Below are 68961 nucleotides of genomic sequence, written 5' to 3' on the forward strand. Positions count from 1 at the left end.
GACAGGGTTTTTCTGTAGCTTTGGAGCCTGTCCTGTAACTAGCTCTTGTAGACCAGGCTGGCCTCGAACTCACAGAGATCTGCTTGGCCTCTGCCTCCCAAGTGTTGGGATTAAAGGTGTGCGCCATCACTGGCATTGGGCTTGTTTTTTGACATAGTTTCATTTTGTAGCCTAGCCTGGCCTAGAACTTTTGCCTAGGCTGGCTTCAAACTTTCAGTCTTTGTGCCTCAACCTCCCGAGTGCAGGTGTTCACTGCAATGCCCGGTTGGGGGAATTTTTTAGCTTGCTTTCGGCTGTGTGAAAATTTTTCTCTAGTTCAGAATACTTTAGAATCATCCGAGAAAGCCTTGCAAAGCACTGCTGCCCCAAGCCCACTCCAGAAGATTCTGATTTAACTGGTCTTTGTTAATAAAACTCAGGCATAGGAGGTTGTCTTTTATTTCTGGAAGCTGCCCAGTAGTTCTAATGGACAGCAGGTATCGAACTGTTCAAGCTAATCCTGCTGTGTCCCCACCTGGTCACACCTCCACATACTGGGTGAAGCAACACTGTTCCCTATCAGCAGAGAGCTATCAGCCAGGTGCTTCCAGCCGTGGCCGGCTTCCCTGTAAATCCCTCTCAACCAGAAGCACCTGCAAACACCTAGGGAGTACCTTCACCTCAGCAGCCTGCCTCACTCATTCCCCCTTCACACCTCAGCTCCAAGCCCCCTTAAGTCCCAGCTGTCACCAAAGTCCAGGGAAGATGTGGCTTGTCTCTGCTGCCTGTGCCAATGCCAAGCGGATGATTTCAGCACGAGGCACCACACTACCAGATTCTAAGCCAGAAACCTTAGAGAGCTAAGAAGTCAGGCAGTGGGGGCTGGAGAGATGGCTCAGTGGTTAAGAGCATTGCCTGCTCTTCCAAAGGTCCTGAGTTCAATTCCCGGCAACCACATGGTGGCTCACAACCATCTGTAATGAGGTCTGGTGCCCTCTTCTGGCCTGCAGACATACACACAGACAGAATATTGTATGCATAATAAATAAATAAATATTAAAAAAAAAAAAGTCAGGCAGTGGAGGCACTTGGGAGGCGCAGAGACAGGCAGATCTGTGATTTCACGGCCAGCCTGGAATATAGAGTGAGTTCCAAGACAGGCTCCAAAGCAACACAGAAAAACCCTACCTTTAAAAAAAAAAAAAAAAAAAAAAAAAAAAAAAAAAAAAAAGAACTTAGCTGCTTTTGCAGAGGACCTCGGTTTGATTCCCAGCACATATAGTGGCTCACAGCTCTAAATCCAGACCCTGGGATCTGATACCCTCCTCTGGCCTCCATGGGCACTGAACAAACCTGGTGCATAGACATATACACCAAATTTTAAGACCAGGTTTGGCATGATGGCACAATTCTTGCAATGCTAATATTTGGGAGACTGAAGAGGATCACTGTGAGTTCCAGGCTAGGATAGCCAGACCTTGTTTCAGACAAGGGGAAGAGAGGAGGAAGGGGAGGGAGATGGAGGACAGCTTGGCCTACCGTAACCCAGTCTCAAAAGAAAACAAGGGCCAGTGAAATATTTCAGTGGGTAAAGATTATGGCTGCCAGGCCTGATGACCTGAACTTGATCCCTGGGACCCACGTGATGGAAGAACCAGCCCCTCCGGCCCCCATGTGTGCACCATGACTTGTATGCCCTCACACACATAAACAAATCATTACAAAGGCTCCCAGGCCTACACCTGTATTCACAGAAACTCAGGCTGAATTCAGTGACAGCTGACAGTTTCTGGATTCTCTACCCTAAGCTTACAAACGGCTAAACTTCCCCTTAGGCAGGCATCACAGAATCAAGACTCTGCTCAGCGACAAACTGTGCTCCACCAGCCCTCAGTGTCCAGCTGTGATCTGGGCAGGGGCGCTCTCCACCATCCCAGGACTGCCATCAGGGGCTGTCAACGGAACCAGCACCGTTGTCCTCTCTGTCAGCCTTCGCTGGAAATCAACAAGCAGGTCTCAAGGGCTTGTGGCATTTACTAAGCTCACAAGGAAGCTCTTGCCCAGGAGTTCCTCCTCAAACCCAGAGGCCAAAATGTTTGTCCCTCACCTTGGCAACTGCAGAAGCAATCAACAGTCTGTGGCTGTCAGTTTTCGTTGCTGGGTGACAAACCAGTCAGCCACATACCCACTTATTATCTCAGTCATTGGCTCTGGCCAGAGAAAACATTTCTTGGTTTTGGTACTGGGAATCAATACCAAGGCCCTGTGCATAGCAAGTGCTGTATCCACGGACCCAGGCATTACCTCAGGCACAGGCTGTGCTCTCATTAGAAACCCTTTAAGTCCTCTTCCAAGATGACACAGTGCTGGCAGAACCTAGCTCCTTGTAGTTGTGGGGATGCAGCCCCCATTTTCTTGGGGGCTGTGCATTGGGGCACACTGTTTACTTCTCAAAATTTCACAACTAGGGGCTGGAGAGACGGCTTGGCAGTTAGGAGCACTGGCTGCTCTTCCAGAGGACCCGGGTTTAATTCCTAGCACCCACATGGCAGCTCATAACTGTCTGTAACTCTAGTTCCAGGGGATCTGAAACATTCATGCCAGTGTACATAAAAAAAATAAAATTAAAAACAAACAACAAAACCCCTTCACAGCTAGCTTCTGCACAGGCAGTAAGACAAACACTTTGTTTTCTAGACCTTTTAAAGGATCAATAGCCTGGCCATGCTCACTCGGGATAATCTCCCTTGTAACTAACAGTAAGAGCGGCAGGGACTGTGAGTCTACCTACAAAGCCTTTCACTTTATTGGAGTTCTCCACTCAGGCCCAGAAGAGAAACTCCAATGTAATCCAGGTCTCGCTGTAATTGGAAGAGAGGCAACACAAGGCAAGAGTCGCTGGGGCCAATGGAGATTCTGTTTCTTAAGCAGCAGAGACAAGCAGAAGCAAGCTAGAATTAAGTTTCAAGGACAGGTTAACAGTGGTATTTTTATTTAAAACAGAAATGACCAGGCATGATTAGATTACAGGCGTGTGGATGGGCAGCAGGGAAAAAAAAGGGGGCCTCTTCTGACATTTACTGCTGCTGGCCTGCCCTGCTTCTCCTCCCCCTCACAACCTGGACTCTCCTACAGGAGATGGAGACAGGCCCTACTCTATAAAGGCAGCTCTGGCCCCACTCCCGTGTGACTTCCATAGTCCAAGCTGAATGTGGAGGACTGTGGCAGACCCCACGCATATACAAACATCACAAGGGACACATAGAAACATAGAAGTTTACTATCTATTGCTTAACAGAGATGACATCAGGACACAGATACAACACTACAGCAAAATGGGGTGAGGGAAGGGCAGAGGGATACAGATGGATCACAGCAACTGGGGAGTGACTTCTTTGGTGCCCCTGAGGCCCTTTGACAGCTGACCCATGGCTCCAAGAATTGCACACTGAAGATCAGTAGGTGGCGGCATCACCGAGAGGAGCCTGGAGCTTCTACAGCATAAATACTCAAGGGTCTAGCTTCAAGGGTGGAGAGGTCAGCACGGTCCCACCAGGAGCGGAGTTCCTTAGGGTGCACCTTCTCCTAACACTATCAAGAGGCAGGTCCCTCACACCTTGTTCTTCAAGACATAGCAGCACCGCACAGCACCGCACCACCATGGCTTCACTCTGCTACAAGCCTCTCCCTGCGGATGTTCTCAGAGTGGGAGGAGGCAGTGGTGGGGCTGAGGGTCAGGAGTTGGCTGGAGGAGGTGTGTGCCTGAGGTTCCTCCTAGGCATCCTGGAGATTGCTGTTGTTCAGGAGCACCTGTTCTCCAGGCTTGAAGGCTGGCATCCCAAGGTAGGGGCAGTTGGCGCATCGGAAAGCGTCCCCTAGGTAGCACTGTGGAGAGAGCGAGAGTCACCCAGAGAGGCTAAGGGCCTAAGGACATCTTAGTATGCCCACAGGTCTCTTGTTTTATGAAAAGTCAGTCAGTAAGGGTTTCAGTCAGGTGATATACACCTGTAACTGCTGTGCTTGGGAGGCTGAGACAAGTTTACGGCCTGCCTGAGCTACCGGGCAAACCCCATCTGAAGGAGGCGAGAGGGCTGGTATCTCAGGCAGCCCTGAGGATCACTACAGGATCACAGCAACGTCAGCCAAATCGCCGAGTTAACCACATCCCACACTAAGGAAGAGACTTGGGTAGCAAAATAAAGAAATAACATGGACATGGGCTGGAGAATGCTGACCCTTCTCAGGACATCCTCTCTCGTCACAGCTACATGCATGGCCTTTCACATTGGCCTATGAGAAAACCGATACAAAGTCCCTTGAGTTCAGCCAGTCTGTGTCCTGATGTCACAGGAGTGGGCACATGATGGTGAGGGGCAGGTACGTACGTTTCCACAGGCTGACTTGGGCTGAGTGCCCTGCTCCTTTGACTTCTCTCTTTCCAGTTCCTCTGCAAGGCCACAGGTGCTGGGGAAAACCAACGGATGATGAATAGACTTGCCACCTCTAACAGCGCTGTATACATTTCTAGACTTTTCAAGTTAATGCTATGGAACCAGCAGGCTCTGGGTGAGGCTGCCGGGGAAGACAGCAAAGTTTCCAAACTCAAGAACAGGAGGAACTGAGATGCAGTTCTGCGGCAGAACATGCACCTAGCATGTATAGGACCCTGGGCTTAATCCCCCAACACCACAAACATACAAAGACAATAAACAGAAGAAAATCTGTATTTTCTCTTGCAATCCTCTCATTTGTAATGTTGGGAAGTTGGAACACCTGGAGCCTGATGAGGACTGCACGTGGTAGTCAGGCCTGAAATCCCAGCGCTGGAGAACAACTCCAAATTTAAGGTCTGCCTGAACCATATTGAAAGACTATCACAAAAAAACAAATGAAAAATATAATAAAAACAACCAGTGGATGAAGAAACAAGCCAGGCCTGACCCACACTAGCACAAACACCAACACAAAGCTTCCACGTCAGGACAGAATGACACAGATACCTACAACTTCACCTCTCAAACCTCCAGAGCTACAGAAACGATACTGTTGGAGAATCAGCACAACAGATAAACTACCACTCCTACTGCCTGCTGAAACCTCAGGGTGCCAGAGGGCCGGCAGCACACACTGGAGGACTTCCCCTGAGCAATCCAACCAACCTGAGTAAAAGACACAGGGCGCTGGAAATCCAGGCCTCCAAACATCCACCTAGGCTGATAAAAGTGAAACAATCAATCCACTTAGATGCTCCATTAACGTGATCAGCGTGTTCTTGTTTGTGTTAAGAAGTTTTTAAGAGTCTTGTTATATAGTCCAAGCTAACTTTGAACTTGCAACCCTGCCTCAGCCTCCTGCATGCTGGGATTCTCACTACGCACCACCACACCTGACTCTGTCCTTCACTTTTAAATTATGAAGGCTATGACCACCAAGCATCCTAGGAAATCCTCTAACCAGGGAGTAGGAGGCCAACAAGAAGAAAAAGGCATCTTGGAAGAACAGAAAAGGAGAGCAGGGCTGACTAGATGCAGTTAACAAGTGCATACTGCTCTTGCAGAGGACTCAAGTCTGGTTCCCTTCATGGGTACCAGAGTACAAAAACAAGTAACAAAATAGCTGGGTGGTAGTGGCGCCCAGGAGACAGAGGCAGGTGAATCTCTAAGTTCAAGGCCAGCCTGGTCTACAGAGCTAGTTCCAGGAGAGCCAAGGATTTTGAAACCCTGCTTTCAAAAATCAAAAACAAAATAAAATGAATAAAAATAAACAAAAAACCTAGCAACATAAAAAGCAGAGTAGGGCAAGATGGCACATACTTTTAATCTCAGCACTGAGAGGCAAATGCAGAAGCAGCTCGGTGAGTTCGAAGCCAGCCTGGTCTACAAGAGCTAGTTCCAGGACAGGCTCCAAAGCCACCGAGAAACCCTGTCTCGGAAAAAAAGAATGCACTGGGTGGTCAGTGCACAAGAGAGCAGATGACAACTGACACACGACAAACTACCCAAAATGGTATCAAGAAACGAGGGCCCCAAGGATCTCTTTACAAAATGGAGAAAGTGACCTTCTGGATCAAGGATTTAGGGAAGGATTAAAGACAGCTGGCCTGTCTTATTATCAGGGTCATCTGAAGACAGAAAACAGCAGGACAGTCTCTGACCGCTCAAAATGACTTCTGACCTGGGAACTAGGAATACTGTGATTCTTTTCTCCTTTGGTTGTTTTGAGGCAGGGTTTCACTGTGGAAGCCTTGCTGGCCTGGAACTCTCTATGTAGACCAGGGTAGCTGGAACTCAGAGAGATCTGCCTGCTTCGGCCTATACTCAGCTAGGATATTTCCGTTTCTTATTCTACCTAGTTCTCTATGCACCTCACATCTCACAGGAAAACCCGTTCTCAGGAGAAGAGGCACAGAAACAGATGACCACTGGAGAAGAAGCTGCAGCCCAGACCTGTCCCCAGCACTCACCAGTTCTTACAGGCCTTCCTCTTTTTCCCTTCCCCACACGAAGGAGCCTTCAGGGAGGCTGGATCGGGCTTCTTTAAATCCTCTGGATCTAACAGTTCATCTGAGTCAATGAGATCCTGGAGAGTGAACACAACACTTAAGAACACAGGCACGGTCTCTCTGATGAAAAGCTGAGGTAATCACAGGCCGAGAACATGCACATACAAGACAAAGTCAAAGCTACACCCACTGTGAACTATGCCATGTGCTGACAAGGCCAACGGTCCATGGAAAACCACATGAGGCCAGAAATAGCTGCAAAACTGGCTGATACTAAGTAGAGAACGTGTGTGCATGTACGTGTACACACACGCGTGTGCATAGTGAGGGTGGGAGCAGGTGAAATAAAGAGATATGCTGTATTTATTTCAACATATGGGTAATTATGGGAATAAAGTTAATGGAAGTAAAACATTTCCCATAAAATTTCAGAGGAATAAAAGCATATAATTATACATATAAAAATCAGACATATACTTGTGTAACTTTTTTGTAAATGTGAAGAGTTATATCTATAAATCTGAGAGCATCAGCCATGGTGTACTTTGCTCATCACTTTTGTCTCAATAGTAAAAGGGTGTTTAAACAATTTTCTTTCTTTCTCTCTCATTCTTTCTTTTTGTTTTTCTTAAGACAGGGTTTCTCTGTGCAGCCATAGCTGTTCTGGAACCAGGCTGGCCTCAAACTCAGCAATTCATCTGCCTCCACCTCCCGAGTTCTGGAATTAAAGATATTTGCCACCATGGCCCAGTTTAAATTTCTTATAGATATGACAGATCTAAGGTGTGAACACTAAGTTCAAGACAGTGAGCATTCAGTGACTTTCACTGAATTTTGTTTAGTCAGTATTCAATTGCCTAGACAGAGGCCAATAAAATACCTCAGCTGCTAAATACTCTCCTGGTTTAAGTCAACAAGAATCTTTACTATTTCATGTAAAGGGAAGACAAGAAAATCTGTAGGGGAAATGCTCTTAAACACTGCAAAGATTTGTCATTCATATTTGATTTCATAAAACGCTGATTGGCCAGCAGTCAGGCAGGAAGTGGGGCAATCAGACTAAGAATTCTGGGATGGGGAACGGCAGAGAGAGCCAGTCGTAACCCAGAGAAAAAGCAAGATGGGAACATCTTATTGAAAAAAGGTACCAAGCCACGTGGCTAAACATAGGTAAGAATTATGGGTTAATTCAAGTTGTAAGAGCTAGTTAGCCTCAGCAATAGGCCAAACAGTTTATAGTTAATATAAGCCTTTGTGTGTTTCTTTGGGACTGAATGGTTGTGGGACTAGGCGGGACAGAAACTTCCATCTACATGGAAAAGATACTATAGAAATAAATTTAAAACACTACTAATAAAAGATACCAAACTCAGGCACTGCTACGTGCTGTGTCTTAAACACATTCACACTTACAAATCTAAAGGCCACTCTCAGAGCTGGAGACATGGCTCAGTAGTTAAAAGTACTTGCTGCTCTTGCAGAGAATATGGGTTTGGTTTCTAGTACCCACTCAGCAGCTAATAACTACCTATAACTTGACTCCAGTTCCAGGGGATCTAATACCCTCTTCTGGGCTTCGAGGGTACCAGGCATGCATACCGTGTACATACATACAGATAAACAGACAGACAAACACTCATACACACAAAATTAAAACAAAACAAAACAAAAATTTAAGGCCACTTTCACTACAGCTGTTCACACTCAATGTGAAGCCCGAGAGGGAGCAGTCAAGTGACTTTCAGGGCCAACTCACCATGTCATCCTCCATGTCATTGGCTGAGAGAGTCCAGAGCTTGGCAGCAGCAGGATCCACAACGGGCTTCACTGAGTCCAACATAAAAGAAAAAGAACTCTTTAAACAGTGAGAAGCAAACTACAAGCAAGCCTTAGCACCCGTGGAGACTAGAAGAGAAAGATGGACAGAGGGGAGGCTCACACCTCAGCTCCACACAGTCAAGTCTGCATTCGCTGCATGCCTGTTTTGTGCTAGACAGTCCACCAGCGCCTCCATCATCTCACCTAAGCCTGCCAAGAACTCTGTGAGCTGCCTGCCACTCTAGTTTTATAGCTGAGGGTAGATGAGGCTACAACCTCCATTCCATGCTGCCTTTTCCTTGTTACCTCACTTTACACCCCCGTAACATAGGTTTTGGCACTCCCCCTGTCTACAGCAGATAATTTAAGAATCAAATGAGAGAAGTATCAGCAACTTCAAAAATAGCAAAGATTTAGCCTCATGTGAGCCTGTTACATAAGAAAACAGACTCCAGGCTGCTGGTGGACAGAACATTCTGCATCTGGGTCAGGACACCAGAAACAATCTAAGAGCCTCAGGGCTGGGGGTTTAGAGGGGCACATCCTCAGTAAGGCCTTTAGGGTCCGTACACCACCAGGGGTCATCACTGCCACAGCGGATGCTCAGAATGTCCACAGGGTCAACCGCTGACCTAAGCCATCCGAACCCTCCAGGAACCATGAAGTCAAAGGTCCAAATATTTCCTGAGAACAAGTTTGAGAACACAGGCCTCTAATTCCTGCCACTCAAAAGACAGAGAAGTGGGGACCAGAAATAGAGGTTAAAGTACTTCATAAAGATTGAGGCTAGCTGGGTAGGGGTGGTGCACACCTTTAATCCTAGTACTTGAGAGGCAGAGGCAGGAGGATCTCTGTAAGTTTGAAGCCAGCCTGGTTTACAGAGTTAGTTTCAGGACAGTCAAGATTATACAAAGAAATCCTGTCTCAAAAAAAATAGAAACAACAACAACAACAAAAAAGACTAGAGGCTAGATAACAGAAGAATACAGTATGGATATGGATATGCCACAAACATCTATTACATCTCTGCATTCCTCACAGCCAAGAAACAACTGAGACAAAAGAAAGCAGTCACAGCAAGGATGAGAGACGAGCAATGCACGCACACAAACGTGACGTAACTTTTGAGCAGAAGAAACTTGAGTTTTGTTTTTTAGCATTTCGACAGGATGCAGCCTGGAGGATGTTCCATCAAAATCAAGCCAACAACGCTGTGATTACAGCTGACAAAAACATTAAAATAGTATCTACAGGGGATGGGAGGAGCAAGGTACAATGATGCATATGAAAATGTCAAGACAAAAAACTTTTTCTGTATGAATACCTTGTGTATGAAAACGTTAACTCAAAAAGGCATGTTAAAAATGGCTGTTGCACATATAAAAAATTAAACAATATTTACAATTTTAAAATTCTGAAATATACAAAACATGCACAAATCAAACTGGCAAACAATCTTTAGAAATAAGTTCGTGACTTTACAGGCATAGGAAAAAAAGCCCTAGCCAGGAGGTGGTGGCGGACGCCTTCAATCCTAGCGCTTGGGAGGCAGAGGCAGATGATCTCTCTGAATGAGTTCCAGGCCAGCAAGGTCTACAGAGCAGGTTCCAGGACAGTCAGGGATACACAGAGAAAGCCCATTTCAATCCCTCCCAGTCAAAAAAGAAAAAGGAAAAAAGCCCTGGAAACTGAACGAGAGACCCTGTGCACCATTATCACCATAATGCTGTCTCCTGAGAATAAGCCCATCCTCCCACAGCCTGAAGAAACAGCATCAACTGAACAAGAGACTCAGGCCTCCAAGATGAGGGGGCCTCAGCGCACTAGGAAACAGCTACATATTATTACAGGTTTGAATACTAGTAAGTCTAAGATAAACGCAGAGGGAACATTCTGCAATTGGCAAATGACAGAGAATGAAAGGACTAATCTAAAAATATTTAGATCATGGTTCAGTTTCTAACATGCTCCTCAGGCCCACCCACATAGGATGTCCCCAGGCTAGCCTTACCTGAAGAAGTCTTCTTGTTGGTTAAAAGCTTAAGCTGGCTGGAAGAGCCCACTTCAAAGTTTGGCTTCTTGCCAGTGATATGAACTGCGAGCAGGCTGTCACTGTGGTAGCCCAGGTGTTCCTGGACAGACTGCACCTCCTCTGAGCTTAAGGACTCCCGTTGCAACTGCAATTGAAGATATCCATCGCATCAGTTCACGCTTCTCCAGCCACTGTCTCACCAAGCCGGCCTTGTGGCCAGCCTGGACAACATCCAACAGTGAGTCTGTCTCAGAAAAGAACTTAAGGCCCTGAATCGCATTTTAAAAAAAAAAAATCAGAAATATAATAATAACAGTTATCATGGAATAACACCTCTCCAAAACCAAGGAAATGCTAATATTTTTATGTTTAGCTTCTAGAAAAGAATACGGAAGTATAAATGCCTCTGCTTAACTCTACTCAATTGTCATAAACGCACAACACCCATCCGCAGTCTAGATGCCCACCAGGGTCTAAGGAACAGTATTCCATCTAGGCCTACGGGTTGTGTACTGAGACGGGGAGAAGCAGCAAACCTTCTGTTTCCCTGAAGCATAGCCACCACTGTTAAACAGTTCCAGGAAGACCAGTACCAGCCACTCAGAGTCTTCAGAAGGGATCTGCTCCCAAGGGTTTCTTCTTCAAGGCTTCTCGTATTTATCTCTCAGGTAGCAAGTTTCAAATTACCTTCTAATTCTGTGCAGCACCTCTAACCTTACTTGCCCCCAACTATATGGACAAACTCCATCCCCCAAGGTTTACATACCTAACAAGGACGACTATCTCTACACACCTACCTCTTTAACTTCCACAAGGCCAGAAAGAGTCAGGGCGGAACACAGCTTAGAGGCCGTCTTCATTTTGTCATTGTTAGCTGTCAAGGAAAACCCTCATTAATGGCGTCATATGTCAAAGTTGGGGAAAACTTCTTCTACAGGAATGCTTATCTCCAAGTGTCCCTCTGGCTCGGGGGACAGCGTGCACATGCAAAGACTCGGCTGTGCTAAACATCCACCTTCTGAGTAAAGACATCCTTACCTACAGTTGTCTCCACTGGTTCTTTCAGAAAAAGGCATCCTCCTGGCCGAAGGATTCGGGCCATCTCAGCCAGAACCTCAGCACTGTGCACAGAGGTGCTTCCTGGGACTATACCCGACAGAATAACGTCAAAGCTGGATTCTTTATGGGCAGCTGAAAAGAATAAGGAACAGTTGCTTACCCGGGGAGCCATCTCCCAACCCTCCCACAGACCTCCCACAGAGGGTACAGTATCACCCCAGGAGAATAAAACCCCTGATAGCAGCAGAAGGAGGCTAAGACTGTTCTGCCCCGGATTGCACTAATTCCTCAACCTCCATAAGATCAGGGTAAGAAGTAAAAAAAGGAGATTTTTAGCATGAGGAACAGCCACCAAAGAAAAGAACATGCAGAAATTACCGACAATATGCCCAAGTGTACTCAAAAAATGGGGTGACCGACAAAACTCAAGTATAAGGAAAAGAAGAAAAGGCAGGCAGCACTTACACTGCAGCAGCCGGCTGAGGTTCTCCGTGAACACTTGGCCCTCGCTGCCAGTTAACCCTTGAAGATTATCCACCAGTTTTTTTAGGGCCTCCTCAGGAGATGACTTGTCCCAGAACACTGCCACAAACTGGCCAGGGGAGATCCCAAACTCTGCCATTCCTGCAGTGCAGCCGTACCTAAAAGCTACTGGCAAGAGAAATCAAGACAACAGTGGGATTTAATCCCCGGGTTATCATCAAGTATGATTAGAACCATAACCTACTTCTAACAACCTCCGGCTGAGGATGCGTTACAGCTTGGTGTAAACCCCAAGATTCTGACTAAATGAACCTTCATCTCAAGGTTTCATAATCCCAACATTCCCTGACATGACAGGTAGACAAGACGGATATAGCAACGTCAAGAAAAGGGGGTGAGAATCAAGTCTGAGCTGACTATGAAACAAACAGGGCATTCATTAGGTAGAGATGACTCACAGAGGAAGGCAACACATTGGCAGCTAGCCTAACCATAATTATAATTTTTAAAAAAGTTATTTAAAATTTGCAAATTAAACACTTTCATTACTTATATTTCTTGACATTACTTATAAAAATTCAATTGCACCAAATCTACAGTGACCAACACTACTTTCAACATTTAACATTAGCCAGCCTCTTTGAAACACACCTTATACACACCTTATCTCAAATGACCCTCAGAACAGCTGATATTAAGTTATTCCCAATGTACAGTTAAAGATCTGGGTCAGCCAACACTGTACACAACCAATATCGCGTGGGTAAAACAAAAGCTGGGACTCGAATCCAAACCTGTGTAACTATGAAAGCATCCCACCCAGGTTAGCTTTCTCTTCCACCTGATACGCAAGTCTGCCCACTGTGAAGGAGGCCAAGGGATATCTGTCAGCTCCTCCTTCCTTAAACATTAATGCACCAAGTTTCCAGCTTCAAATACGGGAAACAAAGAGGCAGTGGCAGCAGACTCATGCTGAACACTTCTGACTTCTGCAGAGATGGCCAGCTCTGTAAGAGTGACACCCCACACTCCCAGGCTGTATTTAGGTCACATGCCCTTACACTTCCCTTCTATAAAAACATCCAGGGCAGCAGATGCACCAGCTGGTAAAAACACTTGTGGCCAAGCTTGATGATCTGAGTTCAGTCTTCATGTACCACATGGAGAGAAAGAACCGACTTCTACAGGTTGTCCTGTGACCTCCACATGTGCAGGTGGGGTACAAATGGCCACACACACAAAAATAGAACATAGGTGCTGGAGAGATGGCTCAGCGGTTAAGAGCATTGTCTACTCTTCCAAAGGTCCTGAGTTCAATTCCCGGCAACCACATGGTGGCTCACAACCATCTGTAATGAGGTCTGGTGCCCTCTTCAGACAGAATATTGTATGCATAATAAATAAATAAATAATTAAAAAAAATAGAACATAACTTATTTTATTTTCCTGTTACTTTTTTTTGGGGGGGGCTCTTATCTAGCCCAGGCTGGCCTTGAACTTCTGATCCTGCCTCCTCTAATTCCCAAGTACTAGGATTACAGGTATGCAACATCATGCTTGGTTTGAAAACTGTTCACCTTTGTATCTAAAAACTATGATCTTTAACCAGCGTCACCTTTGCTTACACAGTGTTTTGTCATTTTAGAAATGCTACTAATGGTTTTAATGTCTACAGCAAAACTGAAACCCTCAGCTGGCTAGATCCAACATCTGACTTCCACTCCAAAGTGACTCTCTCCCTCTTGCACTCTCGCTCCACCACAGCTTTTTGGCTAGTTTCTTCCTGCGAACACCAGCTCCGTGCTATCCTGACTCAGCACAAAGCCCAAGAGGACGCCACGTGGTTATCAGACAGGCAGGAGTCTTTGGTTCTTTAGTGTGGGATTTTAAATCCCTAAAAAGCACACCGTCAAGAACGAACAGCTTCTAACTGACACATGACTTTGAGAAAGAAACCTTGCAAATCTCTTAATTGGATAACATGGGACCAATCTCACATTTAAGAGCCTGCAGGGAAGACAAGAGTACTTACTGCTGGGTGGCAAGTTATTAAAAATGAGTAGCCTGAACATCTATCTGTCCACTACTTGTTCCATTAGGGACAGGACTGTGGCAAGTCAGCCTTTCCGAGTCTCCTTATCAATAAACAACCTCATGTTTTTACGACTGGTAAGAAACCCTGGAATAGCAAGCTATGTAAAGTGCTCAGCAGATGCTGGTCCACAGAGCTCAATGAAATAATCCACAGTTTGTCTTTGCTTCCAACAGTCTGGTAAAACCTCTCTCCTTACAGATGCTTGTGAGGGGAGAAGGCTTCCTTTCCATCCTTAGAACCCAGAAAGCCTCGCCTTTGACGTCCAGTACCAGTGGGACTGTATCAGTAAGTTAGCGGAGTGTAAACAGAACATTCTTCTTCCCATAACAAGAGGGACCTCATGAGTAGATTAAACCTTAATCCTCCCCTCACTAACACACACACATACACACACACCTACAATTTTCAGTCAACCTTTCCTGAATAGACAATTTTTTTTAAGCTGTAGAGCCAAAGCGTGACAATTTTGATCGGATTTTTTGTTAGTGTGGCAGATCTGTTTAAAAACAAAACCAGAACTATATATATAAAAAAATCCAGTGCCTAAACCAGCATACTCAGGGGCTGTGAGTCAGGGCTGTTTCACAACTTCAGAGCGGTGAAATGGACGACAACGTCACATAATTGACCTTGTTTGTTAGATGCTTCTCCAGCTGACAGCAGCCACCCAAGGCTTTCCAAAAATGTCCCTAGCAGCCCCGTGTGGTGGTGTTCACCTTTAGTACCAGAACTTCCTAGACAAAGGCAGGCAGATCTCTGGGAGTTCAAGGCCAGTCTGGTCTACACATCAAGTTCAACTACGTAGTGAGACCCTGTTTTTTAAAAAAAGTTACCAGCAGGCAGTAAGAACAAGAGCAAACATCTGACAACTGGAGATGGGCATATTTATCTTTAAGGCACCCAACAAGCAGATTCTTAGGCTCGTGGTCCCATTTAAGAGGGCTGGATATGAAGCAATACATTGTTGCAGGAGGCACTCATTAGGGATGGGGGTAATAGTTCAGTGGTGTGTACCTAGCTAGTCCTGAGTTCAGACTTCAATACCACAAAATCAAACAAACACCAATTTAATAGCCAAGAATGCCGCTTGCCTGTAATCCCAGCCCTCTTAGAATACTGAAGAGGGATCCCGAATTCTTAGGACAGAATGGGCCCTTCAGTGAAACTCGTCTCAAGACCATTATCAGGGCTCTGGGGACGGCTAGGTGGATAGAGCTGACGCTTTGTGAGCACAAGGCCGTGAGTTCGAGTCCCAGAACCCACAGAAAAGCTGGATGTGTGGGCCATTGAGATGATTCAATGGGTAAGGGCACTTGCTATACAAGCCTGACAACCTGAGTTCAATCCTCAGAACCCACGGAAGTAGAGGATTAACTCCTGAAAGTTCTCCTGACTTCCATTCTACACATGTCAAACCCCCATAAAATAATACTAAATAGAATATATGTATTTTTTTTAAAGCTTATTTGGCCGGGAAAGTAATCCAGCACCGGGGAGTTGGAGAAGGGCAGACTGGCCAGCCGGTCCAGCCTTAACTGGTGAGCTTCAGGCCACTAGAGACCCTGTCACAAGGGAGGTGGCCACAGTCTGATGAAAAACAAACTTGTCCTCTGGCCTCCACATAAATGCTCCCTCCATGATCATGACAATAAATACACATTATTTGCTCCTTCCCAGGGGGAGCAGCAAGTCGCTCAGGTCCCCTCTGAAGACTGCAACCTGGACTCAGGTACGCCAGACGCTAAGAAGCAAGCCTCTCCCAAACTTACAAATGGTTTGTTAAAGCTAGATCCCTGGACCACAGGATCAACTCTCCGGACAAAAGCCTGGATTCGTTTTATAAACAAGCATCCTAGATAAGTCGGAAATAAGTGCCAAGCTCAAAGGGACAACCTGTGACTCCAGGTTCTCCCCAGCTTTCGTGCTTTCCGCCAGATGCCCTGAAGGCGACCCAAGGTCACCACGGAAGGCTATGAGTAAACTGGCGATCTCGATGCCAGCTCCGGGTTTCACGAGAAAAAGAGGCAGCAGAAGAGCCCCGGCGATAGGAATGCCGCCGCGGGAAGGGCCATGATGGTCACCGTGATCCCTCACACCGGCTTCCCCCAGGCAAGCCAATGACGGCGCGGGGAGCGGAAACGAGAGGACGGAGGATGAGAGTGGGCCCGAGGAGGCCCGTTAGGCCCGATCGGGTGCTCGAGCTGCCCAGAACGAGCTCACCTTCCTCCTACCCTGAATACTCGCTCCGCAGACGCCGGCTTCTCGTCTCCGGTCTCTCGCGGGAAGACGCGGCGCAGCACCCAGTCCTAGAAGGTAGACGCGGCCCCCCCTCGCCTGACGGCGTGACGCTGCCCGGCACGTCGCCGTCGCCGCCGTCGGCGTGCGTGCCCACTTCCAAGATGGCGGCGACGGCAGCAGTGTCTGGCGTCCTCGGCCGGGTAGGCTGGAGGCTCCTGCAGCTGCGGTGCCTGCCCGGTGAGGTGACAACTGAGGCCGGGCGCGGGGGAGAGCGGGGAAGGAGAAGCTGCGCGAGCCTGGGCTTGGCATAGGGCGAGAAAGGCCATGGTGGGGGATAGCAAGGTAAAGGTGAAGGGCATCGGCGTGGAGCCCCTGGAGTCTCGAGTTGGGGAAAAAACAAAATCACTTAGTGGGTTTCGATCTCCAGACTGGAGCTGTGAGGGGCAAAAGCAGCGGAGCAGGCCTGTCACCCCGGTTCCCCAGAGGTAATGGAGCTTCAGAGAGGGCTCGGTGTACCCAAGGTCACCGAGCTCGTCCGTTGCAGACGTGTTCTCAGTTCCGTTGCCAAGGGCACTGGGCCAGCCTCGCTGGAGGAACAAGTGGAACCGCCAGAGAGCGTCCAGCCCGGTCTGTCCCCAGAGTCAGTCATTGCCACACCACGTCACTAAGTTGGTGACATTCTCTTACTATCATTGCTGCCGAATGTTCAGTAGTTTTACTTCCACGTTAATCCAGACTTTTACTTTAAAAAGAAAACTTTGTACGCTGGCATTAAGTGGAAAAGCAAAAATCACTTTCCATAAAAAGAATATTTCCACACTAACACATTAACATAAGTATGCAACTAAAATTTCCGAGCTGCAGAGATTTCACAGCAGTACTTTGGGAAACCCCTCACTTCATATTTTGTGGGTATTTGCTCTATTTTCTGTGAATATAACAAAATGCTGATTTTATGCATGGTGTTCTATGTTTCTTTCCATATTATTGTTTTCAGTGACTTTCTTTTTGTCAATTTTATCCTAAGTTTCAGACAAGGTATTTTTAGTAAAAATAATACCAGTGTCCAAGAAAATCTTGGGTATTTAATCAAGAAATTGTGGGGGGCTGGAGAGATGGCTCAGTAGTTAAGAGCATTGCCTGCTCTTCCAAAGGTCCGGAGTTCAATTCCCGGCAACCACATGGTGGCTCACAACCATCTGTAATGAGGTCTGGTGCCCTCTTCTGGCCTGCAGACAAACACACAGACAGAATATTGTATACATAATAAATAAATAAATATTTCCAAAAAAAAAGTGGTTGGTGGAACAGATCTGGCTTTAAAAAAAAAAAAAAGAAAGAAATTGTGTCCACAAAACATTGAAGTGTATTCGCAGCAACTTTATAATGGCTGGATCCTGAAAAGCCAAACATTCGTCTTTTGTAGCCCTATGCAAGCACTCTGCAACAGGGGCCTCCAAAGCACCCCTCCCTTTCTAAAACTTTTGAGACAAGGTCTCACTCTGTGTCCTTGACTGACCTAGAACTTGCTGTGACTGACCTTAAATTCAGAGAGACTGGCTTGTCCGTCCTTGCTTCCTGAATGCTTAAAAGAGTGTGCCATCATGCTTTATCTATATATTGATGAGTGCTCTGCCTGCATGTATGCTTGCAGGCCAGAAAAGGGTTATAGATGGTTGTGATCCACCCCATCGTTGCTGGGAATTGAACTCAGGACCTCTGGAAAAGCAGCCAGTACCCTTAACCTCTGAGCCGTCTCTCCAACCCCATGCTTTTCCTTCTTAATACGATTTTCTTTTTCAAACGTGTAGTCCTGTCTCAATCTGAGCTATTTGGAAGAATGTCTCAAAAATTATACAGGCTGATCTTTTGATACTTTGTGTGCACGTTTAAAACAGGGTGTAACGAAGAGATTTTAATGTAGGCTTGAGCACAAGGGTTAAGAGAAAAAAGGCACTCAAAAAAAAATAAATAAATCCAGGAACGTGGGTTTTCAGAGAGTCACAGAAATTAAAACATTCCTAAGCGTTCTTGTAGACTTCTCAAAGAGTTGCATAGGATGAGCTTTTTAAAATATACTGAACTGGGAAGGTAGAGAGATGGCCCAGCAGTTAAGAGTTCATACTGCTCTTGAGAGGACCCAAGTTGGATTCCCAGCACACATGTTGGACAGCTCACAACCACCTGTAACTCCAGCTCCAGGGCATCTCATGCCTTCTTCATCCCCACACACAAACTCACACACACACACACACACACACATATATTTAAGATTTGCATATATATATGCATATATATATATGCATATATATATATATAATTAAAAACTAAATAATGTCCTGGAGAGAAGGCTCAGTGGTTAAGAGCACTGGCAGGTTTTCCAGAGGACACAAGTTCAGTTTTTACCAATCATGGATCCAGTATTCTCTTCTGGCCTCCATGGACACAGGCATTCACATGGTGCAGATACACACATGCAGGCAAAAGACTCATTAAAAAAAAATAATACGTCTTTGAAAAAATTATACTAAGCAGGGCTTGGGAAATGGCTCATCATTAAGAGTGTGTGCTGTTTTTGCAGATACCCAGGGCTCACTTCCCAACCCCCTCTTCTCTCCTTGTGGTCATCAGGCAGACATGGGATACATATACATAGATGCAGGCAAAACACTCATACACATGAATAAATCTTTAAAGATTAGCCAAACGATGGTGGTGCACACCTTTAATCCAAGCTAGTCTTTAAATTTGAGGCCAGCCTGGTTTACAGAGTGAGTTCCAGGACATTCAGGGCTACACAGAGATACCCTGTCTTGACAAACAAACAAAATTTAAAAATATATATGAAATGAAAGAAACTTCAGAGAAAAACATTAAAATGTGTAGATAAAAAAAAATCCAAGGACAAGCAAAACCTAACCTAGGGTGTAAGTTTCAGAACAGAGGTATGGGAGCTGAAAAGGTGGGAGGGAATTTTCTGGGGTGATAGTAATATCTACATAGGATTCATGTTATATAGGTGTATTTCTTTACATCGCTCACAGAATGACATATTTAAGATTTGTATATTTCATCATATATCAACAATTTATAAAGGGACAGTAATCAGTGGACTGAAATGTTGGAGATGCAGAACCCTTGAGATCTGCACTAAATAATCAGAAATAATGCTGGTGAAGAGCATATCTATAGAAACTGGAGTGGATATCCAGATGTTCGCAATTCCTTCAGCTTGTATTCTGATGATAAAGTGTTGGGGAAGAAAAAATTAGTAAGGATTTTTACACAGGAGATGCTGCTGATATTTCCTAAAGTAAGGGGCTGCAAGGGCTAGGGGGCTGGCTCAGAGGTCAGAGTGCTTGAGTATGAGGACCAGAATTCTGGTCTTTAGAACCCACATAAAACACACCTTTAAAACATAAAACATGTGGTAGTACACGCCTTTAATCCAGCACTAAGGAGTCAGAGAGGCATATTTCTGGGTGTTTGAGGCCAGCTTGGTCTACATAGTGAGTTCAGGCTAGCCTGGTCTTCATAGTGAGTGTCAGTCCAGTCAGGACTCCATAGTGAGATCTTGTCTCAGAAACAAAACAAACAGAAAAATAAAAACTGAAAGAAAGAAAAGAAGCCCAGAGGTGGAGACCAGAGATCTCTAGTTTAAGCAGGCCAGCAAGACTAACCATTTCAGTAAGCTCTGGTTCTGTTGCAGAGACCCTATCAATCAATAAAGTGGAAGAACAGATTGAGAATGATTCCCAAAACTGACCTCAAGCCTCCACATACTTGTGCATGCTCACCTACGTACATACATACAAACACGCACACAATACACACAAACATGCACATGCATACAATATACAAAAACATGATAAAGAAGGAAAAGAAATGCCATGTAAACACTTGGAACGTAGGCTTGTTATGTACATAGGTATAGCATTTCACTTTTGAAGGGTATCTTAACATTGCCACCGAACAAGTTGAGATTAACACTCTTAATCTGTGGGGTTTTAAAAGCTGAATATTATGGGGCCAGCAAGATGGTTCAATGGGTAAAGGTGCTTGACACATAAACCTGGCAACCTGAGTTCCATTCCCAGAATGGATGTGAGGGTTAAAAAAGAAAACCAAGTCCACAAAGGAACCCTCTGAGCTCCAAGCTTGTGTCATTGAATGACTATCCGTGTACGTCATGCACACACGGTAGTAATTAAGACAATTATTTTAATCTGTATACTGAGGGAAATGTTTTATAGAGCCATACAGCTGACCGGTGCTACAGACAGGCCAGTGAGACAGCTACGTCTTCGGTTAACTGATTTACGTGTCTCAAGGCTTCTGTTACAAGGTGTCTGTTGGGGACTCAACACTGGAATGAGTGCCTGCAGAGGGTTCCTACCCATGTACTTCCTCCTCACTTTTTTTTTTTCTAAAGATTTATTTATTATGTATACAATGTTCCTCCTGCATGTACACCTCTATGCCAGAAGAGGGCACCAGACCTCATTACAGATGGTTATAAGCCATTATGTGGTTGCTGGGAATTGAACTCAGGACCTCTGGAAGAAAAGTCAGTGTTCTTAACCTCTGAGCCATCTCTCCAGCCCTTCCTCCTCACTTTTATCACCACTCTGGGTCTCAGACGGTGCTCTGTGGTGAATGTCCCTGAACAACAGTCTTGTTTCTGTTTCAGTGGCCCGCTGCCGATCACCTCTGATGCCGCGTGCCCTCCACACTTCTGTGGGCTTGAGGTCTTCAGAAGAGCAGAAGCAGCAGCCTCCTCAATCTTTTTCTCAGCAACCTTCTGAGACACCAGGGCCAGAAACACCTGGCTCAGAGTTTCCTCGTCAGCCCCCCAGGTAAGCATTGTGTCTGGATCTACCCATTGCTGGCCACTTGGCATGCTTCAGAATGCAGCTTCCTCCTCACCAGCCCCTCCTTCTTCCTTCTATTCCCCTCCCCTCTCTTTCCTCCCCTTCCCTCTTTCCTTTCTGCTAGGGTCTTGTGGAACTGGCGGGTCTTTAACTCTGCACCCCAGGCTGGTAGCCCTGATGGCCTCTAGCTCTGGGAATCCTCCAGCCCCAGTCTCCAAAGTGCTGGGATTGCAGGAGTCAGCTACTGTGCTTCGCTGCTTTCTGTTGTTTTTAGAAAATCTAAACACAGTGGAGAATACTTGAAATCATACACAGAGATAACTCGTCTGACATAAAATTGCCTTTTAGAAGTTTCTATAAGCATTTTTTTTCTTTTTAAGATGAGGTCTCTGTAGCCTAGGCAGATTGAGTTCAGCGATCTTCCTGAGTCTCCCAAGTGCTAGGATTATAGATGTATGTATGCCTGTTCAACAGTAGATTCTTAGTGTCTTTTCACAGTTTGTGTTAAAAATAACGTAGTAGTGGTATAACGTTCTGGTAATAAATGAACCAAAATGTATTTAGCCTGTCTTATGACTATTTAGATTCCATTGTTTGATAGGAGACATAATATGAAGAAACATGTATATCCTCTCCATAGAGATGGGAACTTTGAAGAAGTAATCCCAACAACTAAAGTGTCTTAGTTAGGGTTTCTATTGCTATAAGAAAACACCATGAGCAAAAGCAAGTTGGGGGGTTTATTTGGCTTATACTTCCACGTCGTAGTCCATCATTGAGGAAAGTCCTACTCCAACAGGGCAGGATCCTGGAGGCAGGAGCCGATGCAGAGGCCATGGAGGAGTGTTGCTTACTGGCTTGCTCCTCATGGCTTGCTCAGCCTTGTTCATTATAGAACCCAGGACCACCAGCCCAGGGATGGCACCACCCACAGTGGGCTAGGCCCTCCCCCATCAATCACTAGTTAAGAAAATGCCTCCCTACAGCTGGAACTTATGAAGGCATTTCCTCAATTGAAGTTCCCCCCGCTCTAGCTTGTATCAAGTTGACATAAAACTGGCGAGCACTGGAGTCTGGAGGAGGATCACAGGTTCAAGGCTTGCCTGGGATACAGAACTGTTGAGAGCATAGAGGCAAAAGATAAACACATTTAAAATTTCCTTGCCTGTGCAGGGCAGACTTAGCTTTTACAAGGTAATAATAACTACATTTCCATTAGATCTGGGTTTTTTGTTTGTTTATTTGGTTGGTTGGTTTTGTTCTTTTAAGACAGGGTCTCTCTGTGTAGTTCTGACCGTCCTAGAACTGGTTATATAGAGCATGCTGGCCTCGAACTCACAGAGATCCTCCTGCCTCTATCTCCCGAGTGCATCTACATCAGATCTGTTTTTCTTGTTAATCCTGCCACTGAAAATTGAACTTTCCACAGTAGAAGATTAGAGGGTTCAATTTTCCTACCAAGTTTTGTTTGCTTGTTTTGAGACAAGGTCTCACTATGTAACCCTGGCTGAGCTGGAACTCTTCTTGTAGACTCTGCTGGCCTACAACTCACAGAGATCCCCTACCTCTGCCTTCCTGAGTGCTAAATTAAAGGTATGTATTCCATGCCTAGCCCAGTTTTACTAGCTTTTGTAAAGTACTTTATTTCATTTTATTTTGGTTTCTCAAGACAGGGTTTTTCTGTATAACAGCCCTAGCTGTCCTATAACTAGCTCTTGTAGACTAGGCTGACCTCAAACTCAGAGATCCACCTGTCTCTGCCTCCCAAGTGCTGGCACTACCACCACCTGGCTTTTAAAGTACTCTTTTAAAAAATCGTGTGTGTTGTATGTCTGTTGTGGTACGTGCACATGGGTGGGTACTGATGCCAAAAAGTGTGTCTGTCTGTCTGTCTGTCTATCTGTCTTCTGTGGTAGGTATGTGCACATGGGTGCTGGTGCCAAGAAGGCCAGAACTGGGCATCAGACCCCCTAGTGCAGTGGTTCTCAACCTTCCTAATGCTGTGACCCTTTAACACAGTTCCTCATGTTGTGGTGACTCCCAACCATAAAATTACTTTCATTGCTACTTAGTAACTGTAATTTTGATGCTGTTATTAATCATAATGTAAATATCTGTGTTTTCTGATGGTCTTAAGCAACCCCTGTGAAAGGGTCGCTCAACCTTCAAAGGGTTGAGACCCACAGATTGAGAACTGCTGCTCTAGAGCTAAGTTACTGACAGTTATGAGCTGCCCAATGTGGGTTCTGGGAACCGAGCTCTCAGAAGCAGTAGTCAGTGCTCTTAACTGCTGAGATATTTTCCAGCCCTGTTATTTGATTGATGGATTGATTGATGATTGAGTGATTGATTTGAGACATGTTCTTGTGTACCTGAGACTGGCCTTAAACTCCAGGACTTCCTCCTGTCTCAACCTGCCATGTGCTGGGTTTGCTGGCAGATATCTAGCTAAATACTTGCAACTCAATAAATACTTTTTGAGGATTTATACCTATGAATAAAATAACCATTTTTCTTACTTTTTTTGAGTAACAGCCCAGTACAGACAGAAGAAAAACCTTTAAACACCATGTTCTAGCAGGAGTGGCCACCTTATGACTCTACAACATGACTTATGTCATCTATAAATATGTTTAGCCATAGCTCTCCTGGGGCATAGGTAGCCTATGGGCCCCAGGTTGGACCCACTTGTCTAAGGATGATAAGCAGAAACCTAGGCTGGGACAGGGCCATTGTCTTCTTATCATAAGAACTCAAATTCCTGGACACTTTCTTCCTGTGGGAGGAGGGCAAGGATGATAGGATTTGAACCTTGTTGGTATTAAAACATCCATACTAAGCAGAAATAAAGCCCCTCCTAACATGCCTATAGGAGACCCATCCTTTGTTTCCGGCTGGGCTCGTTCTGATGCTAGGCTGTAGACAGTGAGGTGATGTGTGCTGGGCTCTGTATCAGGTACACAGACCAGAGTGGAGAGGAGGAAGAAGACCACGAGAGTGAGGAGCAGCTACAGCATCGCATCTTGACAGCAGCCCTGGAGTTTGTGCCTGCGCATGGCTGGACTGCAGAGGCCATTGCGGAAGGAGCCCAGGTGGGTAGAGGTGAGGTGGGGCAGCAGACCCAGGTGAACCCAGAGTCAGAACCACAGACGTTCTGCTTTCTTCCAGTCTAGCTCATAGCTTCACAGGCACAGGATTGTCTGGGTTATCTTTGACTTTCTTCCCCATAGGGTAGAAATGGCTTGCTATGTAGTACAGGCTGACCTGGAACTCATATAGATATATATAGATAGAAGTTAGAGGAAGAGGGTCTTGTCTTCTGTCATGTGGGTCTCAGTGATTGAAATCAGGTAGTCCAGCCTTGACAACCTGGTGCCTTTCTGTGCTAAGACATCTTGATAGCTCCTATTTTTTCTTTTCTTTTTTTTTTAATTTAGAGACAGGGTCTTACTGTGTAGCCTGGGCCAGTCTGGAACTCACTAAGTAGACGAGGCCAGCCTCAGACTTGCAGTGGCCCTGTTGACTCTGCCTCCAAAATACTAGGATTGCATAATTAAGCAATGCAGCGTAAACAAATGTAACACACCTTTACATACTTAAATATTCTGCAGCGTAAACAAATGTAACACACCTTTACATAGTTAAATATTCTGCAGCATAAACAATGTAACACATCTTTACACAATTAAAGTAATATTCTGCAGCATAAACAAATGTAACACACCTTTACACAGTTAAAGTAATATTCTGCAGCATAAACAAATGTAACACACTTTTACACAGTTAAAGTAATATTCTGCAGCATAAACAAGTGTAACACACCTTTACGTAGTTAAAGTAATATTCTGCAGCATAAACAAATGTAACACACCTTTACACAGTTAAAGTAATATTCTGCAGCATAAACAAGTGTAACACACCTTTACGTAGTTAAAGTAATATTCTGCAGCATAAACAAATGTAACACATCTTTACATTGTTAAAGTAATATTCTGCAGCATAAACAAGTGTAACACATCTTTGCCTAGTTAAAATAATATTCCACAACAATTTCCTACTTTATATCTGAATATAGTTCTCTTGTATATACTTAACAGAATTTCTTTATTCATCCATCTGTTAATGGGCATATCAGGACTAGATCCATATACTGACTACTGAGAGTAATATAGCAATAAACATAAATGTGTAGTTTTCTCTGTGAACACTAACTTAGACTCCTTGAGGTATACACCATTGTGCAGTATAGCTAGATCACATGGCAGTTCCTTTTTAGTTTTTTGGGAACTTCCATACTTATTTCCACAGTGCCTATACTAGTTTACATTGCCACCAGCAGTGTCTGAAGTCCCCACAGTCTTTATCGACAGGCACAGTGGCTCATGCCTATAATCCCAGGTCTTGAGAGGCAGAGGCAGGGATATCACCACAAGGTTGAGACCAGTGAACTACACAGTTCCAGGCCAGCTACAGTTTCATAGTGAAGTCCTCCCCAAATTTCTCTTGCATATTCTTGACATCATTTCTTGTCACTTGTTTTCTTGAAGCTAGCCATCTTGACGAGGGTACGGTGGACTCTCAAAGCAATTTTTTGTTTGTTTGTTTAAAAGTAGTCTGATGTTGGCTAGACTGGCCTCAGAGTTGTATATATCTGAGGTTGGCCTTGAACTCCAAACTACTGACTGATCTTCCTGCATTCATCTTCCAAGAACTCAGATTGTAGATTTGTACATGCCCAGCCCTCAAAGCAGTTTTGTTTTAAATAAAAATTTATTATTATTATGAGAGTGAGTGTGTGTGTGTCTATGTGTATATATGCCACTTGGAGGGCATTGGATCTCTTGGAGCCAGAGGCAGAGGAGATTGTGAGCCGAGCAGTGTGGGTGCTAGGGACTGAACTGGAGAAAAGAGCAAGCTCTCTTAACTACTAGGCATCTCACTAGCCCTCAAAACTCTTCTAGTTTATGCTTCTCCGGTAGTCAAGAATATTTTTTTTTTTAAATATTTATTATGTATACAATATTCTGTCTGTGTGTATGCCTGCAAGCCAGAAGAGGGCACCAGACCCCATTACAGATGGTTGTGAGCCACCATGTGGTTGCTGGGAATTGAACTCAGGACCTCTGGAAGAGCAGGCAATGCTCTTAACCTCTGAGCCATCTCTCCAGCCCAGTCAAGAATATTTTTCAAGTATTTATTGATTGTCTGTGTTTTTCTCATGAGGACTTTGTGTTCAGTTCATTAATGTATTTGCTGATTGCATGGTGTGCTTTTGTTTAATTTTTTTTTTGGAGGGGGGTGTTTCATTTTGTCTTGTTTGTACCAGCTTTGTGTTTATTGCTTCAGCTACACCCAGGCCTCGCAGAGGGGTTCTGCAGACTTGTTACCTATTTCCAGCTTCTTGCCTGGGAGCCTTGGTGCATGGCGCCTTGTCTTTCTGTCCCAGCTTCTCATGTTTGAGAGCCTGGAGCACAGAATACGACTCATACCTTCTCAAGCCCAGGTCCAGAGGCTTGTCCTTAAAGAATTTCTTAAGGTTTTATTTCTCCTCTGCCTTGTGCTGGGATTGAGGGTCTGCGCTACCACACCCTGATAATTCAGACTGTACTTGATGACTGCAACAGATTTACAGGCAACCTAGAGTTTGTCACGTCATCTTAGTGACATGTAGCTGTGACAGCCCTAACTTCCGATGTCCCAGCATTTCATCAGTGTCTCCTTGCCAAGAAGGCACCGGTCCTACCTTGTAGCCGTGGCTGAATTGGCAGTAGTGTTACTGCCTGCTCTGAGTGAAGGAGCTAAAGTTCTTTAGAGATGCTAAGTATTATCGGTTGCATGTACTTAGCAAAGATTTCCTCGCAGACTGTCTCTTCACTCTGATGATTGTTTCCTTTGCTATACAAAGGCTTTTTAATTTGATATAATCCTGTCTGTCAATTCTCTGTCTCCTGTGTTGTTGGACCTTTTTAGAAAGTCCTTGCCTATGCCTGTGTCTCTAAGTGCCTTGTCTGTCTTCAATACCCAGGAAACATTATTCACTGTCCTGGACAGATGAAGCTGTATAGTAGTGAACTTTAAGGTGGATACATAGCTCCAGAGATTGGTCCATCCACTGGCCTTAGGCTTAATGGTGTTAAGTTTGAGAGCTGTTCTGATTCTATGCAGAAACTAGGGGCAGGGATATGCTTCTTCCCGTGCTTCACTATCTGGGCCTAGCATTTTGTCTTCTGTACTGTTTGGTTTGTTTCCTTCCATCCCTCCTCCAGGCTGGAGGTATCGAGCCTGTATAATGGTTCTGCACCAGAGGAGCTAGGAGGACTGCAGATGGCTGTTTGAGTATTGTAGCGTGTGTGGATGTGAGTGTATGCAAGAGCATAAAGCGCAGAGAATCCCACCGTATGTGCTGCCTTACACCTCTAACCCCAGCACGTGGGACTTTGAGGCAGGAGGACTGCTGCAAGTTTGAGGGCTGCCTGGGCTATGCATTGAGAGCCCATCAAGAGAAGGGCTGGGGAGGAAGGTATAGGAGTAGCTCTGGGTTAGAGCATCTCAGTACTGGAGAGAGAACAAAAGATATCCTCCACAGCTAGCAATCAGCTATTATAGAGATTGCTATTGGGGTCCTGCATCAGAAGTCAGAGGGAGGGGGCTGTGACACTGAGGAAGTAGAGAACCATTAGGCTAAGAAGACTGTGTCAAGCACAGAAGCAGGATGGAAGTTGAGCATGGGGGGGCTGGAGAGATGGCTCAGAGGTTAAGGACACTGACTGTTCTTCCAGGGGTCCTGAGTTCAATTCCCAGCAACCACATGGTGGCTCACAACCATCTAAAATGAGATCTGGTGCCCTCTTCTGGCATGCAGGCATACATGGCGGCAGAATACTGTATTGTATATGTAATAAATAAAATCTTTATAAAAAAAAATAGGAAGTTGAGCATGGGGAAAAATGAAGCACAAGAGAGGGTGGAGATAATAGAAGGCGGCAGGCAAAATCAAAACCATGAGATTCCTAAGGCAAGAGTTGCAAGATCTGGAAAACGGGTGGAAGGACTGGCCTTACACATTATTGGAGAAGACAGCTTTGCGTTTTTTCTTTTTCTTTTCTCCCCTCCCCCGCCCCTGTGTGTGTGTTTGAAAGAGAGAGAGACATGGTCTCTCCATATAGCCTGACTATCCTGGAATTCATTATGTAGACTAGACTAGTCTCAAATTCACTGGGTTTAGTTTCTAAACATTAAGGGAATTCCCACAGGATGGCTTTTGATTTCTTTTCAGAGTACATGTGATAGCTTGGGGAACCTAAGATTGGTAAGGAGTAGGAGGAAGCAGAAATTTCTGGAGGAGGGAAGAAATTGATAGAGATTTCACAAATAAGAGAGAAATTAATAGGATTGTTTGGAAAAATTGAACGAAAAGGTACCCTCTGTTAACTGGCTTTTCCTCTTACCTTCTTTCATACCGAGAACATGATAACTATAGACCACCGACTCAGTTTGTGGGTGAGAACTGTAAGAAGCCTCAGTTTCCTGGTTTGTGAAATATAGCCACAACCTGTCCCGCTATTAGGCGGAGGCGATGAGATGGCGTGTAATGTGCGCAGCGGCCTGCAGTTACTCATGTCAGCACTGCTGCTCTCCTTCACGGCCCTGCTCGCCTACAGAAGAGAGGCAGTTCCCTGCCCTGCAGGAGGAAGTCATAGTAACGTACTTTTGTTCCTTTCCCGCTGTCTGTTCCTGTTAGCTGTCTCCAGTAGATTCTCAACAATATGGATCAGGAAAACAAAGGCCGTCTCTGACTTGTTTAGCTCCTCAGTGGTTCTAATGGAAAGAAGTGTCTTTAAACATCTGACAGGAACTTGGGCTCGGTGGCCGAATGCTTGTTTACTTGCACAGACCCTAGGTTTGATCCCCACCCTACAAAAGTAATTGAATGAAAGACAGAACCTGTCAGGCCCACTGTGCTAGAGCTCTGGGTGAAGGGAGCAGGTCAGGAAGAGAGTATTCTCTCTGAGCAGAGTTGGCTAGAGCCCCAGAATCAGTGCTACAGCTCAGCTCTAACTGGCCTATGATTGAAAGGGGTATTTTGACCCTTGTAATGAAGGAAAGTCCAGAAGGAGCCTGGTCCAGTGTCATAGTTGGTGTTGCTAGGATGTGTTCACCAGGGGGATCATCACATGGTTCTTTTTGGGCTCCTTTGCAGCCGGCTCCCATACGGGGCTGAAGTGGAGCAGCAGTCCAGTAGAAAGAGGACTGTCCCTCCCGTGATGCTTAGTTTTTAGTTGCCAACTTTCCACAACCTAGAGTCACCTGAGAATCCTTGACTGAGAAATTGATCTAAATCAGGTTGGCCTGTGGGCATGCCTCTGGGGGATTGTCTGGATTATTAATTGAGTTGAATGTGGACGGCACCATTTCATGAGATGAGCAGAGAAAGCTCTCTGGGCACTAAGCAACATCAAACAAGCAACTAGGGTGGGTAGACTTGTCTCTCTCTGCTCTGGACTGTAGATGTGAAAAGACTGGCTACTTGAGTTCTTGTATATTAAACCTGGAATAGGAAGCCAAATAAACTCTTTCTTCCCGTGTTGCTCTGGGTTTTTGTTTGTTTGTTTGTTTGTTTTTTACAGACAACGTTTCTCTGTGTAGTCTATCCTGTCCTGGAACTTGATCTGTAGACCAGGCTGGCCTCAAACTCAGAGACCCGCCTGTCTTTGCCTCCAGAGTGCTGGGGTATTGTCACAGCAACAAAAATGAAACTAGACCCTTTCCATACTAAGCAAAATTCCTAAGGTAGATTCCTGATTTCTATATTTGGCCATGCGTCCACCCCCGAGCCAGGCACTGAACTCCAGCATGCAAGCCTGGAGCCATGCTCTGCATAAACTAAAGGGCTCGGTGGACCAGTGCTGGTCCCTAAAATCACATGAGCTCAGAGCGAGAGCCAAGGGTCTCCACTGAAAATCCAGTCCCCGTTAAGGAAAGAGGTATTGTGATAATTGTGCCTTCAGCCCCAATATGCTTACTCACTTTTTCTGCTGTCTCTCCTATAGTCCTTGGGTCTCTCCAGCGCAGCAGCCAGCATGTTTGGGAGTGACGGCAGTGAGCTGATTCTGCACTTTGTTACCCAGTGCAATGCTCGCCTTACCCACATCCTGGAAGAGGAGCAGAAGCTGGTGCAGTTGGGCCAGGCAGAGTAAGTCGCAGCATGGAGTGGGCCTCTTGCCCTAGCAACTGTCCCCCAGGATGCGGATACAAGAAACACCAAGAGAGCAGTGCTAATACCCTGCAGCTTAGATGGGTCTGCAATCAGCAGCCTGAGTGACAGTTTTCCTCAGGCTCTGCTGGGACTGAGTAGGCAGTGTTGCCCCTGCTTTTGAGCTAGTGACACACTGTTTTCTTTCCCTCTTCCAGGAAGAGGAAGACAGACCAGTTCCTGAGGGATGCAGTGAAAACCAGACTGAGAATGCTGATCCCCTACATTGAGCACTGGCCCCGGGTACACAGTCCATGTTAAAGTTCCAGAGCAACAGTAATGATATCCCACCCCCACCCCCTCACCATGCACACTGCTGAGAAGCTAGTTCATGAGTCTTTACCATAGGGCCAGGAAAGTCTAGCACACTTGGCAGAGCTTGGTTCTTGCTAGGGCGCACCATAGGGAGCAACTTCAAGATCCTGGACCTGTGAGTGGCCCTGCATATTAGTTCATATCACAGGTGGACCCAGTAGCCTGAGTGTGCCATCAGGTCTTCAAGGGGGAGCAGTCTTCCTTGAGCAAGGTCAGAACAGTCAGGAGCTTGTACCAGCCATCTTTACTCATTGAGTGCTGTTGTGTTTCAGGTCTTGAGTACTAGGCTTCTTGGTGTATTGCTAGGGTAATGTTTGCCAAAGGATATTCATTCCAAGGACTGCCTCCATTTTTCTCCTTTCTGAAGCATGTCACAGTGTGGCCTTTTTCTGAGTTAAAAATTACATCAGCAACGAGGATGACTCAAGCACCCAGTATCCTCTCTCCAGCTAGAAGACTTGAGTGTGTGACCTTGGTCAGCCAGCTGACGGACTTTGACCACCTAGAGCTCATAAAGCCCAGGCAGAGCAGTACTGGGTGTCACCTGCCTGCCTGAGTCAGCACACTGCTGCCTTCTGGGCCCTTTGCTAGTGAACACTTTCCAGCTAGTGAAGGACCTCTCGCCAGCCCAGAGGATTATAGAGTTGGTAAAGTGTCGAGAGCTTGTTCTGTTGGGCCTGGAGAAGCTGGTGTTTGCTAAGGGAGACTCTCAGATTGGTTCTGGCACTAGTGTCAACTGGGAAGATTTGTTTTTGTGGGAACAGGAATCTACTGTGACTGAATGAGGTACCCTTTCCATCCTTGCTTCCAGGACTCTTGTACAGGAGTGACCCCTTCAGCTGTCAGTATTCCCAGTTTCAAATGTTGGCCCGGAGACTCTAATTAGGTCATCTTAGGACAAAACCATGCCCCTGGCCCCATCACCTCTAGTCAGGGTTTCTTGCTGCTACATCCACCCATAATGGGTTTCAAAGAGCAAGAACTAGACTGTCCCCTGTGACACCCCCCCCATGTGAGTCCTGTGTGTGCTCCCGTTGCCTGCATGCAGTACCTCCTCTGTCATTTGTTCTTCAGGCCCTCAGCATCCTCCTGCTTCCTCACAACATCCCGCCCAGCCTCAACTTGCTCACCACTATGGTGGATGACATGTGGCACTATGCTGGGGACCAGTCCACTGATGTGAGTATTTCTGTAGGCCCATAGCTTGCTAGCAAAGGCTTGGGCCAGGCGTTTCTTGAAGTTTGTGAAATTTCTTTGATGAAAAGTCTGGAAGGGCAGCAGTGTCTTTCCCATCTCAGGAGGAAAGGTCTTTGATGAGCCAGAGTGGCATGTGGATCATTGTCCTCTGGTGACCAGCATTTGAGCATGAACCATTGACTCTCCCTCCCGCTTGTGGAGGGGGCACAGACCTTGGGGCCTTATGACAGGGCTGCTGTATCATAACCATTTCCCCTCAGTCTCCTGAGACATAGATTCTGCAGCAGATTCCCCCGTGTCTTCATTTGCTGAGACTGACTTTGAGACATTGCTTTTCAAAGAAACTCCTCCCCCATCTTGACCCATTTTGCTGAGAGATCAATAAGCCTCTATAAGGAGGCACCAGGAAGAATATGACTTGTTAAATGCTTCCATATTTCTGGTGGGATATTAAAATATATATACACCTTCATAAAGGAAATTAAAATGTGATAGTACTTTGAGGTCTCGGGGATGGCAAGGTGCACAGATACATCCTCCCTCCATACTTGTAACGAAGTGCTTTAATAAGCTTTCCCTGTGTGGGAATATACCACCAACAGAGATGGTGGAAAACAAAATTAGAGAGCAAAGAAATTAAAGGAATAAAACACTGAGTAGCTGAGCTGGTCCTCTGAAGAGCAATTTCCAGAGCTGGCAGAAGTCACCGGGGACTCGAACTCTCAGCTTCATCCAGATGTTATAACCTGTCCCTGATTCTGCGGCAGCCCTCCCCATGTGGTTTAGTCGTGACTGTTGGATTGTAGACACTCCCCAGGACTCGGCACTTCTCCAGTCAAATCACCTTGGCTGCTGGTTAAACCTCCTGGTTCCTAGTGTTTAATTCAGACTCTCTGACTCTCAGCCTAGGAGGTTGGGACCAGGAGCTTACAGTTTTCATCTCACAGACAGCTTTGATGCCCAGCCAAGTTCAGAGCAGTAGTGGTGTCCAGAGGGCCATGTGTGTCAGTGAGAGAGAGAGGAAATGAGGAGGGAGCCTGGGAGTCCCTGAGGTCTTAAGTGAGAAAACCCCAGGACTTCCTTTGCGCACAGAGCAGTGATTTCCTGCCTGCTGGGTGGGTCTCTCTGCAGTTTAACTGGTACACCCGCCGTGCGGTGCTGGCTGGCATCTACAACACAACAGAGCTGGTGATGATGCAGGACTCCTCCCCGGACTTTGAAGACACTTGGCGTTTCCTGGAAAACCGGATTAATGATGCAATGAACATGGGCCACACAGCTAAGCAGGTAGTTGGGGACTGGACATTTGAAAACCCTTTTCAGTAGGCACACCCTGTTGGCCTAAAACCACACGTGATCACCTGGCTGTTCTCTTCCTGTTCTTAACTGACAGTCCCAAAGGCCTTCCCAAAGAGACTGGCAGTTTTTTTCCTCATGCTAGCCCTTAAAAGTCTACTGTCTGCCGGGTGGTGGTGGTGCACGCCTTTAATTCCAGCACTCAGAGGCAAAGGCAGGTGGATCTCTGTGAGTTTGAGGCTGTCTGCTCCGTCTGTCTGTGCCCGAGTTGTCCGTAGGCTCTTTTCCAGTACATTAATCCATCTTGACTCCACTGTCGGGCTCGTAGGTTTCCTCGATTGTCCTTTCTGTTTCCCCTTTGAGCTCACTCAGGGGCTTAACAGAATCTGACCCAGACCCCTCTTAGGTGAAGTCCACTGGAGAAGCACTGGTGCAAGGACTGATGGGTGCAGCGGTCACGGTAAGTCCTGGGCTGTTTATAACATGTAACCAACCCAAATAGCTTTGGCTTGCAAGCTGCATAAAGCTGATCTTGGTTTAGTCTTGGTATCTTATTCTCAAATGAATACCCCACCCCTTCTTTGCTGGTATCAAGAAACAATTGCTAGAGCTTGGTTGAAGAGGCAGTACAAACCTGTATTCCATCACTCATGCTGAGGCAGGAGGATAAAAAGTTCCAGGCCAGCTTGGCTATATGACAAGCTTTCTCAGAAAAGAAAAAAAAGGGCTGAAGAGATGGCTCAGAGGTTAAGAACATTGCCTGCTCCTCCAAAGGTCCTGAGTTCAATTCCCAGCAACCACATGGTGGCTCACAACCATCTGTAAAGGGGTCTGGTGCCCTCTTCTGGCCTGCAGGCATACACACAGAATATTGTATACATAATAAATAAATAAATATTTAAAAAAAATCACTTCTGCCTCTGGGTCCCCAGAATGCTTGAATCTGTGTCATAATTGTACCTACTACCTTGAATAACCCAGGGATTCCCATTGTAGCCTTAGAGGTAAGACAAGCCTCACCACTCTCTCTGTTTCTGTCCCTGTGTTAGCTCAAGAACCTAACAGGTCTAAACCAGCGCCGGTGAGAGAAAGGGGAACCCACGTACCTGGAAGGAGCAGCAGTGCATATGAAGGGCTTTGACAAGATGCACCATCCATCAAACAAGATGTTAACGAGAACGCAGGGAAGAACTTGGAGTTACGATGATAGCCATGAGGCCGGAAATCACAGTGCACTTGCTCCTGCTCTAATCTGGAATCAGGCCACTTCTTCAGTTCCTAATACCAGACCTGGCCCCCGATGCCTTTCTGCATTGCAACTGTGTGACTGAAAAATGAGACTTAAATCCAAGCTTTCAAGCCACAGAAACTTGGCATGACTCTGCCATGGTCTCAGGCATCTTGATCATGCCTTGACCTTAGAACTGCTCTCTGGGAGCTGGGCATGGTAACCTATATTCTCACCACTTGGGACTGCCACAGCAGGATTGAAAGTTCAAAGCCAGGCTCGTCTCAAACAAAATCGCCTGAGAAAAGTTCTTAGGAGCTCACAGCCAGGGACAGAAACTACCACACAGCGGCAGCTCCTCCCCAGTGCAGGACAGACAGTGTGCTCACAGAGGTATTTGCTACTGACCATTGCTCATCTGGGTCCCCTCAGAAAGCTGCCTCCCCCGAGACAGGTGCCTTCTGGACAGTCACAGACACCAGCATGCATCACAAGGTCACTAGTGTATTTAGAATCTGTAAAAATAATAAATATGTTTGAAACAATTTCCTGTTGTCCAGTTTCCATCTAGACAATGTTAAGTATCCTAGACCCCAGCAGTAGACAGTAGTGTGTGGAAGAGGCCTGAGTTCTGGCCTCGGCACTGCCTTTTACCTTCAGGGTCACTGTGACAGCTCTGCATTCTGGACCTAAGTATTCTCTCAGTCAAACAAGGATAAAAACTCTCCCCAGGCCATGAGCTCCCTTGTCTACACTTGGTCTCTAAGGGCAGTCCTTCGCTTTCATAGTCCTCTATGCTGGCTGGGCTTCCTTTACCCCATGGTTAGCACTGTCTTCTGCTGTGGTCTCCTGTTTAAGTCAACTGATGGGGAAAGTCAAGCTTCAGGTTTTGTCTCATAGGCTTTCTGTCAGGCTCTTTCTGTACCTCTGATTTTTTTTTCTTTTTTTGCCTCTTGCCATCCCATAGAATTACTGCCGTAGCCATTGCACTTTATCCTTTTTAGCATCCCTCTCTCTCAGCAAACTCTTCTCTGGTAACTCCCGCCCTCTGAGTGTAGTTCCCTCGGGGTTCTGTTTAAGGGCCTCTTTTCTCAGTGTGAGCAGCTGCCGCTTTTGTGAGGCCCATTTAAACTCCTCAGGTGCAACTACACAGATCTGTAGACGTGGGGAGCATTGTATCTTTGCTTCAGAAAAACATCGGACGAGCAAGAGTAGAAAGGAAGTGTGTGTATCATTGCTGAGGCATACCTTGGGGACCTTTGAGGCATCTCAGTGGGTGAGAGCACTAGCAATCAGGCCTGACATCCTAAGTTCAGTCCCAGGGACCCACCTGGTGGAAGGAGAGGATTGATTCCCACGTTGTCCTTTGATTCTACATACATCATATGCTGACACCATCATGTACATACACATCCATAGTAAAATACAGTGCTCTAGCTGAAGTGTGTATGTGTGCGTGTGTGTGTGATAGTACTTCAACTGGCCTGAGAACGTCCTTTGTACAGGATCTAACTGGTGGAGCACTTCCAGGGGTTCCTCTCTCTCCACCTTCCAGCTGAAAGCACTAAGACTGCAGCGCTGCATTGCCGTGCCCTGCATTGCTGTGCCCTGCATTGCTGTGCCCTGCATTGCCGTGCCCTGCTTCCCATGAGCTCTGAGGATTGGAACTTGGGTCCTCATTCTCACACATAAATCGTCTTACACACTTGGGTCAGCCCTCTTGTTTATCTGTGTACAACTTCATTTTTAAAAAGGGTTTCGTTGTATTCCTATTCGTTGCATTTTTAATTTTCACAATTTTTATTTTTAAAATTATGATATAGTCACATCATTTCCCCTTTCCCTTTCTTCCCACTCCTTCCATACACCTCTCAAACTCATGTCCTGTCTTGTTATTGGCACACATATACATTCCTAATACATAAATACAACCTGCTCAGGCCTTATAATGTTATTTATATGATCTCAGGGCATTTGATACTCTATTGGATAACCCACTGCAGGGCCCTTCCCTGAGGAAGGTTATTTCTCCCCCTTGCAGCACCCGCGGATCTATGTAGAGTTGAGCTCCCTCCCCCTTCTGTGTTAGAATGTCCATTGGTGTTATTGTTCATGTCTCCTTTAGGCAGTCGTGTTGGTGGGACTTCATCATGTGTGGCGTTTGTAACTCTCCCAGGAGACCATCTCGTGGCAAACTTAACGTTCCTCTGGCTCTTTTCACTCCCTCTTCCACAGTGACCCCTGGGCCTCAGGTGTTGAATTAGTTGTAGATGTAGCAGTTGAGACTGGGCACCCAACAATCTCTTGTTCTCTGCGGTTTGTTTGTTTGTTTGTTTGTTTTGGGTTTTTTGTTTTTCGAGACAGGGTTTCTCTGTAGCTTTGGAGCCTGTCCTGGAACTAGCTCTGTAGACCAGGCTGGTCTTGAACCCACAGAGATCCACCTGCCTCTGCCTCCCGAGTGCTGGGATTAAAGGCGTGCGCCACCACCACCCGGCTTGTTCTCTGCGTTTTAATTGGTTGTGGAAGGTTTTTGTTTCTTTTTTGGGGGAGGTTTTTTTTTTTTTTTTTTTTTTTTTTTTTTTTTTTTTTTTTTTTTTTTTTTTGTAATGGTTTCCATCTTTTGCAAAGAGAAGTTTCTTTAATGAGGTGAGACCTACACGAATCTTCACATGGCCCCTCTGAGAACCTTCCGAGCCTTGATCCCTCTTTCAGAAACTAGCAGATGTTCCCTCAAACAAGTGTGTCAAATTTTCACATTAGTAAGTGAAGCCCTCACACACTAGTCAAATGTCTCCTTGCTTCATAAAGTTTCAGAGAATTAGTTCCTTATCGTCATGGTGGGGCACATGGCGGCATGCATGGTGCTGGAGAAGTAGCTGAAAGCTTTACAAACAGACCCAAGGACAGCAGAGTTTTTAAAATTATTTATGTATATGGATATTTTGCTTACTTGCATGCCTGTGCACCATGTGTATACTTGGTGCCCTCAGATGCCCGAAGAGGGCCCGTTGGGTCGAGTTAAGACGTTAGTCGCCATGTGGGTGCTGGGAATCCAATCCAAGTCCGTTATTTTTAGCAATTACAAATAGTACTGGCATGATTAACCTCGTACATGTAGTTTTGTGCTATATATCTTGGGGATTTCAAGAGCTTGGTGCATTTTGGAGTAGTTAGAAAACGTAAGCCAGGAGAGTTCCGGCCTCCAGTCAGCAGGTGGCGCTGCGCTCACGTCTAGCCGGAAGCGCAGAGGACCCCGCCGATAAATTGCTGGTGACCGCGCAGGCGCGGCGCGGGACCGGCGCGGGAGGCTGGCAGCAGGTCGCGATGCCGTACGCCAACCAGCCCACCGTGCGGATCACGGAACTCACCGAAGAGAACGTCAAGTTCATTATCGAGAACACGGACCTGGCGTAAGGCGAAGAGGGGAGAAGTGGGCGGCCGGGTGCTCGGGCCTCCTGCAGGGCTGTGGCTTTAGGGCCGCTCACACTGCCTGACTTTCCTCCTGCAGGGTGGCCAATTCCATTCGGAGGGTCTTCATCGCCGAGGTGCCCATAATAGGTATGCGACCCTCCCTCGGGGCCCTGCCACCGGCCCTCCGCTCCAGGTGGGGGGCTGTGCTCAGCAGCCTGGCTTCCAGCACTGTTCCGTCTACCCAAAAGCAACAGAAATTAGGACCGAACACTGTTAAACAGCTGAGAGCTGCGGCCTCCTCATCCGTAGTGGGTAGACGTTAGGAAGTCGTTAGCAGGTGATACCCGGGATTACCGAAGTCGAAAAGATACCGCGCCTTGACTTTTAAGTCAGTGTTGGGGTACTAGTGGGTGTCTTTTGAAAATGTGTGTTAATTGTACAAAATAACGGGTTTTGTCGTGACATTTTTGTGCACGCACACACACACACACACACGAGTATTTAGATTGTTATTCCCCAATCTCTTCCTTTTATTTCCCTCCCACTGGTCTACACACACACACACACACACACACACACACACACACACACACACACACCGTCTTTCCTGATAGTACCTTGTTATACTTTCTTGTCTCTCCCTCTCTCTTCTTTAAAACGTTGTGTTTATTTATGTATATTTGTATGTCCCTGGGCACAAGAGTGCCACAGTGCATGTGTGGAGGTCACAGTACAGTTTGTGGGTGGGATTCTCTTCTACCATATGGGTCCTAGGGATCTTGACAAGTAAGTGCCTTTACTCGGCCGATCCATCTCGCAGACCCTGAACCACCTCCCCCCTTTTTTTAAAGGACTTATTTATTATGTATACAGTGTTCTGTCTGCATGTATGCCTGCATACCATAAGTGGGCACCAGATTTCATAGATAGTTGTGAACCACCATGTGGTTGCCGGGAATTGAACTCAGGACCTCTGGAAGAACAGCCAATGCTCTTAACCTCTGAGCCATTTCTCCAGCCCCAAATTCTCCCTTCTTTTTTTTTTTTTTTTTTTTTTTTTTTGGTTTTTCAAGACAGGGTTTCTCTGTGGTTTTGGAGCCTGTCCTGGAACTAGCTCTTGTAGTAGCTCAGGATCTCGAACTCACAGAGATCCGCCTGCCTCTGCCAAGTGCTGGGATTAAAGGCTTGCGCCACCACCGCCCTGCTCCAAATTCTCCCTTCTTAAAAGTTGAGATTTCACATGAGAGTTCTGACTTCCTCCTGCAAATGACATACTTTTGTTCTTTATGGTTGAATGATACCCAGTGTGCGTACGTGTTTGTGCATATGTGTGTGTAATATTTTCTTCATCTGTTCTGGTAGGTGTCTTTTTTAATGGATCTCTTATTTTCACTGTATGTGTAGATCATCTAAGTTCCAAGTAAGATGTAGAGACAAGACATGGACAAACACAAGGCAAAATATGGCAGGTGTCTTCAGGGGGATCTTTTCTTTTTTCTTTTTTCTTTTTTTTTTGTGAGTGGAAGGAGTTCTAAGGGAGTAGCAGCATCTGTAGACACACAGGTTTTTAGAGGCTGGCAGTTTTCAGTGTGTGAGGATGGGCATGGGAAAACCTGGATGTGGTCCTTGCTTGGGTTGAGGAAGTACTGCAGGGCAGAGCAGGTTGGATCCATCATTGACCTCTTTTCCTTAAGTCTATGCTAGTTATTTGAGAATTGGGCTCCAGCACCATTTGATTTCTGAATTTCATTGTTTACATGCAGGTGTTTGCTTATGAATGACTAGGTACATGTTTAAGTGAAGCCTCTAAGCACACAGTCCTATACTCTCAGCAATGAACTAGAAGGAATTGGGTTTTATTTTACTATTCCTTCCCTATTGAAGACATTCAGTGACCATCCTCTAATGGGAGTAACACTGAAATCCTAAATGGGTGATCGATCTGTTTATATCTAAAATGAGTGTGGACCATGCACAGTGTTAGTTCTAGGATGTTTTTCCTAACTTTTAAAATTTTAAATTATTTTAATTATGTCTCTGTTTGTAGGTATTTGCAGGCAAAGGCAGGTGCCAGAGGAGGCCAGGGGTCTCAGATCCTCCTGGAGCTAGGGTTCCAGACAGTTGCGAGCCATCTGACATGGTTGCTGGGATCCTCTTAGCCACTGAGCCATTCCTTCAACCCTGGTTTCCCCCGACTTTTAAATGCCCAAATAGCTTTTGTTCTTGGATTTGACATTAACACCGATAGCAAATTTGAAGTTCTCTTTAGGGAAATATTCAACTCCCTAAATATTCTCCCACAGTATTTTCTAAGTGAGCATTTCTTTGTACAGTACCAGTAAGCCCTATATCCAATTCACTGGAGGCAGTTAGGTATGGGGGGGGGGGGTTGTTTAAATTAGATGCCTGGAGTCACACAGTGATTCTTTTATTTAGTTTTTATTTTTATTTTATTTTATTTTATTTTATTTTGACACAGGGTTTCTCTATAGACCAGACTGGCCTCAAACTTACAGAGATCCGCCTGCCTCTGCCTTCCGAGTGCTGAGCACTGAGTAATACTTGAGTCTTGAAAACAGTGCTGTAGGTCTGGATGCCAGAGGCTCAGATGGTGATTAATCTCACTCGTTTTGTTTTGTTTGCTTTTTCAGCCATCGATTGGGTTCAGATTGATGCCAATTCCTCTGTCCTTCATGATGAGTTCATTGCTCACAGGCTTGGTGAGTTTGGGCATTGAGAAATGGAAGGGATTAAAGTGGGGTGCTTCCTGTCCCCAGCCCGAGGGACTTATTTGTAGGTTCCTGTGATGGCTTGGCTGTTCTACGAAACACTTTTCTGTGTCTTGCAGGATTGATCCCCCTCACTAGTGATGACATTGTGGACAAACTGCAGTACTCCCGGGTATGTGTGTTGGGGGGTAGGCTGGAGGCACGGGAAGTGTGTGTGTGTGTGTGTGTGTGTGTGTGTGTGTGTAGAGGGTGCTGCTGGCTAGTTCTCCCGGGGATCTTTGTGGACATCTTCCTTCCAATAGCATTCCAGCTGTGCTGCTGACTGTAGCATAGCTTAGGAAACCACTGTGGAAATGATGCTTTAATACTGTGCTCCTTGGTTCTGGTGGGGCTTCAGAATGATTATGTTCTTAGCACATCCAGGCATCTCCTCAAAGATAGTTTTTTTCACTTTTATGTGTATTTTTTCTGCTTCTATGTATATATGTACAGGGTGGTTAGGGTGCTGGAAAAAGTTAGAAGAGGCCACCAGAGCCTCCGGAACTAGAGTCACAAACAGTTTTGAGCCACTGGATAAAGATTTTGGGACCTGAGCTGATGTCCTCTGCAAGAGCAGCAAGTGCTCTTAACAGCTGGGCCATCTCTCCAGCACCGCCAATCCCCCCACCTCCCATTTATTCTTCTTGTTTTTTTTTTTTTAAGACAGGGTCTCACTGTGTAGCCTTGGCTGGCCTTGAACTTCCAGAGATCCACCTGCTTTGCCTCCTGAGTGCTGGGATTAAAGGCATGTGCCACCATGCCTGTCTTGGAAATATTAATAAACACCCATTTAATTTTTTTCTCTGTAGTTAATGCTAATGTTTTGCTACATATGCCTTATTTTTACCTAACCTTTTAGAAAATAAATGAAAAGCATCCTGACCCTTCTCTTCTTAATACTTGAACACATGGGCCAGGCAGTGGTGATACACACTTTTAATCCCAGCACTCGGGAGGCAGAGGCAGGCGGATCTCTGTGAGTTTGAGGCCAGCCTGGTCTACAAGAGTTAGTTCCAGGACAGGATCCAAAACTACAGAGAGACCCTGTCTCCAAAAGAATGGCAAGTGTTGATGATTAAGGAAGCTGGAAGGTGGGTATATGATAGGTGGCAATCAGTCCTCTCTGTTTTTTTATATGGGTGAAATTTTCCTTAAGAGATTTTGAAATAAAGATTTGCTGGATGAGCCGGGCGGTGGTGGCGCACGCCTTTAATCCCAGCACTTGGGAGGCAGAGGCAGGCGGATCTCTGTGAGTTCGAGACCAGCCTGGTCTACAAGAGCTAGTTCCAAGACAGGTTCCAAAACCACAGAGAAACCCTGTCTCGAAAAACCAAAAAAAAAAAAAAAAAAAAAAGATTTGCTGGATGTTGTCGCCCATGCCTGTAATCCTAGCACTTGAGAAGTGATAACGGGGATCAGTAGTTTAAGGTTCATCTTCAGCTACATAGTGAATTCCAGGCTAGCCTGGGCCACAGGAGGACTTTCTATTCCAAGTAGTCTGGATCTTGAGAGATGTTTTGTTTTTTTCTGTTCTTCCCTTACTTACCGTATTTTCAGTAATTCCCCAGCTGGCCTGCAGAGTGCACTGCAGGTAGGTAGTCCCATGACAACCCTGGTCCTCTGAAGCAGTCCTGCTTGGACACTGCTGTGTAAGCAGTGTGTCCCCTAGTGGTAGCCTGCAGCAATGGCCGTGGAAAGCAAGTGTGGTTGCCAGCTTGTAGACATGTTATCTATAAGCTGAGCAACTGAGAGGATGGTTCCCAGATGTCACAGCCCACAAGAGGCCTGGGACTGTGGTCAGCCCCTTTTCACCAAGAAGAAACTGATAGAAGCTGGTTAGTAGAAGCAGAGAGTCCAGACTCCTTGTTCTGTTGCCCTTCCTATCTCAGGACTGCACGTGCGAAGAGTTCTGCCCTGAGTGCTCCGTGGAATTCACTCTTGACGTGAGGTGCAATGAAGACCAGACTCGCCACGTTACCTCTCGGGATCTCATCTCCAACAGCCCTCGGGTTATTCCGGTCAGTGCCTTTGCTCTTCTCTCTCTGGCTCCGAGTCAAATGGATTGGAGTGGATCTTTATGAGATGTGGTCATAAAGTCACCTGCCCTATGACCGTCTACTTTAACTGCTACCTACAAGTGCTGGTCCCGGGTTTTGAACAGAGCAGTATTGGTTCCATGTTCCCTATGTTGTCCAAAGACCCTCTTAAAGGCCGTCAAACTGTTTGGACAACTGTGCCATCTCCTTCTCAGGCCTCCTTTCCCTGACTTGACAGATTACAGCTTGGATTTACTTGGAGACAGTTGCCAGGGGACTGAGAGGTGAGAGGCTAATGTTTACTTGTTTGGGATTCCTACAGGTGACATCCCGGAACCGGGATAATGACCCCAATGACTATGTGGAGCAGGATGGTAAGGGGGGTGGGGCAGGATGGTAAGGGGTGGCGCATGCATGCTGGTGGGCCAGAGGAAACAGAGACCAGATCTATCCTCTTGGTGGGCTGCCTGGTCTCTTTAGACCTCTTTGCCCAGATACGGGTTTCTTCATGCAGTACTGCAGTCAGAAGTTGGAGAGCTGGCCTCTTTTGGATTCTGACTCACACTCCCCTCTCCCTGCAGACATCCTTATTGTCAAGCTGAGGAAGGGCCAGGAGCTGAGACTTCGAGCTTATGCCAAGAAGGGCTTTGGCAAGGAACATGCCAAGTGGAACCCTACTGCAGGGGTGGCTTTTGAATATGACCCAGACAACGCACTTAGGCACACGGTGTATCCCAAGCCCGAGGAATGGTATGTTGTGGGGGGGAGGGGGCACCAGCGATGACTGTAATGAGAGATGCCGTAGGTAGGTGCTCTGAGGGCCCTGCTGAAAGCAGAAATAACCACTTGCACTTCGCCTATGCTTGTCCTCAGGCCAAAGAGCGAGTACTCCGAGCTTGATGAGGATGAGTCTCAGGCTCCCTATGACCCCAATGGCAAGCCAGAGAGGTAAGGCCCAGTCCTGCTTGGAACTGTAATTGTAAGAATATAGATAGGAGAGGCTGTTAGGCAGTCTCATGTCCAAGCCCCCCACCTCCCCATGTAACAGGAGAATTACCTTTCAAACTTACATTACACATTCTGAGTTGGTCCTCATTCCTCTCTAGCTACCATGAAGAAAGGGCCTTATTATTGCCCCATGCTATCTATTTCTGGCCTGTCTGTTCAGGCTCAAACCAGAGCAGAACTGACCATAGCCCTAATACCCTGAAGCAACTGGAGAGCTGTGGCCAGTGTCATGTATGATTTTTTTTTTCCCCTTTCCTGCTGTCTCCAATGTAGAAATGCACGTACAGTCATTTTAGAGTTTTTCAGCGATGCCTTTTATCCCCCTTCAAGACAAGGTTTCTCTGTGTAGCCCTTGCTGTCCTTGAACTTGCTCTTTAGACCAGGCTGACCTTGAACTCACAGAGATCCACCTCCCTCTGCCTCCCAAGTGCTAGGATTAAAGGCTTTTGTTTGCCACCACTGCTCAGCTCAACAGTGCCTTTTTGAAGCAGCTGTAGCTTCCCTGAGGAACTGCAAAGTAGATCTGGACCACTCTGCAGAAGAGGTTTTAGGTAAAGGGAAGTCAGCCCTGTCCCAAGATCAAGTGCCTCATAAGAATGAAATCAAGTCTCACAGGCTAGAAGGGAAGCCTGCCTCACGAGGGCTCTCACCCTCCTCTTGTCCCTTAGGTTTTACTACAATGTGGAGTCCTGTGGCTCACTGCGCCCTGAAACCATTGTCCTCTCAGCCCTCTCTGGGTTAAAGAAGAAGCTGAGTGACTTACAGACTCAGCTAAGTCATGAGATCCAGAGTGACATGCTCACCATAAACTAGCCGCAGCTTGCCCGCTGCAGAAGACTAGGTTCAAGGTGACCACTGGACTTCAGGTCTTGAGAAGCTTTCTGGTTTCAAGGCTCTGGACTGCAGTTGCACAAGCTTCCCGGAGAGATTGCCAGGGTTCCGCTGGTATTAGGCAAGGCAGTTTTTCACTAGGCATTTAGCATCCCTGGCCTACCTTGTTGATCACTGTGGTATTCCTCAGAACCCCAGACATCCCTTCCAACCTGTTTCCTAGCTCACTAGCAATAGGGGCCCTATTGCTTCCTAGTTGAGAGCCACTGACTTAGATACCTGGTCAGTCCAGCTGTTAAAATCTCTGTCCAGGGAGAGGAGCTTTCACAGCCTACTTGGCTTCTGGTGTTGGGACTGAGTATTAGGACCTTCATTGAAGCAGGCCGTGGCCTTTCAAGTCTTCCCAGGGTCAGGGTCTGGGCCAGCTTACTGGTGTCCCTAAGCTGAGATGTCACCCTTTGGGACTAGTATTAGATCCTGGCCATCCTCTCTGTCCACAGGTAAACTTGCTGTTTTATTCTCTGACCTGACTTTGGGGTGGGGGGGGACAGGCCCCTCCCACATTTCCTTTCTCTTCAGTGAAGTTCAGGCTCTGCCCTAAGCAGGTCTCCAGATAGGAACAAATCTGCCCACCATGGTTTTCAGGCAGCCTTGGGAGAAGCCCACACCAGCACAGAAAGGAAAGGATATTTATTGATCAACAATAGTTGTCTTTTTACAAGTTTTTATTTTTGGCAATAAAGAGCACAACATAATCTCCTTCATGCGTCATCGTGCCGCTAACTGAGCCAGCTCTGCCTCCTCCCGAGGATCTGAGCCCATTTCTTCTGCAGACAAGCTGACCTCTGGGTGGTCATTACCTGGGTCACCTGCCTGCTCTGGGGCCCCTCTGGGAGGGGCCTCCTTATTCTGCCACAAATGTGAACAGCGGTTATTTACAAGGTCTATTCCCACAAATCAGAACCCTAAAGTATTAAAAAACAAACACGCAACAAAAGGTTTGATGTGAATAGAAAGATAGCCCTTCTGCACGGTAGTCAATAAATACCAGCACTAGAAAATCGATTGCTTTAATTGCATTTCAGCAGGGAGCCTCAGCACCTTGTCGGAGATGGGAAGGTCTTGGTTGTGGAATCTGGCCTGGGGTGGCTGGCCCAGGGCAAGGGACTCCCCTTGCTGCAGCATTATACCCCCACTCAGTAAAGGGGGGGCAGCAGGGTGCTCCCCACAGCAGTTCTGCAGCCTCCCAGGCTGGCCCCAGCCATTCTCTACTGCTGAGGTAACGGGCGCCCTGCCCGAAGACATCTTCAGCCCACTGAGCAGGAAGGAGCCAGTGCAGAAAGTGCATTTTAAAACCGGATGCCACCTCTGCTTCAAAACTCCTAAGTGCAAGGCTACCACATGGTACAGTCAAGTTTGGGTCCTTCCTGTGTCACTGTTGGCCCAGAGGACAGATGCTACTGCTGTCTTGGCCCTTGGGCTTCTGAGGAAGAGCCCGCAGGCAGCACCGGTCTGATTGCTCCCCTCTGACCCTGGCAGCTCAAACAGTCTCGGCAGCAGGAGAGTTTTTTTCAATGAGGACAGGAACAGCTGCCCTCATACTCAAAAACAGCTTTGACCACACCTGGTCTTGGAATTAAAAATGGGTATGTGTTGGGGAGGGATAAAGGGACGCCTCATTAATACAGAATATGTCATAAGCCATATATATTAAAACCATTAACAGTATATAGTCCCACGGTGGCTCCAGCCCCTCATGCTCAGGTGGTGTGGCCAGCCATGTGCTGAGGTCCAGCCTCACCCTGGAGGGCAAGGAGGGACAGCTTGCTCTCTCTTCAGGCTCTTGGCCAACAGCTCCTTAAGGCTGTCCATGGGCCGCTGCAGTTAGCCTTCCAACGGGTGACCCAGCAGTCAGTGCGCCCACCGGTCCAGCTGTCACTGGGAAGGAGTCTGGGTCTCATTGCTGTCCTCCTGGCTGGGCTGTGGCTTAAGCAGGATGAATCTGTTCAGGAGGTCTGTTTCTGAGCTGGCCTGGGCTGCCCCATAACCTTCACCTGTGGTCAGAAATCCAGGCTCAGAATTTGAATCCAGGACCAAAGACCCTTGCCCGGGAGGCCTCCACAGGGACGAGACACAATGAATGACTCACCGTAGCTAGAGGCTTCAGCAATGTTCTGAGAGCCTGTGATATGGTGCCAGTATGCACTGCGGGGCAGCATCGTGGTGGGTGTGCAGGGGTATGAGTAGTGTTCGGTGCCCTTGTTCAGCAGCTATGGCACAGAGAGGGGTCCCCTGTGTTAGTTCCGGGGACAGGGCTGCCAGCCCAGGGCCCTGCCCGACTCACCTGTGCACAGGCTGGTGGAAATTTAGCTGGCATGTCTGTCCCACCTCCCAGTGCCCTGGAACAATAGCCACTGCCTCACCCTCACGTTCTTCTCCATTTCCAGCAGGACCCGCTTGTGCTGCTCAGCGATTGCCAGGGTGGCACTGTGGACCCGCTGGTAAATCTGCTCCCCTTCCTGTGTCTGAAAGGTGTAGAGTCCTTCCCCAGCGTCACACATCCTAGGACACAGAAAGCAAGGTGGGCAAGGTGTCAGGAGCTGCACTGCGTGGGTGTGCGAGTTCTGTATGCCAGCTGTGGCTGTACCAAGACCTCCAGGGACAGGCTGGCTGTGGTCTAGGACCTGGGCCACAGTATACATGAGCTGAGCGGTTACCACACACACAGTGGAGGTTTGACTAATTAATTAGCCAGTGCACTAATTCACACTAATTCACCAGCACAGCTTTTCTGCTACCCTCTGCTCTGCACAGTGAACAGCTTCCTCGGGTTTTACAGAAGAGGAAACCAAAGCTTCCAGCCTAAGAGTAGCTCAGCCAAGGTTACTCAGGGTGGTGCACAGCTAAAGTCTAGCAGGCTGGTGAAGTCCCAGCAGGCTAGGTGCTTTTTTTAGTCCCCTGTAGAAAACTGGTACTGAGGCCACAATCACAAAGCTCAAGTGTGCGCTGGCAGCAGTGACTGAGCCAGGGAGATGTGTTTGGTATGCAGCTTCACTAGACCTGCCTGTTGTAGCTAATGGCTTCTTCAGGCCCTGAGTTCCCTGTCTGCAAAACTGAGGCCTTCTATCCCTTCTGGGTTGCCATACTGATGCCATGCAGAAAGCAGCCTCCATGTGCCATGTAGTATAGGGAGGGAGGAAAGACGATACTACCTGCCCGCCTCAAAGGTAAAACGTGTGGCATCTCGGCCGTAACGGCGCAGGGAGCAGAGGGGCCACGAGACGAGTTTCACGCGGGGGTTGTGTATGTCCCAGAGGTAGATGTTCTCGTGGGTAATCTGCAGCTTGCACTCGCCGTATACGTCCAGGTTGGGGCAGGGCAGCAGGAAGACATTGAAGCGATCTGCGGTGGCAGAGGGTGATGAGGACAGCAGCACTAACCGAGGGCCCCACCTCCCACCCCACCTGGAGACCCAGCACCAGCCTCACCTGTCTGCTCGCACTGTACTCCTGGGGCCAGGAGGTCTGGCTCTCCCAGACTGATGTCGTTGAGCCGGGACCCCAGACATTCCACTGATAGCGTCTTGTACCATTCCTCTGCCTCCAGCTCTAGAGAGAAATCGCACTTCACAGTTCTGCCAGCTCAGAGCCCTCAGCAGCCCACCCAGTCTGCCTTGGTTTAAACCATTGCACTTTGCAGGGAGGGCAGGGCCTTACCTGCCTGCCAGCCTTAGTCTGGGGATCAACTCCACCAGGGACACACCCTCCCACCCTTCCTGCCAGGATTGGCCCTGCTCTCTTATCCACTGCTTGAACTACTGTTACCAGCCCCAGAAGACCAGTTGGAGCCTGCCACCCTGAGGCCTCACCTGAGTCACAGGTGAAAGTACGAGCCGAGTCATCCGTGAATATGATAGCCACTGCCTGCCTCTTGGTCTCCTTGGGGAGCCGTGTGACACACTTGACGTTGCTGATCTCAGTCACCTGAGAGGACATCCCAAGAGGCTTAGCCCGGCTGGGGTACTTCACCCTGCCTCCCGTAGCTGTGCCCCCCAGGAAGGTACGCCCGGACCTCAAGACTCAGCAAGTCATCTTTGCTCACAGGTAGGGGAAGCTAGGGCCCAGGCCCCTAACCTTGGGGCAGCCTCGGAGGCACACTGACTTCTCATCAGGGTACTTCTCCAGCCGCTGGGGCCCCTTGCTGGAAGATTTCCGGAATACCAGCCAGCACCTCCGGTAGATCTGTGGGGAAAGAACAAAGGTCAGGTCGCTGCTGGACCATATCTCACAACAACGCTGCCCTGGAGCTAACCCAGCCTCCTGAGGGGGCCGTACCACATCCCTCCCTGGATCCTACCTAGCCTAGAGAAAACCTGGAGAGGGTAACTGCCCGATAGCAGCTACCAGAGGGACAGTCTGCCCCAAATGACCAAGGCGGGTGTTCGTGATCAGCTCTGGAGCTGTTCTATGACCCCCCGTGTGCTGAACATGACTGATGTAATGGAGGAGCATTTGTGGGGTGCTTCCTAGACAGTCAGTGTTGAGGTTACTCCTGAGGCCAGTTCTGTTGTCGCCTCTGTTTCAGAGACAGGTGGATCATGAAGAAGGCAAGAAAGAAGGGCCTAACAAGTGGCAGAGCTCCTGTTAAGATGGCATTGCCAGAGACACACCCATCTGGCCACCATACAGGGTCTCCCAGGGACGGGAAGTGGCCCTTACACACAGCCAGCTCTGCATCACCATGGCTCTGTTCTTGGGCCCAGACAAGGCTTTCTGGTGTGAGGGGCATCACTCTTGCCCCCAAGACTTTCCCTCACCACCAGGGTGCACCAGGGAGTTCCCATGGGGACCAGAGGCCCACAGAGAGTAAGGGCAGAGCTTAGAACTAGCTATGCACACACAACACAGGATCTTGCCTGTCCCAACCACTAATGCCCTATGCCACTGAGATTCTCTAGAGCTTCATAAACTCCCAAGGAGGTGACTTCTCCAGAGAGAAGCTGGACTGTCAGACACCATGAAAGGCTGCCCCAGCACCTCCATAAATTGCCCATCTGACCTTGCAGGGCCCCTCCCTCCCTCCTACCACAGGCTCTCTTTAGCCAGTCTATGATAGATTTACCAGCTCCTGCCAGCAGGCTTCAAGCCTGGCAGGCTTATTCCCCAGGCATCCCTGTACCACTGTCAATGCAAACAAGAGAGTCTTGAAGGGGGCCTGGGCTGAGTAGAGGAGGGGAGGAGGCCACTGGGCCAGCTACCTCCTCTGTCTACACCAGGCCTTTGGCAGGCAGGTCACAGAACAAAATGGATCTAGACAGTCCCTCTCACTGGAACTCCCTAGAGCTGGGCTACTTCAAATTCCTGTCTGGAACGCTGGAAGTGTGTTTGCCACTGCACCCCTGTCCCTAGCTCAGCCCTGCTCTGTCCACTTGAGCCTTTTTAAGCAGAGACCATGTATACCATATTCTCACACTCCTTGCTTAGACCTGCTAGCAATTACTGACAGCTACACTGAGCAGGTGAGTGGCCACGTGAGGGACAGGGTGGACAGGAAGATGGGCAGCCAGATGAATGGACAGATAAATGAATGGGTGTGAGCTACCCAAGCACCCCCACCTCCAGCAGGCAGCAACATAAGAGTAGAGGCCTGCCCCCCCCCCCAGCACCCTGGTTGCCTGGTTACAGGATACACACTCACACAACCCCAGGGAGCCATGCACTCAAGAGCTCTCCTCACTTCTCCCAGGGCTTTGATCAGCTTTTCCTAAGCACTTTGCCAGGCTCTATTCTGCTGAGGGCGGGAGGGAAGGAGGGAGGCCCTGGCAGGTAGGTGGGGAGGACGGGCTTTATCCTTTTCCCTTTCCTTTCAGGACCCCCAGCCCACCCCTGCTCTCAGGAGACTGAGACAGGAACACCGCCTGGGGCAACTGCAAGGTGCTGCCCCTCCTGCAGTAGCAGGGTAAGCTTAGGTCTGTGGAGAGCAGAAGCCCCTAGGTAGAGTAGACACCAGTGTGGGCCAGGCCACACCCCGCCTGCCAGTTCCTTCCCCTGGTCTATCCACTCTCTGCTTGCAGCCTGGGAATCCCCAGTGAACAGGGCTGATGCTGACCCTGCCTGCCTGCCCTGTAGCCAGTGCTTTCCTGGCAAGCCCCGCTCAGGACAAAGCCTCAGCTCCGCTGGCCCCTGGGGACTTGCTGCATCTAAGGTGGGAATAAGGAATGGTGGCAGGAGTGAGGTCCTCGTTCTCTGGGCCTCGGGGCCTGGCCTCAGCCTTGCTCTTTGTCTGAGAGGAAAGAGCAGGGTCTCTACCAGGCTTGGGCCAGTGAGACTTCAAACAGGCCCAGCCACCCTGCCTCAAAGCCCTGATGGCCCCGTCGATAGCAGTGGGCTACTGGGCATTTTCTGAACATGAGACACCCGAGAAGGGCAGGAGGAACAAGAATCACCCCCCTCCAAGGTGGCCCTGGACATCTCCTCACCCTCGGACTAGCCCAGGAAGCCTTGAGCCTAACCCATCAAGGTAGCAGGGAGGGACAGGAGTCTTGGGAAAAATAGACTTGAGTCACCTGTCACCAGGGCTTGCTTTCCTGCTGGGAAGAGACTCTCATTGGAAGTAGGGGGTGGGCAGGGGAGCAGAGGTTTCAAAGGGACCCTAGGGCCCTACTCATGCCTCTGGGAGATTTTCCCCACCCAGCTAGAAACCTGTATGGGCTGAGTAGGGGTATGTGCCCCTCTAAGCCTCACCTCAGGGCCACAGCCAACAATGCCAACAACTCCAAAGAAAGCAGCCTATCCCAGAGCAAGGGCCATTTCACCCACAGATCGGGAAGTGTCAGCCTCTGCCCCGCCCCCATGCCCCTACCCCTACCTCCTAACAAGCCACTCCCCTTCCCTAACACTTCTTTAGCACCCAAAACAACCACCTAAAATATGAGTCTAGGCTCAGAACAAGTTGAGAAGCGGGTGCATGGTGGCGGCGGGTGGGGGGTAGAGAGGTCACTTTAAAGAAAAGAGGCTAGGAGAGGTGGGGAGGAAGGGAGGAAAGGGGGTGGGGAGCAAGGGGAGGAGGCCCAGGAGCCAAAGCTCTGCCAGCTTCGCTTTCCAGTCACTCCTGCTACCCGGTGGTGGCTGCCAACCTCCGCTGCTGCCACCGCCACTGCTGTGGCCACAACTTCAACAATAGCAGGGATGCCTCTGCCAGACTGTCAGCTACCACTACTGGTCCAGTGGCTGGGATGCCAGCCAGCCCAGCTGGGGCAAGAGATGCAGTAGGCAGGGGCTGGCCGGGTACATGCCAGCCAGCCAGTGTTGAGAAGCCTCGAACCACAATCACACAGTACCCAGTGCTGGCGGGGCCCCCACACACCATGCCTCCAGACCCGTCCTCAGTACTGTTTATTGACAAGGGCCCCCGCCAGGGTGGCTCACCCCGAGCTTTCTGCTCTTCATCTTCACATAGCCTTGCTTGACGATGTCGTTGAAATTGGTCGCCATGGTTGCCCCTCCGCCTTTGGGGTGCCGGCTGGGCTGAGGCCGGGAGGGGTGCCCAGGTGATAAGCCCAGGTGTCTTGGTCTTCCCTGATCACCTGTTCAAGACACTCCTCACCTCCCCCGCCTCAGCATTGTTCTAGCAGCTGCTTCGCCCAGCTCCTGCTGGAAACCCAAATGACAGGGAGATTAGAGCCAGTGACATCTTTCTCTTCTCCTGGCTGTCTCGTTCTTTTTTCCTTCCTCTTCCCACACTCCTCCCTCCCTCGGCCCGCCTGCCCGCCCGCCCTTCCTCCTTCCCTTCCTCCCCACCCCAGGACGGCAGAACCATTCAGGAAAAGCGAGGTGGAGGCTGAGCAGGAAAATGGTCCAGCCCAGTCCCCTCCCTCAAGGCTGGGGCTGGCAGTTAACCCCTTCCTGGGCTGGCTGGCTGGCTGGCTCCCGTTCTGCTTGCTGTGGAGGCGATAGCAAAAAAAGAGGGGAGGTAGCTGACTCTGGAGGAGCCTGGCCCCTCAGCTTGGCAGCATCTGGCCATCCTGATAAAACTTTGGGGCAGACTTAAAGGAACTTGCCAGAGCACCCATCTCCTGGGTGCTGGAACCCCAGCGGAGAACTTACAGAAAATGGCCCAGGGTCCTTTATCTACAAAAGCCTGCACTTCCAGGTTAAAGACAGTACACTTTTGGTTTCACAGACCCCAAGCCCTCTGCCTGCCACGCTATACCTGGCTCTCCCCAGCCCTGGTGAGAAGCTGGGAGTCACCAGCTCAAGCCATTCAGATCCTGCTCCTGGTCCCTGGACTCTTGGGCAGCTCTGCTGGGTGCTGGCGTCCCCTGGGTAGGAGGGCAGAGTCCAGGGGGTGGGGCCCCCGATAAGTCTGAGGAATGTGTGGGACTGTAGGCTGTGGCCTCTAAGGAAGTAGACACTTACCCTGGCCCTGAGCTAGGAGGAGTAGGCCAGCCTGAGGGTGGGGACATGGCCCCGCCAGGCCACTTGGTCTAGCCAAGCCAAGCAGTGTTATGTCCTGAGCATGGTCAGGCATTAATTATAAGAAGGATGACCGGGGGGGGGGGGGAATGGGCTGTAGCCTAGGCAATGCAGGAAAAATGGGAACAGCAGGGGGAGATTTGGGATCAGTTAACACAGACTCAGGCAATCTCAGCAATGACCCAATCTTAACACCTTCATATTATACACCGGAAAAAGAAAGTTGCCCAGAGAGAATAAGCCACCAGCCTAAGGTCACACAGCAAGCACAGGACACAGCCAAAGAGGAATGAGGACGCTCCTGAGTGGAACGTTGTCCTGTAGCCCCCTTTGGCTGCCTGCCACCACGTAAGCTTTCTCTGTCATGAAGCCTCAGGAGTCAGGGCTATGCTAACAACATGGCTCCCCGCATCTCCAGGAATACTGGGTGGCAATGCAGTAGCATTTCTGGAGTTAGCTGGACATCTGTGTCTCCAGGATGGGGCCCTAGGGCAAGCACGAATCTCAATCCGCCAGCATCTTGGCATTAATTAATCTCTTGGAGGCTTGTCTATTGCGTCCCTAACGAGCAGCAGATGGGACACCCTAGTGGGCACAGGCAAACAAGAGGTGGGGCAGAGTGAGCACCTCTCCTGTGCACAGGGACAGCCCCCTTGGCCCTTGACATCCTCTCTTCCAGCTCCCATGTCCAGGATGCTCCCACGGCAAGTGCTCTGCCTCTCCCGGGGCTAGTCCTCGCCAGCCCTGTCACACCTGGGCTCGGGTAGGGGGGTCATTTTCCCAGCTCTGTCTCCACCGCCTGCCACTGGGGTTGTCTTGTCCCAAGAACAAGCACTGGCTCTATGGAGTTCCCTCTAAGATGACTATCAAGCTAAGCCGGCCCCTGGCAGCCAGTCCACACACAGCACTCAAGGCCGGTTTCCCAAGCAGCCTACAAGAAGCCAGAGGCTCAGGTGGCCCAGACAACCAGGAATATGACTGTAATTCCTCGGTTTCACATTGGTTGTTTTTGTGTATTTTTTTTTCTAAAGGACCTGGGCAGGATGTGGTGGTGTATACCTGTAATCCCAACGCAAGGGAGGCAGAAGCAGGAGGAATGCCAAAGGTCCAAAGCCAATCTTTCTACTCTAACTGAGGAAGTGAAGCCAGGAGGTACACATGCTCCAGACCCTCCTGCCCAGGCCAGACCATAACCCCACTACAAACCAGCCTCCATATGCCCAGTGCTGGCCACTCCCTGTTGGCTCCGTCAACCATCTCCCCTATACAACCCATGGCCACCAAGGTCTCAGAGCTTCCTGCTGAGTCTGTCCACAGAACACCCAGCCCTAGAACCACTGAAAAGCAACATTATGGAGGAGCCTATGACCGGCCAGCCTGCTCTGACCTCTGATCTCACTCCGTCCCCATTGAGGTTGTAGGAGCAAATACTGACCCAGGGCCCCAAATGGAGTGCAAAGAGGGTTGGGAAGGTGAGGATGGAGAAAGGAACACCAAGAGAGGGATCCATGCCCACGCCCACCCCTGCCCCTGCCAAGAGGGAGTATACGGTCTTAAACAGAAAGCCATTACTAACCTGCCCCCAGAAGGTCCCTCAAAGGCTCAATAGACAAGAACTAGGGGCAGTGAGAAAGCCCCTGCCCCTCCATGGCTACCACCAGCCTCTCACGGGCCTGCAGAGACAGATGCCTCCAACTGTGAGAGGACCTGAGCTATACCACCCTCGGCTTTAGGATGAAGCCCTTGAGACTGTGCACATACCTAGATGGCTAAGCTGGGTTTCCAGTAGCCATTCTCATGATTCTAGGGGCACCCCTCCCCATCCCTCTCCTCTATCCTGGAATCAATGTGGCTGGCTATTCTTGGAGAGACAGTAGCTGCCCTGGGCCAGGCCACCACAAAGAGCCAGGCTGGACAGTACACTGCTGCCCTCCCCAGGAAGGGCAGCATCCCCTCCTGGGGCCCTTCCTACCCACCTGCCTCTCCCTCCCAGAATCCTGCCTGGAGGCTTTGGCTCCAGAACAGACACGGAGGCTCCACCAGTGCTGCCTGCCTGGCCGTGCTGCCCCGCCTCTGACAGATCAGATCTTATCGGGGCTGCGGATCGGCCCTATCTGGACACGATCTCACGGTCAGCAGTCGGTTTCCACCTCGCAGCAGAGACACCTGCAATCAGGTGTCTCCTGCAGGGAGAACTCTCCCCACTACTTTCCATCTGTGGTTGCTATCTGGGGCCAGCAGGGTGCGCTCCCGCAGATTCCCATGCCCCAGAAGGTCCTGTCCAAGGAGAGCCACAAAGACAGACCAAACACTAAACTGGGTAGAGGAACATAAGGGAGACAGGACATCTGAACACTCATGGCCCCCGGGAACGTGGTCCAGTGCCCCACACCGATGCTCCGATGCTGTTTTCCCTGGTGCCCTGCCACTTCTCAATATGTAAATGCCTTCTCGGGGCAGCTCCCTACCTCTAACACACTCCCCTCCCATGGTCTCAAGTCTGCCTCAGTCAGATCTCGGCTGAAAGTCCGCCTCCTCCTAAAGGCTCTCCTGACACCCTGGCCTTGCTAATTAGCTGTCTCACAGCACCCAGTGTTACGGTCTATCACGCGTCGCTATGAGATTTTTTTCCTGTTCCTTCATCTGTCACTTGGTCATGTAGAGACACCTACAATGACAGCTCCCCGATGTCCAAGCCTTTTCAACCTAGCTATAGCTCCATCCCAGTGACCAGGACACTGAGAGAGGACAGCGCAGGTGCCCAATCTAGGGAGGGACACTACTTTAAATCTATGATTGTCCCCATCCTTTCCCCCCTCACCACCACTATCTAGCTCTGCTTCGTGAGTGTGCGAGCAGGCTCTCACTTCTCTGTATCTCCGTGCCAACCGGCAGGACCAGCGAAGTCCAAGAGACCAGGAGGACCAGTGGGTTCTGTGCTCCGGTGTTTGGTTCAAAGCTGCCTCAGGGTACTTGTGCTGCTGCTGACACCAGTTCTGAGCTTGGCTAGGGGCCCCACCTTAGCTGGGGTTGTTGGATGAGGTCACATCCAGCTTGTTGCCCTGCCCAGGAATACCCAGCACCCAAGCACACAGAAAACGCAACTGTGAGAGGGACAAAGCTTCCAGGATCCACCTGGGATGCCTATCCGGCAGCCACATTTCCCTGAAAAAGGCCGGCAAAGAATGTGCAGAAAACACAGCCCTGGCGGCTGCTGGAATGTGCTGGAGCTGACACCGGCCCCCCCGAGCTGCCCTGGCTTATCAAAGCCCTCCATCCCAGCCCTCCATCCAAGTGCTTGGTAACTGTTTTGCTCCCACAGCTCCAGGCAGGCAGGTTGCACAGAGCTCCTGTCTGCCCAAGGCTCTGCTCCTGTCCCTTTTCAGGGACAGAAACCAGTTAGCTGGCTCCAAGGTGGGCAGAATCCCAGAGACAGAGGAGGAAGATTTTAGGGCAAGAGACTGCTGGCCCGGAGGTTTTTCAATCGGAAAACCACTTGCAGGTCCGGTAGGCAGTAGGGAGAAGTCTCTTGGAATTTGGGGAGCAGGAAGGCGAGGAAGGCTGCTTCCGGAAAGAAGCTAAGGAAGCCAGGGATCAGGGTTTCTCTGATGGAATACATGGTAGGGCAGGTGAGGGAAGGTCCAGACCCGGGATTCCCAGAGACGGGAGCTGGGTGGGGGACGGCTCAGGGAGTTTCAGGGTCCCGCTGGATTCGAGGGGCGCGTCTGAACCCTCCTCCCTTAAATCAAGACACTCCCGTGGCTGGGAGAGTCCGCAGGTTCCTGAGGTGACGGAGGGCGCCCCAGGGTGAGAGTCGCCGGGATCTCACAGCTTGGTGCGGCCTAGGGACCCCCTCCCCGCCTCACACTCCCCCATTTACCTGGGCGCCGAGGACCGGGCTGGAGACTCTGACTCCGCGGGTCGCAGGGCGGGCTCATGCCCGCGTTTAGGCGCAGCCCGGCGGTGGTGGCGGGATGGTGGTGCACGACTCGGGCTGGAGATTGGAGTGTGGTGCAGCCGCCAGATCCGGATCCAGCGGAGACTCGAGAGGTAGCCGGTTCTGCCGATCCCGCGACGCCACGCCCCTTGAGGCCACGCCCCGCGACGCCCTGGCGCCACACCACGCCCCACCGCCACACCCCCGCCCATCACTGGCGTTGTGTCACGCCCCTTCCCGGAGCCACGCCCCACCCGAGAGATCCGCCCAGTCCCGGAGCTCCGCCAACGCGCCAACGCCGTATCCCTCCGAACTGCAGGACATATTCCAACCCTCAGCTCACTGCTAGTACCAACTCAGTTATACCAACTCTTCTCTGTATTTCATAGCCCAAACTCACGTTGCCCCGCATCTTCTGGAGGTGAACCCAACATCAACTCCCAGTTTTTGAACCTCACCAACTTGAAGAGTCAATACCCTGCTAATGCCCAGACCTGCCCAGGACTCGCTCCGCTTCACCATCACCAACCGCACACTCAACTGTACTCACCTACTCCCTCTGCAAGCCTGAGCAGACTACATTATCATACTTTAGTTTTTACTTACTAGATTTTTTGAAACTAGGTCGTGTGTGTGTGTGTGTGTGTGTGTGTGTGTGTGTGTGTGTGTGTGTGTATTCATGAGTAGAGGCCAGAGTCTGATACTGGGTGTCTTCCAGATAGCTAGTGAGAGCCCTGAAATTTAGGTACATGGTTGTCCGTGAGGCTTTGGGATCTATTTCAGCCCCACAGTGCTGGGTTACAAACTTGCTTGGATGTGGGTGCTGGGGACTCACACTGAGCCATCTCCCTGGTCCGGGGTCTTGCTATGTAGCCTAGGTTGTTATTGAACCATTGAACCTATTACAATCTTTCTGCCTCTATTTCTGGATACGGGGTTTACCTCTGCCACCAGGCCAGGCTGCATCTACACATTTTGGGATCCGCAGATTTGAAAGCATGGTCTCTCAACCAGAAGTGTGGGTGTTCTCAAGAAACAAGTTCCATCTCTGACATGTGAAATCAGAATTTGTGGGAGTTGCAGGCAGAAATCTGTTAGATCTCTCCAGGTGCTTCTGTCAAATGTTGACACCTGAGGACCCCTATTTTAGGCCGTAAGTACAAGGCCAAACAAAAGGCTTTACCTAATTGACTGAAACCCTGGGAAATAAAAATGCCCAAGTTTGACCCTTGTCTCTGAGAAATTAGCCTAGTGCATGAAGAAACCAGGAATCCAGCACCAATGCATGGAGTCCATCTGCCGGCCTCCAGGATACCAGAGACACACAGTGAACTCCTAGAATCATTTTCTGTCCCCTGAAAACATCCCAGGGTTGTCACTGAAATGCATATCACATGCAAGGGAGGCCATGGGGCTACGGGACAAGGAGGTGGCTTTCTCTTTCCTCACCACTAAGCTGGACCCCCTGACCTTCCCATGACCTCATGACTTCCCGTGCATCTTCCAAACTTGACCCCACCTGCTTTACTGCAAACAGCAGCTCATAAAGTCCTCAGGCCTCGAGTCACATAGTGAACTGCTTTCATCCCCAGACACTTGGAAACATGAATTTCTGCAATAAAGAGACCTTTCAGCCTGGGCTGGTGGCACATGCCTATAATCGCAGGCTGAGGCAGGAGGCTGATGAGATCAAGGATGGTTTGGAAGTCTGAATGACTTAGTGAGACTCTGCCTCAAATGAAGAAAAGCAAAGAGAGTTGGGGTGAGGGTATAATATAGCTCAGTGGTAGAGGACCTGCCCTAGGTTCAGTCCCTTGAATTTCAAAAGAAATCATCATCACAATATAATGCAATTTAAGAAGCATCTTCTCTAAGTGGGATTCCTGAGCTTGATTCTCTCGTTCTCAAAACCTTTACCCAATCTACCCTCTCCACCTACTGTGCTACCTAATCTAATTGCCTTTTATCTATCTATCTATCTATCGATCTATCTATCTATCTATCTATCTATCTATCTATCTATCTAAGACAGGGTTCCTGGCAATCCTGGAACTCATTCTGTACAGCAGGCTGGCCTCAAACTAAGAGATCTGCCTGCCTCTGCCTCCTATTAAAGGCAACCACTGCAGAGTTTTCTCTCTCTTTTGAGACAGGGTTTCTCTGTGTAGCCCAGCTATCCTGGAGCTGGCTGTGTAGACCAGGCTGGCCTTGACTTCACAGAGATCTGCTTTCTAACTCTCAAGTACTATCATACCCAGATTTTTTTAATCAAACTTTTGCATTTACACTTCTTATTTGGCTGTTTGTAAATCCACACTCAGGTAGGTGCAGAGGCAATCTGAGTTCCTTGCAAGGCCACAGTACAGGATTTGGCCCCTCGATGTCACCATAGGGAATGTTTCTAACCCTGCAAAGGTGTCCCCTGCCCCCATCCCTTCTTTAGCCATACCCAATTCCTTTCTCTCCTCTGTAAGCCCTGGCAGACACCTCCAGGTTCCCCATTTCTACACTTGTTAGAAGGCTTCCCAGATGTCAATTGTTCACACAGTGACTTTTTTAAAGGTGGTGCTGGAGGCGGAACTAGGACCTCTCTCTGGCAGGCAAGCATCCTATCACTGAGCTACAACCCAGTCCTATTTTAATTTTCTATTTTAAGACAGGCTCTTGAAAGTTATCCAGACAGGCCTGGAACTTATGACGTAGTCTACACCAGCCTTAAATTTTTTTTTTTTTTTTTTTTTTTTTTTTAGTTTTTCGAGACAGGGTTTCTCTGTAGCTTTGGAGCCTGTCCTGGCACTAGCTCTTGTACACCAGGCTGGTCTCGAACTCACAGAGATCCACCTGCCTCTGCCTCCCGAATGCTGGGATTAAAGGCATGCGCTGCCACCGCCCGGTGACCAGCCTTAAATTTGTCATCCTGCCTCAGCCTCTGGAACAGCTGGACTAATCAGCTACATGTCCAAAAAGCCCATCCTTCTTAGTAATGTTTGGTAGTTTATGCAGGTCATAGCAGGAATCAGTAGTTTGGTTTTGTGCTGGTTGTATAATGTTCCTACATTTTGCTGTAAGGGCATACCGCCTTCTGTTTATTCATGCACCCCTTCAAGGACATCTGTGTGGTCTCCAGGTTTTCTGCTACGCACATTGTATATTGGTTTCTGTGCAAACCCATGTTATCCCTCTGGGGCAAATGCTATAGACATAATCGCTGAACTGTGTAGTTGTTGCACCTTACCGCTACTTTCTAATTGCCAGACTTTTCTCTAGAATGTTCTAGAATGGGTATGCTCTTTAACTCTCCCAACAGCAATGAAGGAATGATTTTCCCATGCTCTCGAACATTTGATGCTTTTCAGTTTGGGGGGCTTTCTGATAAATGTGAAGTGATGTCCCATTGTGGATTTCACATGTATTCCCCCAGGCCTGTGGCACGGAATACATTTTCAGGTGATAACTTGCTATTTGTCTATTTTCTTGCTGTCTTTTCCAAGTCCTAGTTTATTTACTGTTTGTTGCTGATTTGGAAGGTTTTTTTTTTTTTTTTTACATATTGTAAGAACCGAGTCTCTTTTGAATATGTGATCTGCAAATATTTTCTCTGTATCTGTAGTTTCTCTTTTTCTCTACTAATGTATTCTCTTTCTTCTTTACCTTTTTGGTCTTAAAACAAAGGATTTGTTATTTTTTTCATGTGTGCGTATGTCTGTGTGAGTGAATGGCACAAGTTCAGGTGCCTACGGAGACCAAAAGAGGGCACAGGATCCCTTAGAGTTGGAGTTCCAGGGGGTTGTGGGTACTGGGAGCCAAATTCAGGTCCCCTGGAGAAGCAAGAGCTTCTCTGAACCACTGAGCTATATCTCAGTCCCTCCTTCCTCCCTCCCTCCCTTCATTCTTTACTCTCTCCACTTATTCATTTCTGTGCTAGGGAATAAAGCCAGGGATTCCTACCATCTACATGGAGTCTCACAACTATAACTCCAGTTCCAGGGGATCCAGCACTCTCTTCTGGCCTCTGAAGGACACTTTATGCATGTGGTGCATCTGGTGGTTTGAAACAAAACAGCCCCCCAAAAAAGTGGCACTATTAGGAGGTCTAGCCTTATTGGAGTAGATGCTGCCTTGTTGGAAGCAGTATGTAACTGTGGGAGGTGGGCTTTGAGGGCTCATTTATGCTCAAGCTATGCCCGGATGAAGATGCAGCTCTTTCTCCGCTCTCAGCTCCTTCTCCAGCACCATGTCTACCTACATGCCGCCATGTGATGTGGACTAAACCTCGGGAACTGTAAGCCATCCCAAGGAAATGTTTTCCTTTATAAGAGTTGCTGTGGCCAGGCAGTGGTGGCGCCCGCCTTTAATCCCAGCACTTGGGAGACAGAGACAGGTGGGTCTCTGTGAGCTCAAGGGAAGCCTGGTCTACAGAGCGAGTTTTAGGACAATCTCCAAGCTACAGAGAGACAGCAACTCTGTCTCAAACCCCACCCCCCAAAAACAAAATAGTTGCTGTGGTCATGTTGTGTTTTCACAGCAATAGAAAGCCTAAGTAAGACAGTGCACATACACAGACATAGGTTAAACGTTTGCAGTTTCCAGTTGCTCACTGGAGCATTTTCTGATGACCACCTCAGTTTCCTTCCTTACTAGAGAATTCTGACAATTCTGTCATCTCGGTATTGGAATTTATTGATTGCATTTTAAAAACTCGGTTTTTGGTTGCATTTAAAAAACTCAGTATTTGATTCTCTACCTAGGTTCTTTCAGGGAGTGTGAATGTTTCATCTTATGAGATTCCAGGTTCATTTAAGTCTTCCGTGATAGCTGGCCTTCCCTGCTGTGCTCCAGCAGGGTGACTATGTACCGGGTGGAGCGATAGGTGGGAACAGAAGCACAACTTCTTCACTTGGCTAGGTGGACACTCTGCAGATTCTTGTCGCTCGTCACTGTAGGGCAGGGGCGGCATAGTTCCACTGACGGCCCTGTGGGGGATGAATTCTTATCCCTGGGTCACATGAAAGTCTCCACTATTACTATACTTCCTCAGTCAACCACTCCAAAAGGGAGGGATTGGGACAGCTCAAAACCACCCTGCCAGGCCAGACAGCTCCACATTGATGCCTAGTTCTGCAGCAGGAAGACCTCATTATTAGCTGGTAAAAATTTTGGGTGCTTTATGATAGCCTAGCAAGTATGAAAAACTATAGGGTTCCCACTCTAATAAGAGTGGAGATTCAGCTACAGATTCTTTTCCTGTGCTTTTTAACCAGAGTAAGGTGATATTAACTGAAACTTTTTGTCTAGTGAGGATGCCTCTCTCCTGGTACTTAGATTAGAGACAAAGGCTTTCTGTGTCTGCTGTCTGTTTGTTACTGCCCTTATCTGGGCTTCCAGCACTGCTGGGCTGTTGCTATCTTCAGCTCCACATGACGTACAGAAGACAGAATGAAAAGCCAGGGATTCCCGGTTGAGCTGTTTCCTAGGCTGTGAGCCTTCTCTCTGCCTTTCAGCATCTTCCCGGGTGTGTTCACAGGTCACTTCTGGGGTTGTTAGTTGCACTTAGAGGGAGGTGTAATGGAAACACCGGGTTGTTCCACCTTCCCAGAAACAGCTCTCACACACACACATCTAAGGCGAACACCATTCCTGATCTTCCCTTAAACCAAACAATTGGTGTCTATTAAATCATAGGTCTGATGGTGCTAGATTGAGTGTGTGTGCATGTGGGTGTGTGCACATACACTCACACACATGTGCAGCAGTAGTAGTCATTGATGTATATCTGACATGTAATAAACTTACATATTTCAACCGTGTTGAATTCGGATAGGGATACACTCATGAAGCTATCGACATTCAACACAGTGAACATCTCCCTTCCTCGGAGCCCTCCTCCAGCACTCCCCTTGCCTTGCCAAGCCCCAAGCATCCATATGTGAGTTTGCAATACTGATAAGCTGGAGGGGTGGTGCCTGGTTTTAGTCAGGAGTTAAAGGCCAGCCCCAGCTGTGTAGCAAGGCCAAGGTCGATCTGGGCTCCCCGTGAATTCAACAGCATAGGTAACTATTTCTAAATAATTATGCAGAGTGAACATGAAGAAAGCAATTCCAAAAAAAAGATCAACAGAATAACTTCATATACATGCTCACACACAGGCACACACATACACAAACATATGTGTCACAGTATGACCTATATGGTCTATACATGTACAGAGCATATCTCCATATGGAACTGCTCTGTTCCTATCCTATCTAAAATTCAGCATTCATAAACAGCTGTTCTGAGAAATCTTCCCAGAGGGAAGTGAGATGGCTTCCTAAATAAAGGCACTTGTCAAGACTGACAGCCTGAGTTTTCTCCCCGGGACCCACACAGTAGAAGGAGGGAACAACCCTGTAAATTATTCTCCAACCTCTACATATGTGCTGTGGCATATCTCCCCTCCCCCAATGAATAAGTAAATGTTAAAACATTTAAACCTTATCCAGACACGATAGCCCACACCTTTAATCTTAGCAGTAGGGAGGCAGAGGCAGGTTTATCTCTGTGAGTTCCAGGACAGCCAGGGCCACATAGTGAGACCCTGGCTCAAAAGAAAAGAAAAATCATCTCCCCGAGGTCCACTCCCAGAATCTGAACTCTGAAGCTGCACACCCTAAATGGTCTTTCAACTCTAGGGGACAGGAGGGGGCTCGATGATGGAGGGTGGTGAGGGTGACTAAGGAAAGACTTCAAAGGAGACTAGAGGGTGTGTCCCAGCCTCAGCCTGATCGTCCTCTGCTTACAAAGCAAGTCTTTTCCCGTCTCAGAACCCCAGGTCCTCTGGTTTACAATCACAGCTGAGATCAGGACTGGCTCTGAATCCAGGGGTGAGATTGCTAACAGCCCCAGTGCTGAGTAGGGGAGGATGGTGTCTGCTCATAGGAGGATGGGCAATGCCCAGTGTCTGCTGGGCTGGGGGCTGGGGCAGCTAGCAGTGTGGTGAGCTAACGGACCCCGGTCGTAGGGAGCTCACTGGAGCCACTCAGCCCCAAATGCCTCTCATGGAGGTCTACCTGCCCTACCAGACTGATCAACTTTATTGTATAATACTTTCACTCCCGCCTCATTTCCCTTCAAGGCCTGTAGGACACCTCTCCTCTCTAGCTCCCCTGGTCCACTTTGGCTGGAAGAGACCCTAGAGCCTGCAGTTAGAAAACAGTGCCTGGGAGCTGAGAGAGTGGAAACAATACACTCAACTTTGGGCCTGTGTTCCCCTCTGAGTTCATGGGGAAAGAGCTCTTACGGTCGCATGGAAAACTGTGCTTGGGAATCCAGAAGAACCCAGTAGACAAGAGTTGGGCTCAAGCACATGGGGCTGGGAAAGTCAGGGTGTGGTTCCACCGTTGGGAGACTTCTCTTGTGCATTGGTGTTTTTCCTGCATGTATGTCTGTGTGTGGGTGTCAGAACCCCTGGAACTAGAGCTACAGACAGTTGAGAGCTGCCATGTGGATGCTAGGAACTGAACCTGGGGCCTCTGGAAGAGAAGCCAGTGCTCTTAACCACTGGGCCGCCTCACCAGCCCCGATTTATTTTACTTTTTCATCATGGACCTGTATGTGTCTGTCTATGTCAGTATAGGTATTGGCTCCCCTGGAGCTGGAGTAACAGGTGTTCCGAGGCGATGTGTGTCCTGGGACCAAACCTGGTCTGCTGGAGCACTTAACCTTTGACCCATCTCCCCATCCCTCTGTGTTTTTAGTTATGTTTTGTTTGAAACAGAGGCTCATTGTGTAGCTATAGTAGGTGGGGAACTTGCTATTTAGACCAGGGTGACTTTGAACTTGGGTGAGTTACTTGCCTTGCTGAGTGCTGGGATTACAGGTATGTTCCCTGATGTCCAGCTGAAACGGATTATTTTCGCTGAACAAATGCAATTATTCCTCCTGCTTCCTGTCATGGGTTATTTGGGGGTGGGGTGGGGATAGTGCCCAGTGAGGGATTCCATACCAGATTCTAATCAGCCATGTGTGCAGTAGACAGGCCACACAGTGCCTCAGCCAGGCATTGTGCAGAGAGTGTGGGGAGGGTGTGTGTGTGGTGGCAGGGGCATCAGCCCTGGGCTCTTGCATGTGTCTCTGAGAAGGAGGAGATGTTCAGACCCAACCCAGCTATGTCTTATAATGAACACCATCTGAGCTCAGAGGGGGTTCTTGCCCTGCTGTGGGAGCACTAATGTCAACAAACAGCAATCACAGGAGCGTGCGGTGCCCGGGTGTGAGGAGGGCGGCTGTTACAGGAGCGTGCGGTGCCTGGGAGTGTGGAGGGCGGCTGATACAGGAGCGTGCGGTGCCCGGGTGTGAGGAGGGTGGCTGATACAGGAGCGTGCGGTGCCCGGGTGTGCGGAGGGCGGCTGATACAGGAGCGTGCGGTGCCCGGGTGTGAGGAGGGCGGCTGATACAGGAGCGTGCGGTGCCCGGGTGTGAGGAGGGCGGCTGTTACAGGAGCGTGCGGTGCCCGGGTGTGCGGAGGGCGGCTGATACAGGAGCGTGCGGTGCCCGGGTGTGAGGAGGGTGGCTGATACAGGAGCGTGCGGTGCCTGGGAGTGTGGAGGGCGGCTGTTACAAGAGCGTGCAGTGTCCAGGTGTGAGGAGGGTGGCTGATACAGGAGCGTGGGGTGCCTGGGTGTGCAGAGGGCAGCTTTGTTTTTATCATTTCAATTCTCTCTGGGCTTTTCTGAGATTTTTCCCCCCTCAGGAAGGCATAGCCTTTCCCAGAAACTGACCCTTCAGGTCCCTGACTTCACTCCACTCCACATTTGTACCCTCTTAGCAGCTACCAGAGAATCTTTGCCCACCTCACAGCAGTAAATATCCCCCAAGTTCCGGACACTCGGGCCATGTAGAGTTTTGCCAGATCCAAGCAGCTCCTGTTATTTACTCAGGGTCTTCCTTAAGTCTGCTGCTTCCTCCTCCCTCCTCCCCCTGCTTCTCTTTGAGTGCTTAGGCAAGCTTCTACCGTTGAGCCATGTCCTCAGCCTCTTTTGCTGCCTAAAACCAGTGTGTCTCTCTCTATTCTTTCCCCCATCCTCTCCTCTCTCTTCTTTTCCTTCTTCTCTTCCTCCTCCTCTACTTCAAAACTATTTATCTTTGTTGTTTGTTTTTGGGACAGGGTCTCTCTGTGTAGCCTTGGCTGGTATGGAACTCACGGTGTAGCCTAAGCAGTTTTAAACTGAGAATAATCTTCCCACTACCGGAATGATAGACACGAGCCACCACACTGGGTTATTATTTCTCTTCATTTCTTTTTTATTTTAGTGTGTCTGTGGACCAATTTATCACAGCATGTATGTGGACGTAAGAAGACAACTTGTAGGGTTCAGTTCTCTTTTTCGTCCTTGTGACAGGGTTCAGGGATCTTCTGGCTTGGTGACAAGCCCCTTTAGCCACTGAGCCAGCCCCACCCCCAGTTCATTTTCATTCTACTTTTTTTTTTTTTTTTGGTTTTGTTAAAGGATTTTGTATATTTTATGTGGCTAGGTGTTTTGCCTGCATGTGTGTAAGTGTATCATGTGTGTGCCGTGCCTGAGAAGGCTGGAAGAGAGCACTAGATCCGTGGGAACTGGAGTTCCAGAGCATCCAAATGGTGCTCACAACCAGCTGTAACCCTGATTTCAGAGGATCTGACCCCCCCCCCCCGCCTCCGTCAGCCCCAGGCATGTCTGTGATGCATATACAGATATCCCTACAGGCAAAACACTCATATGCATAAAATAAAACTAAAAAGCCCGCAGCAACAGCTAGGGAAGGGTGAACTTTAGGCCCCACCTGCCCAAGACCTTCTCCTTGAACACAGTCAGGAGATGGGGAGAAAAGGAAGAGAGAAAACCAGGTGTGGTGGTGACGGCCTTTAGTCTCTGTTAACAAGAAGGCTGAGGCAGGAGGATTATGAACTTGAGGCTAGACTAAGCTACATAAAGAACTGAGGACTAGCTTATGGAACTTAGCCCAGACCATGCCTTTAAAAAACCTCACTATATAGACCAGACTGGCTTCCAACTCAGAGAAATCTGCTGCCTCTGTCTCCTGAAGGCTGGGATTAAAGGTGTGTACCACCATGCCTGGCCAGACAATATTTTACCCTCCACCCCACCCCACCCTTTCTTTTTAAGAACTGGGGCTATAGCACAGTAAAGACTTGCCAAACACAAGGTCCTGGATCCAAACCCCAGTACTGCAAAGGACAAAACAAGAGATCAGTATATATCTTCCCTGTGCTCTGACCTGGTGCTCCACAGAAACATGGACCTGGCTTCCTGAGAACTCCAGCTCTAACCAGAATAGGCAGCACCGGTCCCATTTCACACAGAAACTGAGGCCCAAGAGTAGAAGAATCTGCCCAAAGGGAGATGGCTCAGTCAGTAAAGTACAAGGACCTGCATGGTATCCCTGGGACCCATGTAAAAAAGGCCAAGCTGTGTGGGGTCACACACTTGTGATCCTGGTGCTGGGGGGGAAGGGGCAAAGACATGCAGCTCCCTGGGGCTTGCTGGCCAGCCTAGACTGCCTACCGAGCTCTAGGCAAATGAGGCACCCTGTCTCAACAAACAAGATGGATAGTCTCCTCGTGGAGAGGTACCTGAGTCTGACCTCAGGCCTACACATGTGCTCAGGCACATTTACACCTCCACACATGAAAATGCACACACACACACACACACACACACACCACACACCACACACTCACAAATATGTCTAAGACAAAATAGTTGCTCAGAATGTGAACTGATGACCATGGAGACTGTTTTTTGGGGTCTTAACATAACCTATCGGGGTTCTTGCCCATGTCACTCCCACATATGGGGTTACTCCTACAAAGTTTTTATGCCCTCCCAACAGCCCAGCTCCACTCTCAGGCAAAGAGCAGGCTTGGTCACACCCAAGAGATGAAACCGGGTGGGCGCCTCGGGAATCTCCAGCTCCCAGCAGCCCAGCACAGCCACTGGCCTGGTGAATTATTTTAAGCAAAGCTGGTGTGTGAGGTGAATGGCCAGTGTCTCTGAGATCCCAGGTTCCTCTGCACAGGCACACTGACATTCCTATCCCTGGACCACTTAAGATGAAGCTGCTTGTGTTTCCCAACCCCAGCTGACAGTGATAGAAGCCAGCCTCTCCAGGAAACTTTACATCAAAGGAGATGGACCAGGAGGGGTGGAGAGGAAAGAGGAGGACCCCTAGCTGTTTCTGTTTCCTTCCTCTAGGGATGCTGGTGAGGGGCCACTTCCTATTTCTGATGAGCCAGGGGAGCAGTCCTCAGGAAGGAGGCTCAAGACAACAGCCCAGCCCCCCTCTAGCCACATTCCTCACAGCTAGTATCCAAGGTCACTGTCTTGAGCATTCGTGGAGCAGAATGGCAGGTAAGACAAGCTGTTTTGGGGTGAGCACGCCCATCAGCAGTGAAGAGAGACTCCTCGTCCTCCCGGACTCACCAATCCAATGAACACCTGCGCACCTGTTGTAGGGCAGGCGTTGTGCTGGGCACTAGCGATCCACCAACACAACACATGTTCTTTCACAGTCCAGGGCAAGAGACAAGCCTTGATCCAAGCACCCACTACTTGCAGGTAGGACTCTAAGAAGGGTGGAAGAGAACAATGATCTGCCGTGTTGACCAAAATCGAGGGAGGCCAGACTTGCGGTCAGTGAGCCAGGTGAAAAGGAGATGGCTCTGGCATGTAGGAGCAGCACAAGGTGGGAAGAGGAAAGGACTCCACTGACATCTTGAAAAACATCCCTGGGGCTGCTTGTAGAGAATACACAGAGGGGCCTGCACGTAATGGAGAAGAAGTCAGGAAGTGAAGGCTAGCCTTAGGAAAAGAGGTATCGGGCCAACACAGCAGGAAGACCCGAGACTCTTCAGCACGACCAGCATATCTGACCACAGACGTTGGCTCCAGGAAGCCAGAGATTAAAAAAGAGGTCAGAAAAGCAATGACCTCAGGACTCCACTGCAGTGCCGGCCCCCCACCCCTACCCCAGAGATCCTCCCTGTAATGTAAGCCTTTGCAAGTCTGACTTGTCCCTCTGGCCTTCCTCCTCCTCCTCTTTTAAAAAGGCAGCATTGTGAGTGTCCGAGTGCCCCAGAGGACACTGACAC

At 48.5% G+C, this 68961-nt stretch overlaps 4 protein-coding genes across 6 annotated transcripts; 2 read left to right on the top strand and 2 right to left on the bottom strand.

Moving 5' to 3' along the window:
* Window positions 1-3241: 3241 nt before the first annotated feature.
* Ciapin1 (cytokine induced apoptosis inhibitor 1) lies at window positions 3242-16315 on the bottom strand. Of its 2 annotated transcripts, none has more exons than XM_050143734.1 (9): window positions 16189-16315; window positions 11856-12041; window positions 11370-11522; window positions 11129-11205; window positions 10311-10476; window positions 8238-8308; window positions 6443-6558; window positions 4365-4443; window positions 3242-3864 (listed from the first exon to the last, which is right to left on the bottom strand). In XM_050143734.1, exons 2-9 carry the CDS (start codon window positions 12010-12012, stop codon window positions 3754-3756), a joined length of 930 nt encoding a protein of 309 aa, XP_049999691.1. In that variant the 5' UTR covers window positions 12013-12041; window positions 16189-16315; the 3' UTR covers window positions 3242-3753. The 2 variants fall into 2 exon arrangements, with proteins under 2 accessions (XP_049999691.1, XP_049999692.1); XM_050143735.1 differs by having other exon boundaries at window positions 11856-12038; window positions 16189-16311.
* On the top strand, window positions 16302-34912 carry Coq9 (coenzyme Q9). Of its 2 annotated transcripts, none has more exons than XM_050143732.1 (9): window positions 16302-16443; window positions 20897-21062; window positions 24034-24169; window positions 30128-30270; window positions 30489-30573; window positions 31720-31824; window positions 32974-33129; window positions 33545-33598; window positions 34188-34912. In XM_050143732.1, exons 1-9 carry the CDS (start codon window positions 16368-16370, stop codon window positions 34221-34223), a joined length of 957 nt encoding a protein of 318 aa, XP_049999689.1. In that variant the 5' UTR covers window positions 16302-16367; the 3' UTR covers window positions 34224-34912. The 2 variants fall into 2 exon arrangements, with proteins under 2 accessions (XP_049999689.1, XP_049999690.1); XM_050143733.1 differs by lacking the exon at window positions 16302-16443 and adding an exon at window positions 16528-16548.
* A 2726-nt stretch (window positions 34913-37638) lies between these two features.
* On the top strand, window positions 37639-45184 carry Polr2c (RNA polymerase II subunit C). The gene is made up of 9 exons (XM_050143736.1): window positions 37639-37776; window positions 37875-37924; window positions 40429-40497; window positions 40626-40678; window positions 42435-42563; window positions 42904-42955; window positions 43163-43331; window positions 43455-43529; window positions 44258-45184. Exons 1-9 carry the CDS (start codon window positions 37691-37693, stop codon window positions 44400-44402), a joined length of 828 nt encoding a protein of 275 aa, XP_049999693.1. The 5' UTR covers window positions 37639-37690; the 3' UTR covers window positions 44403-45184.
* On the bottom strand, window positions 45128-56979 carry Dok4 (docking protein 4). The gene is made up of 9 exons (XM_050143730.1): window positions 56775-56979; window positions 51848-52072; window positions 48554-48661; window positions 48289-48403; window positions 47909-48028; window positions 47633-47822; window positions 46844-46982; window positions 46570-46690; window positions 45128-46474 (listed from the first exon to the last, which is right to left on the bottom strand). The coding sequence occupies exons 2-9, from the start codon at window positions 51911-51913 to the stop codon at window positions 46356-46358; spliced, it is 978 nt and encodes a 325-aa protein (XP_049999687.1). The 5' UTR covers window positions 51914-52072; window positions 56775-56979; the 3' UTR covers window positions 45128-46355.
* Between the last annotated feature and the right edge of the window lie 11982 nt (window positions 56980-68961).

Source organism: Alexandromys fortis, unplaced genomic scaffold (genome assembly GCF_014885135.2).
Source record: "Alexandromys fortis isolate MF-2015 unplaced genomic scaffold, M_Fortis_MF-2015_v1.1 scaffold_1, whole genome shotgun sequence".
Lineage (NCBI taxonomy): Eukaryota > Metazoa > Chordata > Mammalia > Rodentia > Cricetidae > Alexandromys > Alexandromys fortis.

What these genes read in the sequence shown, in the direction of transcription:
- Dok4 (XM_050143730.1), bottom strand. Translation starts at nt 51,913, where the DNA reads ATGGCGACCAATTTCAACGACATCGTCAAGCAAGGCTATGTGAAGATG. An exon ending in TGAAGAGCAGAAAGCTCGGG is followed by an intron (nt 48,662 to 51,847) that starts GTGAGCCACCCT and finishes CTTTCCCCACAG; the next exon opens with ATCTACCGGAGGTGCTGGCT. An exon ending in TTTACCTTTGAGGCGGGCAG is followed by an intron (nt 46,983 to 47,632) that starts GTAGTATCGTCT and finishes TCTGTGTCCTAG; the next exon opens with GATGTGTGACGCTGGGGAAG.
- Polr2c (XM_050143736.1), top strand. Translation starts at nt 37,691, where the DNA reads ATGCCGTACGCCAACCAGCCCACCGTGCGGATCACGGAACTCACCGAA. An exon ending in ACAGCCCTCGGGTTATTCCG is followed by an intron (nt 42,564 to 42,903) that starts GTCAGTGCCTTT and finishes GGATTCCTACAG; the next exon opens with GTGACATCCCGGAACCGGGA. An exon ending in TGACTATGTGGAGCAGGATG is followed by an intron (nt 42,956 to 43,162) that starts GTAAGGGGGGTG and finishes CTCTCCCTGCAG; the next exon opens with ACATCCTTATTGTCAAGCTG.
- Ciapin1 (XM_050143734.1), bottom strand. Translation starts at nt 12,012, where the DNA reads ATGGCAGAGTTTGGGATCTCCCCTGGCCAGTTTGTGGCAGTGTTCTGG. An exon ending in CCTCAGCCGGCTGCTGCAGT is followed by an intron (nt 11,523 to 11,855) that starts GTAAGTGCTGCC and finishes TATTCTTTTCAG; the next exon opens with CTGCCCATAAAGAATCCAGC. An exon ending in ATGACATGGAGGATGACATG is followed by an intron (nt 6,559 to 8,237) that starts GTGAGTTGGCCC and finishes TTCACTCTCCAG; the next exon opens with GATCTCATTGACTCAGATGA.
- Coq9 (XM_050143732.1), top strand. Translation starts at nt 16,368, where the DNA reads ATGGCGGCGACGGCAGCAGTGTCTGGCGTCCTCGGCCGGGTAGGCTGG. An exon ending in TTTCCTCGTCAGCCCCCCAG is followed by an intron (nt 21,063 to 24,033) that starts GTAAGCATTGTG and finishes GCTCTGTATCAG; the next exon opens with GTACACAGACCAGAGTGGAG. An exon ending in TGGGCCACACAGCTAAGCAG is followed by an intron (nt 33,130 to 33,544) that starts GTAGTTGGGGAC and finishes GACCCCTCTTAG; the next exon opens with GTGAAGTCCACTGGAGAAGC.